Source organism: Trichomycterus rosablanca, chromosome 10 (assembly GCF_030014385.1).
Source record: "Trichomycterus rosablanca isolate fTriRos1 chromosome 10, fTriRos1.hap1, whole genome shotgun sequence".
Classification (NCBI taxonomy): Eukaryota; Metazoa; Chordata; class Actinopteri; order Siluriformes; family Trichomycteridae; genus Trichomycterus; species Trichomycterus rosablanca.
Window position 1 is genome coordinate 7,602,008 of NC_085997.1, and position 72,089 is coordinate 7,674,096.

The 72,089-nt window shown below is 40.5% G+C and overlaps 7 non-coding genes across 7 annotated transcripts; 4 read left to right on the forward strand and 3 right to left on the reverse strand.

Moving 5' to 3' along the window:
• Window positions 1-9,871: 9,871 nt before the first annotated feature.
• trnal-cag (transfer RNA leucine (anticodon CAG)) lies at window positions 9,872-9,954 on the reverse strand. Its single transcript has one exon. It is a non-coding gene; the product is annotated as a tRNA-Leu (tRNA).
• A 1,215-nt stretch (window positions 9,955-11,169) lies between these two features.
• Window positions 11,170-11,242, reverse strand: trnaa-cgc (transfer RNA alanine (anticodon CGC)). Its single transcript has one exon. It is a non-coding gene; the product is annotated as a tRNA-Ala (tRNA).
• A 3,211-nt stretch (window positions 11,243-14,453) lies between these two features.
• trnak-uuu (transfer RNA lysine (anticodon UUU)) lies at window positions 14,454-14,526 on the forward strand. Its single transcript has one exon. It is a non-coding gene; the product is annotated as a tRNA-Lys (tRNA).
• Window positions 14,527-14,924: 398 nt separating this feature from the next.
• On the forward strand, window positions 14,925-14,997 carry trnaa-agc (transfer RNA alanine (anticodon AGC)). The gene has a single exon. It is a non-coding gene; the product is annotated as a tRNA-Ala (tRNA).
• A 6,004-nt stretch (window positions 14,998-21,001) lies between these two features.
• trnal-cag (transfer RNA leucine (anticodon CAG)) lies at window positions 21,002-21,084 on the reverse strand. Its single transcript has one exon. It is a non-coding gene; the product is annotated as a tRNA-Leu (tRNA).
• A 28,608-nt stretch (window positions 21,085-49,692) lies between these two features.
• trnar-acg (transfer RNA arginine (anticodon ACG)) lies at window positions 49,693-49,765 on the forward strand. Its single transcript has one exon. It is a non-coding gene; the product is annotated as a tRNA-Arg (tRNA).
• Window positions 49,766-52,966: 3,201 nt separating this feature from the next.
• On the forward strand, window positions 52,967-53,038 carry trnah-gug (transfer RNA histidin (anticodon GUG)). The gene has a single exon. It is a non-coding gene; the product is annotated as a tRNA-His (tRNA).
• The last annotated feature ends 19,051 nt before the right edge of the window (window positions 53,039-72,089 follow it).

Below are 72,089 nucleotides of genomic sequence, written 5' to 3' on the forward strand. Positions count from 1 at the left end.
CAGCCTTCTCAATAACAAATCCAGCTCCTTGGGCTTTCACTACTGCATAACCAGCACTCAACTTATCTTCCACACGATAACAAGAACCATCAGTCCAATATTCTACATCTGCTTCATGCAGTGGGAGAGCTTGCAAATCTGACCTAAGTTTCATATACCTCTCTGCTTCCTTAACACAATCATGTGGTTCACCATCCTCAGGAGTTGGCAAAGTCTCAGCTGGGTTCACTGTAACACACCTCACTAAAGTGACATCTTCCTGCTCTAAGAGTCTATGATAGTCCCTAAGCCTAGGCATAGTCAATGTATACTTGCCATAATTCAAAAGATTTCTAAGGCTATGATGGGTAAGAATTGTTACCGGATATCCCATCGTAACAGATGATGCTTTATCATACATTAAAGAAACTCCCACCATTGCTCTGTAGCACAGGGGTAACCCCAATTCTACTTCTGAATACGCAGTAGAATAATAAGAAACAGGTTGAGGGCTTGTTCCTGTTCCTGTTGGCTGACAAAGAACTGCACATGCATATTTACCCCCAATAGAAGTAGACACATACAACAGAAAATTCCTAGAATAGTCTGGAAGCGCTAGCGCTGGAGCCTCCTGTAACCTTCGTTTGATCGTCTCAAAAGCCAAAAGGCCATCCTGTGTCCACGAAAGATTACAATGCAATTGCGCATTCCCTGTATCTTTAATCATGGCTCTCAAAGGCCCCGTTAAACTAGCATAATCCTCTACCCATGCTGAAGAATAGCCAGCAATGCCAAGAAATGTCATCATTTCTCTGACCGTTCTAGGCTTTGGAGCCTTGCGAATAGCTTCCAACTGACTATCAGCAATACTTCTATGTCCCTGTGTTATTGTTTGTCCCAAATAAACCACTCTCTCCTGACAATACTGCAGCTTTTTCAGAGAGACCTTATGCCCCTTCTCTGCCAGTATCTGTAACAACCTAACTGAGTCCTTGTGACATGTTTGCTCATCTAGTGAACAAATAATAATATCATCCACATACTGAATAACCGTGCTTTTTAGCATCTGATCTAACCCTGTCAGATCATCCTTCAATACTTTATTGAATATATGAGGACTATGTTTAAATCCTTGCGGCAACCTCTTATACTCATAAAACTGACCTCTGTATGTGAATCCAAATAAGCCCCAACTTTCTATACCAAGTGGAACACTAAAAAACGCACCACATAAATCTATCACTGTAAAATGTGTCGCATCTGGAGGCATTTGGGCTAACAAAGTATGCGGATCCGGCACTTCTGCTGGAAAATCAGCCACTACTTCATTCACTGCTCTTAAATCATGTACCAGGCGATAAGAATCGTCTGGCTTCTTCACAGGCAACAAAGGCGTATTACTCTGAGGATTCTGTGTTATCTTCAAAACATCTGCTTTCAAAAGTCCTTCAATTTGTGGTCCAATCCCCCTAATTGCCTCTTCTTTCAATGGATACTGGTTCCTCCAAGGAAGTTTAACTCCTGGTCGTAGTTCAACTTTCACTGGTTGAGCTGACTTCACCAGTCCAATATCAGCACTATGCTGAGACCATAAACATCCTGGAACTTGTTGCAACATCTCTTCTCTTATAGAGTTTCCATCCAACTTAGCACTGCAAATGGACTCATGCGTCATCCGCACAGTTTGTGGCTGTCCCTGCCCTTGAGCAGAAATCATAATCTTAATAAAACGCTGGTCCTCACTTCTCCAAATTGCAAGATTCTCCTTCATCGGTAGAAAAACAGCTTCCTCTGCTTGCACCATCATTTCTCCTATGTGCTTCTGCTCATAATCCTCAGACACCAACAAAGTCACATGTGGGACACTCTTTTCAATATCAAACTCCTTGGACAAATAATCATCTCTATCTATCTTCATAGCTGCCCCTTGTGGTCCCAAAACTATGCAGCACGAACGAAGTTGAACTTGCTTCGGTTGACATTTCAACCATTCCTCTGAATTCGATTGGGCAGCATCCTTGAAATACTTAAGCGTACAGTGATATGGATACTCCGGGAGCTTCGCATTAGGCATGTTTGCTACAATAAACTTCTCCCACAACTTGGCGGGCTCCAAAAATTCTGCACCAAGATTTCCAATCCAGAATACTGAAGAGACCTCAGTCTCCACTGACATCAACAATTGGTGCACCACATCATTTGGCACCTCCACCAGACAGCCGTCAGGTGTACACTTTATCGTACAGTTCAATCTACATAAAGCATCTCTTCCCAAAAGTGCAATAGGTGTATGTTCTGATACCAATATAGGTATTGTAGTCTTCAGATTTTTATAACAAAGCTCAATCGGTTTTGTAAGAGGTATCAGCTGTTTTATTCCCTCAAACCCAATTGTCCTAATCCATTGATTAGACATAGGGAGATGTATAGCATCTTCAGGTCGAATACAGGTGAAAGCCGCTCCACTATCCGCCATCATTTCCAAAGGTCTATTATTTACTTTCACCTCTATTGTTGGATCTTTCTCCGACCCTGATGCTACCAGCTGACACCCCCCTTTTGGGTCCTCTGGGCACCTCTAAAATCCTTGCTCCGGGCCCCTGTAAGGGTTCACAGGTCCCTCAAAAGACCTCGGTTGGCCCCTAAATCCTCCTCTTCGGAAATTTCTTCCTCTGAAAATTCCTCCTCTGAAATTTCCTCCTGGCCTGTTGCACTCCCTGGCAAAGTGACCAAACTGTCCACAATTAAAGCACACTTCCGAAGACTGTTGAAAATACGGATTAAATCTTCCTCCTCTTCCTATGTTTCCACGACCTCTTCCTCTCCAGGTCTGCACTTGACCAAACAATGGCTGTGGGTAAGAAACAACTGGAACCACTGATGATGACTGAGATGGTTGAGGCTGAGCCTGGCTCGGCTGTACTTGTGGCAATGGTGGATTTTGCTGAGACTGACTCTGTATAACCACAGCCTGCTTCTTCTCCTTCTTCTTATTATCCACCAATTGTATTTGGTTAAGTTTTCTAAGGGTTTCTTGGTCCTGCTCTTTTTGATCATGCTCCTTCTTCCTATACAGCTCCACCTGGTGGGCTATATGATCTGTATAGACACCCTTTTCCATGCTTCCAAGACCAACCACCTCTGCTAGCTTACTCCTCACCGGCAAAGGCAGCCCCTTCTGTATTTTAGCTCTCAAAATTGACTGCTCCATTCGATTCAAGTCCGGATCATTTCCTGTGACATTTCTCCACACTTGATGGGCTCTCGAGACATATGCCCTCGGGTTTTCTCCCTGGCCCAATGGCTCAATGAGAATATTATCTGGATGCACATTTGTCGGAAACGTATCTCTTAGCGCTCTCCACACTCGACCTCTATTCGCAGAAAACAGCTCCGGGTCATTCACAGCAGTCCCCACATATCGATTAAGCCCTGCTTTCTGTAGAAGCTCCTCCATGGCTGGAACCCCAAGGAGATTAGCTAGAAGTCTCTTAATATCTCCTACAGCCGATTGTGTCCCCACCATAATCTCTTCCAGCTTTGAAATCCAAGGATGGGCTCCATCCTGAAGAGTAGGCAACTTCTCAAGTATATCTGACATATCTGTATTCTGCCAAGGCTTGTACTCCAAACTCTGTCCTCGGATGACCACTGGACACATCTTCTCCAGTGACTTCCCTTTTCTTGAACGCAACACATACTTTCTGTCCACTTGTTTGGAGTCTTCTTTCTGCAACTCTTTCTTCTGTATCTGCAATTCCCTTAATTGCTCCTCCAGCTCTTTCCGGCCTTCCGGACTAGTAGATTCTTCCAGGCGTGAAAGACATTGATCTATACTTTTTCCTACCTTTCTTAAAGCCTTCTGTTTGTTCTCAATTCTGGTGCTGGATGTTGCAGGAAAAAACCCTCTTGAATACATAGGACCATCTGAATCACTATCGCTACCTCCATTTTCACTCTCCTTAGAGCTTTCATCTCCTGAGTCTTCTCTCCTCCTTGTTTTATCTCCTCTCTTTTCCGCTTTAGCCAATATCTTCCTGACTGCAGGGTCATATCCTCCCATGACCTCCTCCAGATCACTTCGATCTTCATCATCTTCAAATTCCATCCTCCTGATCCTCAGCTCACCCTTAGTTTTCAAAGATGTCGTCTTCTTCTTACTTTTAGAACTTGGGTACATCTTTATGGTCGTTTCCGCTTGTCCCATTTCTATTATTCGATCATCCTCATTTCTGATTTGATAATTGCCCTCCTGACTGATCACTGGGAGCTGGGGATAAACCTCCTCAAATTTCACATTCGTCTGATAGGGAGGGGGTTTTTTCACTGAGTCCACATGTGAAAAAGGCACATTGACTTCCGCCATTCGTTTTTCTATTTCTTTTGTGCTTTTTTCTATTTCTTCTGCACCTCTATCTCTCTTCTCTTTTGCAGCTCTCATCCGCTTCTGCCCTTCATTCTCAAACAACTGGAGAATGCCAAGCTCCTCTTGTCTTTTTTCTTTACGTTTTTCACCTTTTTTACCCTTCTTTTGATCAGCTTTATATGTAGACACAAGCACCTGCATTGTATTAATTACATCTGGATTAAACGTTCCCTCCAATGGCCAAGGTTGGTTAATCTCAGGCCAACGCTTATTCCACTTCTCCATCATCTTTGGGATGCCTTTAACTAAAGAATTATTCTTCTGTATCACATCAACAGGAGTAATAACCTTCGCAATTTTAGCGTCCTTCTCTGACATTGTAATGACTTCCTTATGTACCCTTATTGCAAAGAATGAGACTAATCACTATAACTACTTAAAACTATTTCAATTACCACTCCTTTATTTCCCTAAGCAACCGATTTGACACAATCAATAAAACCTAAAATGAATTTGCCAACTCCAAAGGTGACAACCATCCACAACACTAAGCATCTCCTATTATAATAACCAAACACCCAAAGAATCTATCAAATTGTAAGCAAAAGCTCACTCAATTAATCCCCCAAATAAAAGAAAGTCCTATCCCATATGAAACTCAAACTCACACACTCCCACAAGGGACCAACTATCATCAAATAAAGTCCAATTCGCATATTCATTCACCTTAAACCAACAAATAGTCTCAATATCAAACCCCAACACAGCTTAGATCAGAAATCATGCACAGACAATAAAACTCACATTAGCCATCAAAGTTTAGTATATTCCTATAGACGATCAGTCTGTTGCCAAGCCTTTTCTCTCTAAAACTATATCATATAGTGTAAACAAATACACATACTCTTGTATACCCAAATAGATGAATAATAATCATAAAATACACTTAAAATGCAGGTATTGGATAGCAGAGTTTGTGATAATAAACAGGAACACTGGCCTGATTAGATGAATGATGTCATCACACTTCAGTCCTTATTGAACAGCAGCACCTCCACTCCGCGCTGCGCACACAAGGGGAGAATCACCCCTCCTTCTCCTCTGCTCACAGAAACCCACTTTGTAGTCGTCTCATATGAACACACAGGAATCAGAAGACAGGGCAAAGTTTATAAAGTCTTTTACTAAACAGCACTCTATTAATTCACAACTTTGCTCAGGTTTTTTTCCTTCACTTCAACAAACTTTTATACACATGCAAGCATTTGCAGTCAGGCTAAACATTACACCTACAAAGGTTAGGCACGTCAACTACACACACACACATACATTAATGTACATGGACCTACTTAGTTCAGTTCCTTCAGTTCCTCTGACTACTTTTCAGTCCTTAAATCCTTACATATTCCTTATTTCTGTTTACATTAAACTCCTTTATATTGTCTATTCCTTAAACTCCTTTTAATAAATTTTTACGTCCTCGGATCTCTGCAAATCTGAATTACATGCATTCTATTCTTCTGCTATCTTAACTATTTGCTATCTGCTCCTCATCCTTCAAACCTCCTGAGGCTGGCTCTCCAATGTCTGTGGTGTCAAAAACTCAACTTTAAACATACTTTAACTTAAAACCAAACCACAGCCAGCAGCAGCAAAAATCACATAGATTCATGGCATATTACACACACTCACACATAACTTTACAATTTATTGGTTTACTTATCCTAATTCTTCATAAAAGTGGGCTTAGGGGTCTTTTTTTCTCCTTTTTTTTTTTTAAAGCCTGCCCTTACCACACTTCGCATCATCTGGTTTCCATCATTACTCACATTACACTCAACCTCACACTAGACGACACCCTCCAATCACTATGATTGACAGGTCTCCATACCATTTGATTTCCTTACTCCCTAGGCCAAAAAACTCCCCCTAAACGTGGGATACTGTCTCTCTCTCCCATACGCACATAGAAGCAGCACCTCTGACGTCACCTTACGCAGCTCTCTAAGTCTGGGCAGCCCCCACTTTTTCTCCCCCTCTCACACACACACACAAAGGGATCAGGGAGCAAAAAACAGGACTTTGTTACTTATAAGAATTCAATGCAACTTAGCTGTCAGCACTTCATCTAAACACTAAGCCATGATTCACACTATACTTCTCACCTTAATACTATATCCATTCTTTAAAAATCTTTCTTGGGAGTTTATTGCTTACATTTCAAATGTCCTCATCATTTCTGAGGCTCATAAATTTTTAATTAATTAACCTCCCAAAGAAAGCTCATTAATTATCATTAATTACTCAATTAGCATTAAGCTGTCCTCTTGAAGAAGCTTATTATCTTTACTTATTAATTATTACTCAATAAAAATCAAACAAAAGTCTTCTTCAAGGGCTCATTTTATTTCTAACTAAATATCCTATTGACCACTACAGCAATCTATTACAATAATCACCCACTGACAATTAAGACAGGCGCCACACATTACACATATGCACACATACTTCTGTATCTCTCTCATGCAAAGGGGCTTCTCTCATGGGAGCTCTCTCCTGCACACACACACCCCAACCTAAAGCTCTGCCTCTCAAACAAACACAAACACACACACAGAATCCAAAGAGCCCAGCTCTTTGCACGCACACACATAGTCTTAGACACACAAACTCAATCCTAACACACACAAATATACATTACATAGAGCACACACACATAGACTTAACGCCCTTATGCACTCACTTTTTCCTGCTCTTCCATCTGACATACACACACACACACTTAGAGCTCTCACATACATTCCTAAAAACATTTAATGCTGCAAAGTCGACTAATTCATATTTTCCTTAATGCATGCTTCTTCCTTTACTCTCATTTAATCTTCTTAATTCTTTTTAACTCTTCTCTTTTTTCCTTAAAACACTTCACTTTCCTCTTATTTACCTTTGTATTCTCTATTCTTCTCTGTTTCCTTTTAACCTTAAATTTCTCTTAATCCTTAACTTTAATTAATTAGCACCTTATTAATTGCTAACGAGAGAGGATAATTGCTCATGTCTTACAGTCAACAAAGTTAATAGGCCTATACTAAGTCACTCGCATGGCGCTAATTAACACTCTTACTCGTTAATAATCAAGGCTATTCCACATACTTCAACTTTTTTTTCCCTACTTAAACTTTTTCCTTTTCCATCCCATATTGTCTCTATTTTCACTTTACCCCCCTATTGTGATGTCCATATCACAATAAACCTTGAATTTGGACGGAGCATCATTCCACCGTCCACACCTCACAGCACACACAAGAACGTTGCAGTGCAGCCAAACACCACAGATTACAACACACAGGCTCGCGCCCAATGTCACAAAATAGAACGCTCACCTGATGTTGTTATGACATCAGTAGTGAAGTAGCCACAGCAGACATCCCATCCTCGTCGCCATCTGAGGTGTCTTTGTCTTAACGATGAGGTGCCGATTGTGAAATGACGACTCCGTTGACACAGTTTATTTGCAATTAAGAAGTTTATTACAGAATAATAGCAGTGTCGCTCGGACAGCCTGGCTTTGTCCGGAGAGAGCTTGTGTTCGGATCTGCTGCTCTCTGACTCCAATGAAATTTGCTTCTCCTTAAATACTTGAATATCCATACAAAAAACATATGGAATGTATTGGGTGTGTCATTTTCTTAAAACTCAGTAGAGGTTCCCACAGTCCTACTGACAGTTAGGGCCTCTGTGTGATTAATATATTTTCTATAGAATAACAGAAATGTATGCATTTAAAATGGATCCCAGATGTGGGATTGCAACCGAATACACCCCGGCCTCCTTATGGAATGTAGAGGTCTCATGAGAGGCATCCCAGAAGTGTGGGAAACACTTCTACACAATAACCTATATATGAGATTGTTTTAAAAGGAATATTAAAAAGAGATATCTGACCAAATTATTTTATATGAACCTTCCAGACACCTCATTTTTCATGCTCTTAATAATTCTTTTTATAGAGTAGTGTACATTCTAAATTGTAGTGTATATTTTACTATATTTTCTTTTAGTTTTCATGTTTTAATTGCTTATCTCTCTTGTTTTAATTTCGTATTTCCCAAATTGTAGGGTATATTTTACAATATTTTCTTTTAATTTTTCATGTTCTTAATTTTTATCTCTCTTGTTTGAATTTCATGTTGTCTTAATTGTAACTAAATGTTTGCAAGAAGTCTTTCTGAGGTTCTAGATCTCAGGAATGTTTTAATGCTTTTAATTTTTCCTTATGTAAAGCACTTTGAATTGCCACTGTGTATGAAAGGTGCTATATAAATAAACTTGCCTTGCCTTGCCTTGCCTTACGCCCAGTTTAAATCTATATTTATGTGCAGCCTAATAATGCACTGAGTTTTACATATTAATACCCACGTATTTTATGTTGCCTTAAAGACTCACTTAAATCCTGACCAAATTTTTGATGCTGTGTTTCATTAAGCAATGCCGCAACAAGTTTCATATTACATGTTACCCTTAAATAATAATAATGTTTCTGGAGAATGTGGGTATCGATCCCGCTACCTCTCACGTGCTAAGCAAGCATTCTACCATTTGAGCTAATTCCCCTTTCAAAGAACCCACCAAACTGTATAATGTACTAACAGAGCGTTGATGCTGCATTATAAAGTGAGGGTGCAACGTGTTTAAACTCACGTACTCTTGTTTATATTATGCGTTGCTTTTAAACGATCTAAGACTCACTTTATTTAAACGTTGATCTTAGCATTTAGGACGAACAATGTGAGGTCTTTTATGAAGTGCATTCTCTCTTTGATTTTGTTGGACTTGTGGTGGTGGTGGTTAGGGGAAGGGGGTTGTGATTATATGTAACTTTACTACCTCATGTGCATTTGCGTCTTTGTTCCCATTTTGAAGGTTGTGATATTACTTTAAGCTTAATTTTTCTTTTTCATGTAATTACTGATATTTTACTGGATCTCTACTGATATCTTGTGGGCCATGTTGACTAATCAGTGAAAATTAATGTTTCCTTGTATAATAAAACCATTATGCTTATTTAGCTTTAATTAGCTTTAATTATTAAAGAGTTAATAAAATAGTGATGGTGAAACTAAAAACCTGTTATTACCATCACTAAGTGTCTTTACCCTCACAAGAAGTTATGTGTTGGTAATGAAATGTTGAGGTAATGACAGTTTTTACTTAGGAAAAAAGTAAACAGCTAGTATACAATGTACTTTACATACATTTAAATAATGTGAACATTTCAATTGTAAAATACTGCTGTAACAATGTAAATAGACGCTGAATAAACATACTTTATGATCAGAATGAATACGTTTAAATTTCTCACATTTTTAGAAATCAGAAACCAGGGTCCTGGCATCCATGCGGATGTTACTTTGACACGTACCACCTACCTCAGCATTGTCATAGACCATGTACACCCAGTTCATGCAAACTGTATTCCCTGATGGTTGTGTCCTCTAAAGAAGTAAACTTGCATAAAGCATGAGATGTCAGAAGTGGGATTCGAACCCACGCCTCCAGGGGAGACTGCGACCTGAACGCAGCGCCTTAGACCGCTCGGCCATCCTGACATGCTTGCAAGTTCTTAATGCCAATTACCAACAACACCCGCACATGGCCAAAGATTTGTACAAAGTGCTGAATCTTTTCACATTATTATGTATCTTAGAGGGTTAAAGACATAATGTGTATAAAGCACTAGCAGTCAGAAGTGGGATTCAAACCCACACCTCCATGGGACACTGTGACCTGAACTCAGCGTTTTAGACCTCATCCTGACTAGCTTGGGTACCATCGACACCACCCTCGCCCCACACGGACTAATATTTGTACGAACTGCTTAATCTTTTCACATTATTATGTATAGTAAATGTACTGACTGTAACCCATTTGCTGCACTGTACACTTTGTCACTAGGTTGTAAATCATATATCAATAGAAAGGGAGCCCCATATGAGATCTCCAACTGACCAAATAATGTTTTTGGGTGGACCATTGTTAGCACTGTACGGCACTAGCGTGTTAGAGTGTGTTTTCTCTGGTATGAGTGTATTAGGTACAGCCTTCTTGTTGGGTTTTTAACTGACTGGATTATTTGTTAAGAACTCAAACCCTGTTTGTGCTGGTTGTAAGGCTATTCAATCGATCACTAGATGGCATAATATGAATACAGTTAGAAAGTAAAACGATGTCGCATGCTGACCTGTGTGGAATACAACTAATGTATGTAGTACTAAGAAGTGTTTCTTAAAGGTTTTTTTGGTGTTCTTGCTGGAACTGTTCTACAGGACAACGTATGTTAAAGTTTGTAATTCAAGTCACGTCCTTGTGAGGATTAAAGCAGCTTGCAGAGCCTGGATAGCTCAGTCGGTAGAGCATCAGACTTTTAATCTAAAAGTTGTTTATTACTGCATTAGGTAAGCGGTAATGTCCTGTACTACATGCTGTATTTACGAAGTTGAAGAATTTGTACTTTGTCAGATGTTATTAAGTGAAATATCATGTACTTGATAAGCTTGAAATAATAGCACTCTGTGTGTGTAACATGTTCTCCACACCAACTAGTTGTTTCTAACAGACTGTAGTAAATAGAGGACAGTTTAAATCTATATTTATGTGTAGCCTAATAATGCACTGAGTTTTAGATATTAATTCCCACATATTTTTTGTTGCCTTAAAGACTCACTTAAATCCTGATCTAATTTTTGATGCTGCGTTTCATTAAGCGATGCCGCAACGAGTTTCATATTACATGATACCCTTAAATAATCATAATGTATCTGCACTGGAGAATGCGGGCATCGATCCCGCTACCTCTCGCATGCGAAGCGAGCGCTCTACCATTTGAGCTAATTCCCCTTACGATGCTCCCTTGTTCCCATTTTGAAGGTTGTGATATTGCTTTAAGCTTAATTTTTCTTTTTCATGTAATTACTGATATTTTACTGGATCTCTGCTGATATCTTGTGGGCCATATTGACTAATCAGTGAAAATTAATGCGCTGCCTTGTATAATAAAACCATTATGCTTATTTAGCTTTAATTAGCTTTAATTATTAAACAGTTAATAAGATAGTGATGGTGAAACTAATAACCTGTTTTTACCATCACTAAGTGTCTTTACCATCACAAGAAGTTATGTGTTGGTAATGGCATGTTGAGGTAATGACAGTTTTTACTTAGGGATGCACTGTGCGATTGACTATAAGATCGTGATCGACGTATTGGGCACCCCTGATGTAAAACAACTGTACTTTTGGTAACCCCTTTTGGAGTCTTTCCAAGAAATTGCTCCTGATAACTTTTATTGTTTATTGAAACACAACATTTCCATCACAGATCTGCTTCAAACTTAGGGAGATCCGCTGTCAGAACTCGGACACAGTCTCTATGTTCAAGTCTAGATTGAAAACATGTTCATTTACTCAGGCTGTTGATTGGTCTTTTCAAACTAAACAAGCAAACCTAGTTATGCTGTGTTTATTTACTCAGACTGTTGATTGGTCTTTTCAAACTAAACAAGCAAACCTAGTTATGCTGTAATAGTTAGGGGTGCTGGAGTCTAAACCTGTAAAACTCTCTGATATTTTACTCCTAATGATTTCACATTGTAACAACATCTTCTGTTGTTTTAACCCGAGGTGGTTCTGACGGAAACCTGTTCACCCTCTCGAGGTTAAAGACTGCAGTGCCAACAATGCTGCTCCTACTAGATGTGACGGACACCTGGCGTGTTTGCACCAAAAATGTCCAGAATGTACAACAGACTTTATCACAGACTGGACTGAACAATGAAGAACTTACATTATTTTTTTGCTAGTTACAACTTTCAGTTCAATTTAATTTTGTGTTTGTATGATTTGTGTAAATCCTTTTTATTTAAAGTATCCTCCAGGCCACCCAAGAAGGATGGGTCCCTGCTGAGTCTGGTTCCTCTCAAGTTTTCTTCCTGAGTTTTTCTCTGCCACAGTCGCCCTTCGGCCTGGATTCTGTAAAGTTTCTTCGAGACAATGTTCATTGGAAAAAGCGCTATATAAATAAATTTGACTTGACATGTGTCCGAGATCTCTAACTCAAGCACCGTTTATGCAATCCATTTGAGTAGTACTGTATTTTATAGAGTACATCCTGAGCTTTTTATTAATGTCACATTTGTGGGTGTGTGGCAAGCAGCTCATGAACTTTCTTTTAAAAATGGCTGCCATGTCATATTTCACATTTCATGGAAATAAGCAAAGTAAGAGATCAGTTTCGTTCAATATGAGTCGTAACTTCAGTTTATAAAGATTATAGAAATGTACAGCAATTTTAACCCTTTCTCAACAAAACATTTATCCAATGTCCTTTGTTGTGGACAGCAGGACTTACTACACCCGGTTTTTAGCCTATTTCTATACAAGGAAGCAGAGAGCTGAGTAAGGCAGAAAATATTTTATTGAACAGATTTATGCAGGAAATTCAGGTGGTGGTGTGTTAGTGTGTGTTGTGCTGGTATGACTGGATAAGACACAGCAGTGCTGCTAGACTGAGAATAGTCCACCAACCAAAAACATCCAGCCATCAGCACCCAGTGGGAAGCGTCCTATGTCCACTGATGAAGGTCTAGAAGATGACCAACTCAAACAGCAGCAATAGATGAGCAATCGTTTCTGACTTTACATCTACAAGGTGGACCAACTAGGTAGGACTGTCTAATAGAGTGGACACGGTATTTAAAAACTCCAGCAGCGCTGCTGTGTCTGATCCACTCATGCCAGCACAACACACACTAACACACCACCACCATGTCAGTGTCACTGCAGTACTGAGAATGATCCACCATCCAAATAATACCTGCTCTGTGGTGGTCCTGTCAATAATTGTAGAACTTCAAAGTGCTCCTATATGGTAAATGGAGCTGATAAAATAGACAGTGAGTGTAGAAACAAGGAGGTGGTTTTAATGTTATGGTTGATTAGTGTAAACTCACACACTGTTGTATGTGCTTGCATGACTGTAGGACGCGTTTTCAGTGCATTACCGTAATATCCATAAAATGTGTCCTTGAGATTTCAGTGCAGAAAAGTTTGTGTAGAGACTGCAGCAGCGGATACTGTGTTTGTTTAGATTTTGAGGTCATACTTTATTAACAAGGTAAGTTTATTAAAATAAACGTTTTTTTGTATATTAGCTTCTGGATATTTTCGGATGCTACGGACAAAACTGTGTTGTACTGCTATGATGATACGACTATGTTCCAAACCCTTTTAGACTCTTCCACCACCGTTAGCGCTTCTCTCAGTTAGTTCAGCTCATTAAATATATTATCCACAGTATCGCTTACTTTTACAAACCCAATTTCAAGGTTTAGACAGAAGAGAAAATGTCAATGTAAATAGACAGCAGTTTGTAAAAGATGTTATTTATATTCTAGCATACAAACATACATCGCTCCAAAATATGAATGAACGCTTCAGCCAGGGTTGCCAGATTGCGCATTTCAAAGTCCACCAAAATGCATGGAAAACCGCCCAACATACTCATGAAAAACAGCCGATAATCAGCGCTTAAACAATATTAAACCAGTTAAACATGATCTACTACTGCTGATATCTCACAAATCAGTGATTATAAATGATTAATGGCATTTGAAATAATGAATGGCATTTGAAATAATAAAAAACTAAGACTAAGAAGTGTTTCTTTAGGGTTTTTTGTGTTTTTGCTAGAACTGTTTCTACTTGAAGAACTCTGTAGTATAATTCAAGGTTCTTTGCTAACTCAATTTGATTTTTATGGATTTTTTATGGCGCATAACATTTAAGAACTGAAAAACAATCGTGCAATTGATACAGGGAAAAGGTGAAAGAAAGGAATCTGTTTGTAATCTACCTGCAAAATTCTCCTCCACAGATGTTTTTCTTTGTGTGTGTAAGCAGCAACATACTTCACCTAAAACTTTATATAATCGCCTTCAAGAGAGCCGAAACAGGTATAAAACATTTTATATTAATTGAAGTTCTACGGGACAACGTATGTTTAAGTTTGTAATTCAAGTCACATGCTTGTGAGGATTAAAGCAGGTTGCAGAGCCTGGATAGCTCAGTCGGTAGAGCATCAGACTTTTAATCTGAGGGTCCAGGGTTCAAGTCCCTGTTCGGGCGAGTCGTTTATTACTGCATTATGTCCCATACTACATGGTTTTGTTTAGAAGGTTGAAGAATTTGTACTTTGTGAGATGTTTCTAAGTGAAATAGCATGTACTTGATCAGCTTGAAATAATAGCACACTGTATGTGTAACATGTTCTCCACACCAACTAGATACAGACTGTAGTAAATAGAGGACAGTTTAAATCTATATTTATGTGCAGCCTAATAATGCACTGAGTTTTTGATATTAATAGGCACATATTTTATGTTAAATTACATACATAATAATTTCAGTTCTTGCACTGCACTAAACAGTTGGTATATCCTGCACTATTTTGGCCCTTACATAATGCAGCATCAACGCTCTGCCCTGTTAGTACATTACAAAGGGTAAAGGTGGTTTGTTCGTCAGGGGAATTAGCTCAAATGGTAGAGCGCTCGCTTAGCATGCGAGAGGTAGCGGGATCGATGCCCGCATTCTCCAGTACAGAAACATTATGATTATTTAAGGGCATGACATAATATGAAACTCGTTGCGTCATTGCTCACTGAAACACAGCATCCTAAAGGCTGAGATGAATGTTTTAAATAAAGTGAGTCTGTGATGGTTTAAAAGCAACACATAATATAGAAAAGAGTACATGAGCTGAAACGCTTGAAGGCAAAACGAAATATGAACTCGTTGCGTCATTGCTCACTGAAACGCAGCATCAAAAATCAGGTCAGTCTAGGTTCGACTACTGGCTGACTTGGTTACCTTATGCCTTTTTGGTCTCTCTATGGGTATGGGAAGTGGTCTTTATTGTAGCGTAAAAGAGAGATTTGCATGTAATTTTTTTTTTTTATAATTAATAGCTTCACGAGGCACAACCAACATTTAGTTGTTTGGTTAGGCTAAATTGTTTTAAAAAACCTAATTCATAACATATCAGTCCCTTTCTGTTGGGGTAAGTACATAAAGCCAATTATTTTTCTCACCGAGGTAATTAAAACCACAGCGCTAAGTTTTGAATCGTTGTAATGTTTCTTAAACTTACAAAACATAACACATACAATGCAGTGGCGGCTGCTGGTCTTTCAAAGAGGGGAAGCTCATTGTTGGCTTACATCATAAAATTTGTCCATTTATTTATACTTAAATTCTGCCCTCCGTTCCTTTTCAAGAAAATGGCCTGTGATCCTATCGTACCAAGTAGGCGTCTTTTCCAGGGACTTGACCAGTGTCCTGAAACAAATACTATGAGTGTGTATTATTTACACAATGAACAACGGAAATGGTCAAGTAATTTCACCAAGCAAATACCAAGAAATGGGTTGCAGTTTATCTTTCGACTTCACTCGCAAAATCCACGATGGGACTGAAGCTCCCAGTGATTAAGTGACGTGTCGATCTCAAAATAGCTGTCAATCAAAACGGGATTCAGCCATTCGACTGATCCTCCAATCATCTTGCAGAAGCTCAGCGTCCAGACCTGCCCACAGCTCCATTCACCCCCAGAGACGCTCAGCATCCAGGGGCGGGACAAAATCGTGGCATTTATCCAATGACCGGCGAGTTTCGAAGCAATGAAAAAAAAACGTTCCATGCAGCCCCATTGAAGTGAAGAGACGCTCAGCTTCTACGGGCAAATGCATTGACGCTACGGGAGTTAACAAAATCAAGTCAGTCGATTTGTGATAAGTAGCTGATTCTGAACGAACTCGTCTTCGAGATGAATGTGTTCTAACGCATTTGTAGTCAATGAAATTTTAACACAACTGTACATATTTGACCATTTAATTTTTGACATTTTAGTCTTAGAGAAATCGCCACTGATACAATGACATTTAAAAAGTAAATGGCATAACTAAGTGGTAATGATAGAAGTATAAATCTGTAGGCTAACTATAACATAAAATTAGCATATGATTGAATGGTAGGTGGAAACCAGAGATTTAGAGCCTGATTGAAGCGTATGCTATTGTAACCTGTATGAAATATGGAGCTACTAAAACCTCAAAAGTCCTTTAAGAGGTGTAGTTACTTGTCGTCCCCAAAAGAGGGCGCAGTGGTAGAAAAAGACTTTACCTTCGTTAGTTTTTCCCTTTTTGGCTTGAGAGCTCTTGAGAGGTTGCTGCAGACCAGCTGAGCAATAATCGGTACAAAATACTACATAATGGTTTCAAATATTGACTTTTAGCATATATTAGAGCTAATGAACTGGATTTTTTTTTTACCAGAATTCCAGCTATGAACGTGAGGGAGGCGGTTTTCTGTCAAGTAATAAGTGTTTGAAACTTCCGTGAGTTTGTTCTGATAGCCTAGCTAGCCACTGTAAAGGGAGAGTCCACCTTTCTTTTGAGTTCATACGCTTTTCATTAGAAATGGAAGGAATAAAAAACCAATTGGAGTTATGAGAATGTTCTTTAATGCTTGTGGAAATGATTTAAAAGTATAGCTATGCTAATCGCTAGCTAGAATTACTAATAGCGTGGTGGAGCCGTAAAGGCACAGTGCACATATTCTGTTAAGTCATTCAGTTTGGTTAGATTGATACATCTTAATTATTTACAGCACAACTGTGCTATGATTGAACATATTTTGGTTATCATAATGTACATATTAATGGAGTTTAGTGATGGTTCAATTCAAATTCATGTTAAAGGAATAATTGCACATGTTACAGCTAAAAAGTTGGAAAAGAGTAGTAATTCATTAGTCAGTGCTAAAATACCAATACTGAAGGGATGTATAGTAATTCCTTACATGTTAAATGTCAATGTTGCTGTGATGTATGAATGTTAATTAATCATTTGTAGTCAAGGTGCATCCTTAGTTTTTGTACATGTCATAAGATGTTCTTAAATGAAGAAAATAACTTAGAGATCTCATTTTAGGGAACATAAAAGAATAGGAGCATTCATTGTTCTGCACTATCTGTGTAGATTGGTTTTTCTTAGACGCACAGAAAAACTTGGAGAATTGTGATGGCGAGCCCAGCCCTGTGAAACTGTTCATGGTCGTAGAAGCGGTGTGGCCTACCGTTAAGACTGTTTACAGAAGACTCTGGATATATCAGAGTTTTTGCCCAGGACCAGATAAGAACCTACTCACACTATTTACTCTACCTGGGTAAAACAGCCATAGGAAAATACCTTTAATACACACATTCAAGGGCTAGAACTTAATTTTTGAATCTATACCTCTTTAAATATAAGGAGTGGTATTGAATTGAAGATCTCTTAACATAATTCCTATTTGTAAGAGCTTATTTATTTCTTTATTTCTAAGGTTTTTTTGCAGCGCTATATGTGATATTTCATTGCTTGTATGGCAATAAATGTGTTAGCTGTTTAACTTCACCTTAACATCTCTCATGATTTCAAGGTATACTGCTAATCGAACCTAGTTAAATGTTAGTGCCTTTTTGTTACTGTTATTAGCAAGCTTAGGTGCTACACTATCAATTATTAGTAGAAACGAATTAAACAGGGTAGCGAAGCCAACAATTCACCGTGAGCACCTGAAAAACGTGTACCTGTCCGCTGAAGGAAAACTGCAGGGGAGTGTCCAGAGCCGAATCACCTCAACGTCGGTCGGTTTCTCTGTTCAGGCCCTGATTTATGGAGAAATAGCTTTGTCTGCCAGCAGAACTAATCCCAGGCGCCGCGACACAGCGACCGTTGGTTCAAAAGTGTGTAAATCGGACTGAAGCGCTTCCCTTTCTTTGTCTTTGCCAGTGCTGTGCCTTGCAGTTTCCCATACGGTCCAGCGGTCAGGATTCCTGGTTTTTACCTAGACCGCCCATGTTCGACTCCCGTTATGGGAATTGGTCTAAGCAGTGGTGCAATGGATAACGTGTCTGACTACGAATCAGAAGATTATAGGTTCCACTCCTGGCTGGCTCAGTTACCTTATGGCTTTTTTTTGTCTCTCTAACTCCTTGTGTGTGGTTCTCTGTACCCCAGATCCAATAATGCAGGTCTTGTCAAGGTGACAAAGGCTTATCCGAGTGGAAAGAAGTGGCTGATGCTGGCATCAACCGGTGTAGAGCCTTGCGGTTTCCCATATGGTCTAGTCAGGATTCCTGGTTTTCACCCAGGCGGCCCGGGTTCACCTCCTGGTGTGGGAATTGGTCTTTATGATTGGACTCGAGAAAAACTTTGCCGAATAGTTCCTTGGTGCCTTGTTGCTGTAGCTCAAGCAGCTTGTTCTGTTGGAACTATGACTGCAGTCTACCAGGGAGCAGGAAGTGGCTGATGCTGGCACCAGCCGATACTGAGCCTTGTAGTTTCCTATATGGTCAGGATTCCTGGTTTTTACCCAGGCGGCCCTGATTCGACTCCTGCTATAGGAATTGGACTTGAGCAAAACTCTGCGTGTTAGTTCCTTGGCGCCTTGTTGCTGTAGCTCAAGCACATTGTTCTGTTGGAACTATGACTGCAGTCTATCAGGGAGCAGCAGACGTGAGGCACCGCTGGCAGACTGCAGGGAAGCCGTGATCGTATAGTGGTTAGTACTCTGCGTTGTGGCCGCAGCAACCCCGGTTCGAATCCGAGTCACGGCACTGTCTTTTTGTATGCCGTGCTTCGAAGGTTTTTATTCTCTCTTCAGTCAAGAGACAGAAATGAGGCCGGAGTTTCAGGAAAGTCACGACCGCAGACTCACAGGTGCCAGAAGTTCCCATATGGTCTAGCGGTCAGGATTCCTGGTTTTCTCCTGACTCGAGCAAAACTTTGCCTGTTAGTTTCTCGGCGCCTTGTTGCTGTAGCTCAAGCAGCTTGTTCTGTTGGAACTATGACTGCAGTCTATCAGGAAGCAGTTGACGTGAGCCACCAGTGGCAGACCGCTGGGAAGCCGTGGCCGCAGCAACCCCGGTTCGAATCCGGATCACGGCACTGTCTTTTTGTATGCCGTGCTTCGAAGGTTTCTATTCTCTTTCAATTTTTTTCTCTCTAACTCCTTGTGTATGGTTCTCTGTACCCCAGATCCAACTATTCAGGTCTTGTCAAGGTGACAAAGACTTGGCAGAGTGGAATGAAGTGGCTGATGCTGTTGTCAGCCGGTGCTGAGCCTTGCAGTTTCCCATATGGTCTAGCGGTCAGGATTCCTGGTTTTCACCCAGGTGGCCTGTGTTTGACTCCCGGAATGGGAATTGATCTTTATGATTGGACTCGAGCAAAACTTTGCCTATTAGTTCCTCGGCGCCTTATTGCTGTGGCTCAAGCAGCTTGCAGTTCAAATCTTAGGCCATGTGGGGGTGTTGAGAAAAATTGGCATTGGTAACGTGCAAGCAAGTCAGGATGGCCAAGCAGTCTGAGGCGCTGCGTTCAGCTCGCAGTCTCCCCTGGAGCCATGGGTTCGAATTCCCATTCTGACAGCTCATGCTTTATACCTTCAAAATGGGATCAAAGATGCAAAGGCACGTAAGCTATTACAGTTACATATAATCACAAACACCCCCCCCCAACCATCAAAAAGAAAACCCTTCAGCAGCACTGCAACAAGAACAGAAGAATCTCCTACAAGTCCAACAAAATCAAAGAGAATGCACTTTATAAAATACCTCATCCCCAAATATGGCTGCATGTTGGCACTGTCGGCTGACTGAGACTTTTTGAACTGCACTAAACATTTGGTATATCCTGCACTATTTTGGCCCTTATATAAAGCAGCATCAACCCTTAAGTCCGTCTGTCAGTGGTACAGACAGTTATGCAGCATTAACGCTCTGCTCTGTCAGTACATTACAATTTGCAAAGGGTAAAGTGGGTTCATAGTAGAGGGAATTAGCTCAAATGGTAGAGCGCTCGCTTAGCATGCAAGAAGTAGTGGGATCGATTCCCACATTCTCCAGTGCAGAAACATTATGATCATTTAAGGCATCACGTAATATGAAACTTGTTGCGTCATTGCTCACTGAAACGCAGCATCAAAATGTACAATGTTACAACGACATTTACGCTCAATTTTCACTCAAATCATTAAAAAATATTTTTTTGGATTTTTTAAAAATCATTTTGGATTTTGAAATTGACAAACACGCAATAACTTGTAATTTATGTCTCGGAGTTTTATCTGAAACGACTTTTTTTTTTTTTTAAGTAGCGGTACGTGACGTTTTGTTGGTTTTTCATCTGGTGAACTGCTGATCTTTTTTCAGTTCGTCCTAAAAGCTGGGATGAACGTTTTAAATAAACTGAGTTTGTGATGGTATAAAAGCACCGCATAATATAGAAAAGAGTACGTGAGATTAAACACGTTGCACTCTTACTTAATGCAGCATCAACGCTCTGTTAATCCATTAAAATTTTAATGGATAAAAGATATAACAGTTCGTACAAATCTTAGTCCTAGTTTGTCTTAGTTTTCTATTACAAAAACATCCTTGTTTTTGTAATAGAAAACTAAGACAAACTAGGACTAAGATTTGTACGAACTGTTATATCTTTTCACATTATTATGTATGGTAGAGGGTTAATGACATAAACTTGTATAAAGTATGAGCTGTCAGAAGTGGGATTCGAACCCACGCCTCCAGGGGAGACTGCGACCTGAACGCAGCACCTTAGACCGCTCGGCCATCCTGACTTGCCACGGTAGGAATAATACCATCCTCACCCCACACCACGTACTAAGATTTGTACGACCTCCTTAATCTGTAACCCATTTGCTGCACTGTACACTTTGTCACTAGGCTGTAAACCATATAGCAATAGAAAGGGAGCCCCATATGAGATCTCCAACTGACCAAATAATGTTTTTTGGGTGGACCATTCTTAGCACTGTAACGTCACTAGCGTGTTAGAGTGTGTTTTCTCTGGTATGAGTGTATTAGGTCCAGGCATTTTAACTGACTGAATTATTTGTTACGAACTCAAACCCGGTTTGTGCTTGTTGTAGGCTATTCAATCGTCCACTAGACGGCATAATATGAATACAGTTACAGTTTTTCTCAGTCGCTTTGGTGCATTTCTCATATTACTATTAACATTTGCACAACAGTAAGTGCATTTCTCAAAACAGCTGGCAGTGTGATTGTGTGGGGATGCTTTGATATTTGGATGACTTCATGGGAGTCTTAATCGACTGAACCAGGAATAATGAACCACTGCCCTGATTCTCAGTGCTGAGAATCATCCACTATCTAAATAATACCTGCTCTGTGGTGGTCCTGTGGGGGTCATGACCATTGAAAAACAGAGTGAGCAGTCTACAGTCAGTAATTGTAGAACTATAAAGTGCTTCTATATGGTAAATGGAGCTGATAAAATGGACAGTGAGTGTAGAAACAAGGAGGTGGTTTTAATGTTATGGCTGATAACAGGCACGTGCACAGACATTTTTGGGGGCAGGTGCTTAAGCAAAAAATAGGGCACCCATCACCAAAATTATTAATAAAAAAAAATAAAAAAACACACAGTAGGATATTTAACTTACATATTTTTTGTTAACACAATCAATACACATCTAATCAAATAACTCTAATTATCAAATTGCATAAATAAATGAAAAACAGGCAAAAACAAGGCCATATTGTGCACGCTTTTTAATAACCAAACAACTGATACTGATACATCTCCCTCATTTGCTTTACTGGTAGATGGCCTAATCCAGGATAAAAGAGTGCAGCTCTCTCTGTGCTCCCCCAGAAGGTGGGGCAGTTTGTTGGGGTCTGGGAGGGAGTTGAAGTAGGGGATGACGGTGTTAAATTTGGGGAAGAACTGGGACCGGATGTGGTGGTATTTGGTGCATTGGGTGAGGAAGTGCAGCTCCATCTCTACTGTACTGAGAGTGCAGTGCTGGCACAGCCTCTCCTCCCGGGGCAGCCAGGACCGGGTGTGTCGCCCCGTCTCCACGGCCAGGTCGTGTGCACTCAGTCTGTACCTCGTCAGGGTGTTTCTTAATTTAGGGTCGGATACTGTGCTCAGATAATGTGCTGTACTGTAGTGTCTGCTAAGGGCCAAATAACACTGCATTTTACTCTGGACATTAGTTTCAGTTTCCCAATCATTCAGCTATTTAGTTCTGAGTCTTTGTGCAATTTGGTTTATTCTAATTGGGTTTGCAGATTTCTCATGTTCCTGAGTCTTTATTGTGTCTGTGTGTGTTACACACACACACATGATGGACTCTGGCACACACACACACAGGATTGACTTTGACACACACACACCAACACAGTTACACTCATGCAAACACACACACATGCACACACACATACACTAACACTAAATTATATGCACACCACAAACAAATACACACACGCACCAACACAATCACACGCACACTACACATACACACAACAGAACCACACACATAAACACACACTCGCACGCATGCACACTCATACACGCACACTCACAAACTCCTTTGCATGCATGGTCACACATGCACAAACTAATACTCAACTCTAACATACATGCATACATACACAAACACTTAGACTGTGACACGTAACTACTTGCATACACACACACACACACACTTATACACTAACTTACATGCACATACACTAACATACGCCCACTCACAAACACACACACACACACATAAATCCACAAACACTTGCACATAGACATACAGTACATACACCAACACACTTAGATTCTGACACAATCACGCTTCTCACACACACAGGCGCATGCTCACACACACATACATACACACTCACACACTTAACTGCACACATACTTACACTGGCACAAAATTACTCACATTTTATATATATATATATACACACGCACGCACTCACATGCACATACACTCACTCACACCCACATGCACACAGAATACACACACTTGTACACATGCACAGGCACTTGCTCACACACGTACTTGCACATGCACAACACGACCACACACACACGATCAACACAGTTTGTTCGCTGGACTCTGACAACTTAAATACATACAACTACTGTATTGTACTACTGTGAGTGTATTACTTGCATCTTCGCACAATAATGAATTTGCACAAGTTTGTGCATTTTTGCATCTTACTCCTGTTATAGCTCTGCTGCTATAACAAACCCTACGCTGCTAACTGCATATCAGAAGATGTCATCTTCCTCACCTACCACTTACTTACTTAGTACCATGTAGTGACCAATACTTGTGTCTAGTCTCGTCTCCCCTAATTACTTTTTAGTACAACCTCTGGCAAACAAAATGGATGAGCTGCGACTGTGGACCATAACACGTGGGTGGATGGCGGAGTGTAACATCATGATTCAGGCGGAGACGTGGCTGAACTGTAACGTGGAGCTGGATGGACGAAGCATGTTCAGAGCGGACAGAGTGGCAGTAAACTCCGGTAGGAATCGAGGAGGAGGTCTGTGCATTCATGTAAATAAATCAAGGTTTACAGACTCAACTGTAACTGAAAGTCATTGATCTGCCAATTTAGAGTATCTGATGATTAGGTGTAGACCGTCTGATCACCTTTCATTGTTCCAGGTGTGTGTGCCACTCAGCAAACGTGTGAAAACAAAGAGAGTTAAAGTGTGGCCAGACGGAGCCATCTCCTCTCTACCGCTTTCATAACATTGATTGGGGCATTTAAAAAAGTTAAAAAGTGTTTCTTCAGCAGCTGTTTTCTACCATTCATTATTTATTCTTTGACTAAAAATGATTCATGTAAATGTATTTGATACACATGTTGTGTAAGGTTACAGTAATTATCACTAACAGCAAAAATAAAAGAAATAATTAACACAGTAAAATCAAAGAGAGACATTTTTCATAAATTAGGTGGGGGGGTGATTAAAAATCATTTGAGTAAAATAATAAAAAATAAACAAATGGTGAAATTTAAATGTACACCATCACCTGCAGCGCTGCAGCACTGAGACCTTCTGCCTTTGTGACATCATTGTGATGACACTGATTGTTCTATGAGAGCTAAGTTTAGTTGAACCTTCAGTGTTTGTACATCATTTCTCATGATGGCTGCTGAACAGGAGAGACGTGCTACCGACCGTCCTTCTCTAATGCGACGCTTTTTGCGTAGTCTATGTCTGTGCTGGCCGTTCGGTCGAGTTCGTTCTCAGACGTCTTTTCAGGACGTCTGTGGTGGCGAGACCAAACCGGAGGGCAGTGTGGACGCAGAGAACCAGACAGTTATGGAGGGATACTTGTTCAAGAGGGCCAGTAATGTCTTTAAAACATGGAACAGGTTTGTAGAGAGCTAGAACACACGATGAGCAATCATTTAGGTAGAAATATTGTACATTTTACTGGCTCTGACTGATCAACGGCATGTTAAATCAGAATACACAACGATTCAACTCTGAATGATTTAATATAAAGCGAAATATATAATATAAATTAATATTTTTTAAATAAAATTTAAATATAAAGTGAAACCCTGCAGAATTTCAGTGCTATGCAGTTGTTTTATTTCTATGATTCCTTTTGTTTCTGTTTCTTTCCTTCAGGCGCTGGTTCCTGATTCAGAACAACCATCTCATGTACAAGAAGAAATCCGGGGTTAGTCACGTGTCCTTTGTCTAAAGTAAAATCAGTAGCAATAGTGGCTTACATCAATCTAATCTAATCTAATCTAATCAAAATCAACATAAAAAAAGAGAAACTGTTCCTGAACAATCACTTTTAAGGACTCGTTTGCTAAAGTTTGAGTTGTTTTGCTTGTGCTTTGATTTAAAACTGGAATATTAGAGGCAAAGAAACCTTTTGTGCCCCCAGCAGAATATCATGGTGGTCATAGCTGATTTACGCCTGTGCACGGCCGAACACTACAAGAGCATTGGACGTCGTTGCTGCTTCCAGGTGGTTTCACCTACAAAGTAAGTCCAGTGTACCATCAGGCATGAAAATTCATTTGATTTCTTTATTTATGACACTCTGAAGGGTGTGGCTGTGCAACTGTTCTGCTAAAGAAAGATGAGGAATATAAAAAGGAACATTTTTCTCTCTTTATAATAGAAATGACATGAAAACCGGAGTGGAATAAGCACTTTGTTGTGCTATAGATTCGTGCCATGTTCAGGGTGTGTGTGTGTGTGTGTGTAGGATCTGGGTATTGCAGGCCGATTCAGAGGAGAAAAGAGAGGCTTGGATCAGAACCATTCAGAACATGGTTGCTAACACCGATTGTGACAGAACAGACGACTCCATCACTTCCCAATCAGATGAGGTGGTGGATTTGAGCCCAAAACAGGAACGATCCAGTAGCTCCTCTGAATCACGAGGATCACAACACACAGAGAGAGACTCACTACGTCCACGATCCGCTTCTGGAACCTCAGGTGGGTTTGAAACTCCAGTCTAACAAGAACACTCGATTCCATCAAGTATAAAGCAAACCAGTTTCAAATGGCCAAAATCAACATTTTAATGGATGCAGACACATTCCATTTCAACTTTCCTACTCTTTCTGATTGATAACTGCTCCGTCCAAAACCTCGTACCCTTGACCATCCACTTCTGACCTTGCCTCTGTACAGCTGAGCTGAGTCTTGGTGAAATTGTGCTGGAATCGGCTGCTGTGTTGGATTCCCTCTCTGATGCTTCTCTAGCGAGCAGTGATAAGTACACACTACAGCAAGTCGACTAGAAAACCATTTTTTTATTCAGAGCTAAATTTACTAGGTGAAAGGTTTTGAGTGAATGAGTGCAGTGATTTAGAAAAGAATCCAGTTGATGTAAAACGCTGATACTAACACAAAACACGTCTTTTAAGTCGAGAGCATTGACGGTACAGTTGGAGGGACCTCACACATCGAAGAGAGCCCGGTGGAACTGAGCACCAGCACTTCCTACAGCAAATTCATCCACACAGGTCAGCCAGAACTTTACTGAACCATTCAATTATATTGTGAACTGGTAAGATTTAATGATAAAACATTTGTAACGTATGACTCTGTAAAGCTCTGTACACTTGTTGTACTTCTGATGTGTTAGAGATCATTTACTGACAGCGATTAAATGACATTTGTGTGAACAACAGCTGGTGAGAAGAGCACGACTACAGGAAAGCACTCGGTCCAGAGAGGCAGCGCTCCTTCCAAAGGTCTGTCCAGCCTCACACCTTTCATAGAACAAATATTTTCTAGAGCTTAAATCATGCTGCTCTTGAGTTTTTTTATTGAGTTTTTTACTTTTACTGAGGAGTTTCTATCAGATTAACAACACGTCCTGTTTTACAGAGTGCTTCGATAGCCTGTACGGAGTCGGAAAGCTTCTGGGGAAAGGAGGCTGCGGTTCTGTGTTTGCAGGACTTCGTAAGGCCGATGGAAAACAGGTGAGATATTTACTCGGCTCTGCTCAGAGTGACACGAGAATTGTCGATCATTACAAAGCTGCTTTGATTTTAAGATCCACAATGACTACGCATGTCATCAAACTTGTAGTTAAAAAGCGAACGGCCCTTTTGGTTACTGTTGGCCAAAAGTACATTCCCGTAATATTCGTTCCTGATTTTAATCGTTTTGTTTTGCATGTTTTAATAGGTTGCTATTAAGATTGTGCTGAAGAGTGGCTGTGACAGATTCATCACCATTGTGAGTTACATTTGTTTCACTTGTGAAATATTGCAAAGATGCAACAGCCATTTAAAAAAAAAACTTATTTTATAAATGACATGATGCATTAAAATGCAAAATAGCATCGAATGTAACCGCCACTCTGCCTATTGACTATCGATTCCAACCCCATGCTAACCATGTCTGCTCAAATGTTAGCCTGGTGAGAAGAACGGTCTCCCTGTAGAGGTGGCGTTGATGCTGATGGTGTACGAGCCACCTCACTGCGAACACGTCCTGGAGCTCCTGGAATGGTTCGACATGCCCGAGTGCTACGTCTTGATCCTGGAGCGACCCGCCCGCTGCATGGACCTCTTCGAATACCGCAGGAACGGCTCACTTCCCGAACGTCTGGCTCAGGTCATCATGTGGCAGGTGGTTCTCGCCGCCCGTCATTGCCGTGATCGCGGGGTTCTCCATCGGGATATCAAGGAGCAGAACCTTCTGGTCAGTTTCGACACGTTAGAGGTCAAGCTCATAGACTTTGGCTGTGGGGACTTGCTCAAATCGACACCCTACAGACGTTTTGCAGGTAATTGTACCTCGGCGGTCAGTAGCTATGAAACACAGATGACAGCGATCGCATAGGAAAGCCGTGTGTGTGAACCGTTTCTCGCACTTTTATTCAGGCACCATACTATACGCCCCACCTGAATGGATCGAGGAAGGTAAGTATCATGGTTGCGTTGCAACGGTGTGGAGCCTGGGCGTCCTTTTGTTTGTTCTAGTGTGTGGAGAGCTGCCATTCTGGAATGAGAGGGAGATCGCTGCTGGACATCTGATCTTCAAAGCTGGTGTGTCTAAGGGTAAGAAAATGCAGAAACATAAGAAGCATGTCTCTTATCGTTTTTTTTTTTAAAGTGATGTTAAATAGTTTCTATTACAATATTGTAACGACCTGATCACTGCACGCACAGCCTGCCGTCATCTGATAAGACGCTGCCTGGCCAAGGATCCGAATGAACGACCCAGCCTCGAGATGATCCTGGAGCACAACTGGTTTTCAGAGATCCTTAGGAACTAAGTCCAGGTCAGTCAGAACACATAAGGATAGACCTAAATGGATTTAGCTAAGAGTCTGTGTTAGCATATAGGCCAGATCGCATGTTGCAATGAATCATCGTTGCATTTTGCTAATAACATCAAAGACACTAGGTTAGTAATTGGTGTGTAAAGAACTTTTAACCAAATACAATCATACATTTTTTTATAGCTATAACAACAATTCCTCATGTCAAACTGTTTTTTTTCCCTTTTCTTTACTCTACAGGCACCTGTATGGGTTTGTAGCAGACGGATCATGGGTGAGCATATCGGAGACTAAGCAATGACTAAATGTGTATGAACAAAACCGTCCACTGTTTGCTTTCATGTAATGTCAAAGTAATCTGAGAGCATGAACACCAGAAAACACAACAGGAGTGATTTGGAGATCAGCAACATTTTGTGGATCAGCTTGACGAGTCAGTCGACTGAATAATACTGAAGTTTTTCAAGCTGCTTTTCATCCGTCCCCCCGTCCCCGTCCCCCCTTAGATAATTATTAGCTTAACATCCAGAGGTTTTTAGCTGAGGTTCAGATCACCTCCATTCCTCAGCACCGTGTACATACCACGCCAGATCAGAAAGGTGAGTGCTGGAGAAAGTGGCTTAGGCAGTTAGGAGTTCTTCTCAAAATGATCAGCGTCATCTTATTTTAAACATGCTTTCAATCTGGAGATGAAGCTGCTCTTCCTAAAACATGAATTTAAACATCAATGATTGATATGGGTGTGTGTGTTCTGGGTAATTGTCTTATAGACAGCCCCATCAATGAACAAGTCTAGCCTACTGGAAGAAGCAACCAGATCAGATTTGGGCATAAGCATCTGGCAGAAGATGAAACGTCTTTGAGTCACCACAACAATCTATGGTGGGTGTCTGGAAATGGATTCTGCAGACTTGTAACACATGTATTGTGCCTTGATTGCAGTTGATGGTAATTTAAGGGTCATTACATTGTTTTGTGTACCTACAGATCAACGACCACGTCTGTCGTCCTGAAAGCACTTTGACCTTCTCTGTGGTGGTGTATGAGACAAGAGATAAAACAAAACCAATAAAATATTGAATAAAACTGTGTTTGTACTGGCGTGTGTATTTTCTTTACCTACTTTATGACCTGCACAACACAGGAGAGCACATTTTATGATTATGAGTAATTGATGCAGAAATGTAGATGAATCCTAAACAAGTTTGGAATGACCTTTTCCTGCAGCTGTAGTTTTGTACAGCTGAGAATGTATGGATATAAAAAATTATCAAACTGACCCTCTACAGTTGGCACATTTTGCCAACAGCAACATTCCAGGAAACCAGACTTCACTCACTAAATCACTAAAGTACTTTATTTAAACCAGAGGGTCTAATGTCATGTAACAAAAAGCTTTTTCAAAACTGATTTCGTTCAGTAAAACATGTTACATATGACATGTTCTGACACTTCAACAACAAATGTTTAAAACACAACATAAAGGCACTGATCCCATAAACTGTAGTCCAGTGGTCATCAACAGCACTCAAAAAAATAATTCGTTGGATTTACTTAATCCAGTTATGTCAACAATTTCCACCTAACTGAGTTGTGTTAGATATAATTAAATCATATTAATAAGCTTCAAATACCTAACTTTTGTAAAACCAACATTACTTTATTAAGTAAAACCAACATAACTATATTAAGTAAAACCGATGTGACTGTATTAAGTAAAACCAACATAACTCTAATATGGTTAGCTCAGTTTTAATTAATAGGTCTGTGTCTAGCTAACTAAACTGACAAACATAAACTCAACAAAATTATTTTTCTTTTGCTTTACTTGATTGTGTTGATTAATGACAACAGAAATATATTTCATTGTACTAACTTAACTCACTTATGTAAACGTAACATAACTGTTGGACCTCCGATACTCAACTGAATTTAGTAAAACTAACTGTACTTTGTATTTCCAACTGGTTAATTAACTGGTTTAAACAAGTGGGGAAACTACTAAACTTTGTTTTACTTAAATGGTTTTCATTCCAACAATGGTAGTAATTTTAAGTGGACTTACTAATTCTGGGGGATTTGGCAACAATGAAAGAAATATACAAAATGGTCAGCCTTTCAGTCTAACAACCATTAGCAGAACTGTCACAAATGTTTTAAACAAACCTTAAACTTGTTTGACTTTTAATGGCACACACATATCACTTGCACAAACCAAAAACTTAAGCTTTCCAACTTTTGAAAAACTTTTAATTTCAGGAAACTGTAAAATCAAACAGTTTTAGTTTGTAAAAAAAACAAAAAACAAAAAAAACACTTTATTGGAACAATTTTAAATTAGAGTAAACAAAAAACAATATTCATATGAATGATAAACCAATGTAATTTGCCACATAGAAAATACACTATATTGCCAAAAGTATTCACTTGTCTGCCTTCACACCCATTTGAACTTGAGTTAATCCTGAAAAACTTACCATATAGAAGCATTTTGTACTTTACAATTACTGAATGTAGCCCATATGTTTCTTCAATGGTCAGGATGTGGGGGGACAGGACCACCACAGAGCAGGTATTATTTAGGTGGTGGATGATTCTCAGCACTGCAGTGACACTGCCTTGGTGGTGGTGTGTTATGCTGGTATGAGTGGATAAGACACAGCAGCACTGCTGGAGTTTTTAAATACCGTGTCCACTCACTGTCCACTCTATGAGACACTCCTACCTAGTTGGTCCACCTTGTAGATGTAAAGTCAGAGACGATCGCTCATCTATTGCTGCTGTTTGAGTCACTCATCTTCTAGACCTTCATCAGTGGTTACAGGACGCTGCCCACAGGGCGCTGTTGGCTGGATATTTTTGGTTGGTGGATGATTCTCAGTCCAGCAGTGACAGTGAGGTGTTTAAAAAAACTCCAGCAGCACTGCTGTGTCTGATCCACTAATACCAGCACAACACACACTAACACACCAGCACCATGTCAGTGTCACTGCAGTGCTGAGAATGATCCACCACCTAAATAATACCTGCTCTGTGGTGGTCCTGTGGGGGTCCTGACCAATGAAGAACAGCATGAAAGGGGGCTAACAAAGTATGTAGAGAAACAGATGGACTACAGTCAGTAATTGCAAAACTACAAAGTGCTTCTATATGGTAAGTTTTTCAGGATGAACTCAAGTTCATATGCGTGTGAAGGCAGGCAAGCGAATACTTTTGGCAATATAGTGTACTTCAAAATAAAATAAATAATAATAATAAAGTAAACAAATTCCTCTTTTTTTCTTTCCTCACCTTCAGTGGTGTAAAAAAAAAGAAACCCTGAAAAATTTCAAAAGATTGACATCTGAATGTTTTAACGGACTTTAGAATGTTCACGAGAGAGAGAGAGAGAGAGAGAGAGGGAGAGAGGATAAGAGTAACAATTAAAAACTACTTGAGAGGTTGCATTTTTATGTCTGTTGGAAAGGGGAAAAAAACTGAAGTGGAGATTACCAGAGAATGGCATGAATAAGAGGGCAATAAGGTATTTCTTGAAAATGTAGCAGGAATAAAAGGGTAAGAGAAACCTTATGGTTGACATACGGCGATATAGAGTGAGCCTGGAGTGAAAGTCATGAGCACCAAATTAAATTGTACATTACTGATGATTGATGAACAGCCAGAACTTCATCAAAACAGCACATGTTTAAACCAACATGTCATGCTAAACAGATCACAAACAGCAATGTAAAATTTGAATGTTAATTTGGTGCTCGTGACTTTCACTCCAGGCTCACTCTATATCGCCGTATGTCAACCATAAGGTTTTTCTTACCCTTGTATTCCTGCTACATTTTCAAGAAATACCTTATTGCCCTCTCAGGCCAAATAAAATGGCGACTGCATTTGCACTTGAGATGTCTGCCATTCAGTTCCATCACAACATTCGGAGATCATCAAGTGTACTTGAGGTTTGTTGGGTAGCTCAAGTCCAGGGAGTACATGAGGCCAAATAAAATGGTGACTGCATTTGCAATGTTACCAAGGTCACCTCCACACCTTTAATGATAATTCTAACATCTTCCAGCTCATCTGTGGGTTCTGCACCTTCCTGCTTTATGGCAAATATTCCTAGGATTGTCTGCTCCATCTCCTGGTTTTCCTCAACATCCTCAAAAATTTTTTCATGCCATTCTCTGGTAATCTCTACTTTAAAGTTTTTTTTCCCTTTCTCCAACAGACATAAAAATGCAAACTCTCAAGTAGTTTTTAATTGCTACGCTTATCCTCGCTCTCTTTTATGAACATTCTAAAGTCTGTTAAAACATTCAGACATCAATCATTAGAAACTAAGACCATGCCACTCCCTACAACACATAACAGTTCAACATATGGATCCAACATTTTTTTTTTTTTTTAGCTCCAAGCCTTCATTGCAACTTGCAATGTGATGTTTACACTGTCCCTTCAAACAGTTTGTTTTTGAGCCTTTCTTGAGAGATGTCTGCCATCCAGTTCCATCACAACTTTTTGTAGAACCTCAAATGTGTACTTTTTGTTGGGTAGCTCAAGTCCAGGGAGTACATGAGGCCAAATAAAATGGCGACTGCATTTGCAATGTTACCAAGGTCACGAAGCACCTCCACACCTTCAATGATAATTCTAACATCCTCCACCTCATCTGTGGGTTCTGCACCTTCCTGCTTTATGGCAAATATTCCTAGGATTGTCTGCTCCATCTCCTGGTTTTCCTCAACATCCTCAAAAACAGAACAAATATACCTTTAGCTAAAAGATGCACACCACAAAACAAAAAAATCTGTTGTCAACCATGGATATGAAACTATTACAAAAAGTTACATTTGAGAAACTTAACTGTAAAATTTATAAATTATATCTTCAAAAAATGCAAAAAAATTTTAGTAAGTAAGATGGGATTTTACTATGAAAGCACGGGTTTGGAACATTTTTGTCCTAAACAGGGAGGGATAGAGGTGATTTACTAAAACCCCATTTAAAAATCCTCATAGAGAAAATAGTCATAAATTACAGAATGACAACTTCAATGGTCTATAAGTTATGCTAAATACTTCTAATCAATAATTTGCAAGATGGCATTATACTTACCATAACTAAAGAGCCACAAAACACCTTCACAAAACTTGTGGTTAGAAAAGAGCTGAAACTAGAAAACATACAAAACAAGCACAATTTTACACTCTGTATTACATTAATACCTGACAAGGTAACAATTTATAAGGATTAAGGCCAGGATGAGAGTTATAATAGAGAAGTATAATGTGAATATACTTTTGTCCATATAATGTATATTTGGAAGCTGTAATTGAAAAGCTCAATAGTGTTTTCACAAGCTAGTTAACATAGGCTAGCTAATGTGTGCCGAGTCTAAAATTATGCGGGTAATGTACTCTAAAACTATCAATATCAAAGTCTAACCACATATTCACTTAACAAACTATGTTAGAAAGACATACTTACTAAGATAAGTATTCGGATGTAGCTCGATTCTCAATCTCACTGCTTTTTACCAAGCTCTCATCCCTCGCCATCCCACATTCATTAGAAGAGCTTCTGAGCATGCGTAGTGTCTGTCCTGCGGGAAATCGTCCAATTCACTCAGAACTGTTGCGTTGCCTCAAAATAAGCGACTTTTGTATAACTTCAGATTACAATAAAACTGCCAAAGTGGACTCGGCTTAAACGGCTAACACAGTTCATTAAACCACATAAACCATTTGCATCTTGGATGCTTTTGAAGACACTTAATTCAACTGCATTATCAATAAAATGCACAACGTTGCCGTTAACAACATTAACGTTTCTCAAAATTGAGAAAAGACTGACCTGTTTAATGCTGCTAGCTAGTAGCGCTAGCTTTGTTGGCGATTCACACAATGCACGAAAAATATAAGTAACTGGATATAAAAATTAAATATACATTACATGAGGTTACAACATGCACTGGGATGTGACCGAAATGGTTTAAAATACTTTAAATGCGAATTCCAAGTGCAAACTGAGCGTTTGAAAACCGCTAATGCTAACTTTGCTAATAGGCTAACTAGTCTGGTATCTGTTTACACAGGGAGGTTTCGCTTTTCAAAATGACCCATATCATACAAAACGCTGTTAATAAAACAGCTACTACAGCTCAGAATTATACATAAATATGACAAATACTCACCGCACTTGCACAGCTTCCCTCCAAAAGAAAATTGCCTCGCTGAAGAGAGCTCACAGACAGCCACGAATGCCCCGGATGTAGAGAGTAACGAAGCCTGTTGAGTTTACTTCACAGTGTTGCATTGACCAAACATGCACATATTAAGTCAATCTGACAACCCAACTGTATTTAATAGAAACAACACAACTGACTCAAGTTTCACTCACCAACACAAATTTGTTAAGTTACTTCAATGAAAGAAACCCGAGTAAAAGCAACAACAGCATGAGTTTAGTTTTTTGAGTGAGGAACACTTCCATGTTTTTAATAGAAGACTGTGCAACTCCCCAGCACATCACTGTTGTTTAGAACTGGCACTACTTATGTCTGTCCAAAGATCTCTCATGGTTCTGTACAGGCTAAACAACAGAAACAGAAATGAACAAGCAACTCATCACATAAGTGATAAAATATTATAAACTGAAATCTTTATCAATGAATAATGAAAATATTTAAAAAAAAAAATAATTCAAGTTAAATCAAGGAAAGTAAGGTGTGACTCATTTGAGAGTCGTTGCCCCACCCTGCCAGGTGTGAATTGGGGTTAAACTGACTAGGAGGGACATGCTTTATAGGTGGCTGACCAATTGGTGTGAAGTCCCTGGGATAAAGCAGGTTGTGTCTAAAGGTGTTGCTGGGTCTGAAAAAGTCATTTTGACACTCGCTCTGGCTGCACGCTTTCTGTCTGCTCTCCGCTTGCTTTTAGTTTTTAGTTATTTTAGTCATTTTTTATCTTTTATTTCTAAAATATAGAGCTCAATCAGCAGACACCGACAATAGATCGGCTGGAAAAGCACAGAATTACAGAAATCCATTACAGAAATACATTAAACTAGACATTTAGTTAACGGAGTTTTCCACTAGCCGTCAGACTAAACTCGGGCACAGTTATCAGGACTACCATGGCTCCTATCACTACAGCGGGTTCTTCGTGCTGCTCCAACTGCTACAGACTCCTACGGAAAATTGCTGTGCTGGAGACAAAAATGCTCACAATCCTACCTGGAACGGATAGGAGAAATGGTTTCAGATCACTCGAGGGTGAGTCAAAATCTAACACAGAACAACCAGCTAAACTAAGGCTAGACAGCTTAACAGACTTCCCGAAGCTTGACAGAAGTCAATCAAAACAGGGGAACAGAAACGAGCCATGTGAGAGAATAAGTCGGTGGCACAAACTTGGAGCAAAACCAAAAGCACAAAAGCAGCATGTAGCTGTCTTAATGTCTTCCATGCCAGACTGTTCATCATGGGCTCGGAAAGCTAAAACTATTCCAAAAGCTAGAACCGCTCAGAAATCTGATCGAGGTTATCCCCAGTGGTAATGGTAACAAAACAAAACCAGCGAAGCTGACTATAAAAGGGGTCTCAAAGCGGGCTAGCAAAAACACGAGGCTGATTAACCAGAGGCCCTCGCCTGGCTCAGAGACCGCTCCAAAAACTCTGATCGTCGGTGACTGCCATCAAGAATATAGGCAGCAGATCAATGCTAACATGCTGTCTCCCGAACATGACTCTCTCAGACTTCCCAACATTCTCTCCCAGCATGAAGCGATCGACCGAATTATTCTGACTCGACACAATACGTGCATCCTCAACCTCCCTCACCTGCCTTCAACCATGAAGGACCATCAAACATACAATCCCCATCACTGGAGAACACAGCTCAGGCTGAGTTTCTGACTCTTGACGAAAGCTATTACGACCTTCATCATCAGGCAGTGATACAGCAGTCAACAGCAGAGACATCACAGTCATCCTCCAACTTGTCTCTCTCAACAACATCACCTCCACATATGGATTTCACAGAGAAAATGGAGAAACTGGTGTGTGTTGGGACTAAATTCTCACACTCCATCTCAGCCAGTCCACAGGTTTCACCCAAAAAGCCCAGGGCACCAACCAGTCTAACCTCTTACCTGTACCACGACAACCTCGGGCTGCCCCAGGGGCTCCTGTGGTTCCTTTAAAGCTAGCTCTGCTTAATATTAGATCTCTAGCCAACAAATCATTTTTAGTGAATGACATAATTCTATCCTACAGTTTAGATTTTCTGTTTCTAACTGAAACATGGTTAGCAGAAGGCAGCAGTGCCACTGTTCTTAATGAAACAGCACCAGCAAACTTCAGTTCTATGAATGTGTGTCGAAGTGGTAGGAAAGGTGAAGGAGTAGCTGCCTTATTTAAAGATGTATTCCAGTGCAAAGAGACTGTGCTTGGCAATTTTATGTCTTTTGAATACCTCTGTTTTATTTTGAAGGGTACTCCCAAAAATTTTTTTTTAACCATTTATAAACCTCCAAGATACTCTGCACATTTTATAGATGAATTTACTGAACTACTGTCAGTTATCTCCACTGAGTACAGCTTTTTCATCATAACTGGGGATTTTAACATCCACTTAGATAATAACAAGGACAATAACACCAGATAACTTTTTGGACTTTTTGACACGTTTGGTCTATTGCAACATGTGAAAGGGCCTACACATACTCGAGGGCACACTCTGGATCTAGTTATTACTAAAGGTCTTAACATTTCTTCTGTTATGGTCAAGGACTTGGCCCTCTCTGATCATTTTTGTGTCTTCTTTGAAATGCTGATCACCCCAGATGCTCAAACTAGCTCTGTTTCTGTTAAGAAAAGGTGCATAAATGAAAGTACTAGTTCTCAGTTTATGGAGGCCATAGCTATATCACCTTTAACTTTAATTGCAGAGTCAGTTGATGAACTCCTGGATAACTTTAAAGTGAAAATATTGACTGTCATGGATGTGATTGCCCCGGTAAAAGTCATGAAAACGTTGAGCAAACAGAAAGCACCATGGCGTAACACAATGATGGTAATAGCTCTGAAAAGAGAATGCAGGAGAGCTGAACGTAAGTGGAGGAAAACTAAACTTCAAATACACTATGATCTCTATAAGCAAAGCCTTTGTAGTTTTAACTTAGAGTTAGGCAGGGCTAGACAGCTGCACTTCTCTAAGATCATTAACAGGAACATCAACAACACCCGCACTCTATTCAATGTGGTCGACAAGCTTACAAATCCTCCCAGATCACGCCAGAACTTCTGTCCACAGAGAAATGTAATGAATTTGCTCATTTCATTGCATTGTTCTGTTGGAACTATGACTGCAGTCTATCAGGGGGCAGCCGACGTGAGCCACCAGTGGCAGACTGCTGGTAAGCCGTGATTGTATAGTGGTTAGTACTCCGCATTGTGGCCGCAGCAACCCTGGTTCGGATCTGGATCATGACACTGTCCTTTTGTATGCCGTGCTTCGAAGGTTTCTATTCTCTCCTCAGTCAAGAGACAGAAATGGGGCTAGAGCTTCAGGAAAGTCACGACCGCATACTCACAGGGGCCAGTAGTTCCCATATGGTCCTAAGAGCCTTCAACTCAGATCTTCTGTCAAGGGTCACCGAGCTAGCAAGATCATTCAGAAGGCACAGAACCAGCTACTGAATGAACGGGTGAGACAAACTAACTTCACAATCGATGTCTTGAAAACTAGAGAGGAGCAGATCGTACAAAGACTTACATCAGGTCTAGATGAGTCCACTCTCCAACAGGTGATTAACTTCACGCAGAAGGCTCGTCTAGAACAACATGAAAAGTCAAAAACCAGGCAGCGAAAAAAGTTTGACTTGCTTGCTGCAGGACAGAAACACCAACAGACCACGGATGGCCGAAAGAGGAATGAAGGGCGAACACACACTGATGATGTGGACAAGCGGGTGAAGAACTTGTCAGACAGACAACTCACACAAGCGGAGAAAGACATTTTGGCTAAGAGGTTGAATTTCGCTGTTACACCGAAGCAAGTCCCACTAGTGGAACTGATCACCGCCACAGAATCAGCAATCCGCAACAACAACATCTCCGATCTGGAAGCGGAACAGTTGCGGATGAAAGTGTCAGCTTGCCTTAGTAATGCAAAGCCACCTCCATCCAACATCAGCAGAGACGAGAGGTATGCACTTACTACACTTAGTAAGGACAATAACATAATCATACTTCCTGCTGACAAGGGTAGATGTACTGTTCTGTTAAACCAGATAGACTATCATGAGAAAGTGATGTTGTTACTTAGTGACACTAACACTTATGAGCTGCTAAAATGAGATCCAGGTAGTAGCTACAAGAAAAAGGTGATAGATTGTCTGAAAGTTTTAGAACGACCATCTCTGAACCGGGGAAGGGGGCCTGAGAGTACATCTCTCACCATCTTACAACACCGTAAAAGGAGCTATACCCCAATCATAGTGAAAGACACACATGACCATTGTTATTAATGGTCATTGTGATTTGCATATGGACCTGATCACTGGTTCCATTGTTATGCAATGGGCGGTGATCGGTTGTTATGCAAATCGTCTGCATATTAGTTTGGGGTATTCACCACCAGCTCAGACTGAAGAAGTCACTCGGATTGAGTGGCGAAACGCATCTCTACAACAAACTTGTGTCCAGATGAACTCATTCAACTTTGTGGAAACAGGAATAATGAACCACTGCCTTGATTCTCAGTGCTGAGAATCATCCACTATCTAAATCAGGGGTCCTCAAACTTTTTAACCAAAGGGCCAGATTACTGTTCTTCAGTGTTTCAGGGGGCCGGACCGCAGGTGAAATAGTAAACACACCCAAAAAAGCTATTTACTATGTATACTGGATGTATTGTCTGTGCTTTGTATAATTGTAGTTCATAATGATAATGCAGAAATGTTATTTATTTTTATAATTTCCATTATCCTACCTCATACAGTGTTTCCTTAAAAAATCAGTGTGAACTGTGAGCCTGCTTTTGCCTGACGAGAGTAAGCATCAGGTTCCATATTTGTTACTGCCAGTCATAATAGCTAATAAATGTTGATCAGTGAGTCTGGATCTGGTTGGAGATTTAAGGTGTTTCAACTTCAAAAAAGTCTGCTCACAGATGTAGATGCTCCCGAAAACGGTAGTTACTTCGAGTGCATGTTTTATTGAGATCGGGGAGCAATGGAAAGAGAAGCATAAAAATTAAACAATGTGCTTGAGTTTTGATTTTGGATGCATAAATGCGTTGATCTCCGGGAGCAGGTCGTTAAAACATTTCAAAACTCGTCCCGACTCAGCCAGCAGATCTCAGTAAAGCCCATCTTCAGCTCAGACAAGAATTCCTGAAACTGCCTGTAGTTAAGTCAAGTCAAGTCAAATTTATTTATGTAGCGCTTTTTACAATAGTTAAGAGCATTAGCTTTAATGAAATTAACACAGGACACGAGGACTTTCATAACGAAATCCCACTTAACTGCTTCGCAACACAGTTCAGTGGCTGCGGTCACTCATCTCTCTATTGATGCGCCAATCACTCCCCTCATGCTTGGAGCGCCACCCGTTGGATCGCTGCCGTATATTCTACTGAGACTCCGGGAGGCCAATTTTTGTTTCCTCTGTTATTTTTTCCCTCGTTATAATACTGTGAGTTCAAAGATGAACAGTGGCCAGACAACATGTACTGCTGCTGTGGTTAAAGGGGCCGGTCAAATTAAAGCATCAGGCCGTAGTTTGATGACCCCTGATCTAAATAATACCTGCTCTGTGGTGGTTCTGTGGGGGTCCTGACCATTGAAGAACAGAGTGAGCAGTCTAGAGTCAGTAATTGTAGAACTACAAAGTGCTTCTATATGGTAAGTGGAGCTGATAAAATAGACAGTGAGTGTAGAAAGAAGGAGGTGGTTTTAATGTTATGGCTGATTAGTGTAAACTCACACACTGCTGTATGTGCTTGCATGACTGTAGGACGCGTTTTCAGTGCATTACCGTAATATCCATAAAATGTGTCCTTGCAATTTCAGTGCAGAAAAGTTTGTGTAGAGACTGCAGCAGCGGATACTGTGTTTGTTTAGAAATTGTGGTCATACTTTTTTCAACAAGGTAAGTTTATTAAAATAAACGATTTTTGTATATTAGCTTCTGGATATTTTCGGATGCTACGGACAAAACTGTGTTGTACTGCTATGATGATACGACTATGTTCCAAACCCTTTTAGACTCTTCCACCACCGTTAGCGCTTCTCTCAGTTAGTTCAGCTCATTAAATATATTATCCACAGTATCGCTTACTTTTACAAACCCAATTTCAAGGTTTAGACAGAAGAGAAAATGTCAATGTAAATAGACAGCAGTTTGTAAAAGATGTTATTTATATTCTAGCATACAAACATACATCGCTCCAAAATATGAATGAACGCTTCATCCAGGGTTGCCAGATTGCGCATTTCAAAGTCCGCCAAAATGCATGGAAAACCGCCCAACCTACTCACGAAAAACAGCCGATAATCAGCGCTTAAACAATATTAAACCAGTTAAACATGATCTACTACTGCTGATATCTCACAAATCAGTGATTTTAAATAATGAATGGCATTTGCAATAATAAAAAACTAAGACTAAGAAGTTGTAAGAAGTGTTTCTTTAGGATTTTTTGTGTTCTTGCTAGAACTGTTTCTACTTAAAGAACCCTTTAATATAATTCAAGGTTCTTTGCTAACTCAATCGTGCAGTTGCTTTAAACAGACTGTAGTAAATAGAGGACCGTTTAAATCTACAGTATATTTATGTGCAGCCTAATAATGCACTGAGTTTTAGATATTAATACCCACATATTTTATGTTGAATGACATGCATCATAATTTCAGTTCTTGCTTCACAGAGCTGCTTTGTTATTGCACTGCACTAAACAGTTGGTATATCCTGCACTATTTTGGCCCTTACATAATGCAGCATCAACCCTTAAGTCAGTCTGTCAGTGGTACAAAGTTACGATTTGGTTCAGTTCGTCCTAAAGGCTGCGATAAACGTGAGTATGTGAGCCTAAACACGTTGAACCCCCACTTTATAATGCAGCATCAATGATCTGTTAGTACATGACAATTTACAAAGGGTAAAGGAGAGTTCTTTATAAGGGGAATTAGCTCAAGTGGTAGAGCGCTTGCTTCGCATGCGAGAGGTAGCGGGATCGATGCCCGCATTCTTCAATGCAGATTATTTGATCATTGAAAGGCAACACGTAATATAAGACTTGTTGCGTCATTGCTCACTGAAACGCTGCGTTAAAAACAATGTCAGTTTACGCTCTATTTTCATTCATCGTTTAGTCAAAAGACCTTTATTAATTTTTTTAATTGACAAACATTCAATAACTTTGAAACAATCTTGAAACAAATCTTTTCACATTATTATGTATGGTAGAGGGTTAAAGATGTAAATTTGTATAAAGCATGAGCTGTCAGAAGTGAGATTCAAACCCACGCCTCAGTGAGAGACTGTGACCTGGACGCAGCACCTTAGACCGCATCCTGACTAGCTTGGGTACCGTTGACACCACATCATATATCAATAGAAAGAGAGCCCCATATGAGCACTCCAACTGACCAAATAATGATTTTGGGTGGACCATTCTAAGCACTGTAACGGCACTAGCATGTTAGGGTGTGTTTTCTATGAGTGTATTAGGTACAGCCTTCTTGTTGGGTTTTTAATTTACTGGATTATTTCTTAAGAACAGAACAAACCCTGTTTGTGCTCGTTGTAGGCTATTCAATCGTCCACTAGATGGAATAATATGAATACAGTTAATATTGCGTTGGAAAGTTCTAGCAAAGTTTCATCGCATGCTGACCTGTGTGGAATACAACTGATGTATGTAGCACTAAGAAGTATTTCTTAAGGGTTCTTTTTGGTGTTATTGGTAGAACTGTTTCTACTTGAAGAACTATTTAGTATAATTCAAGGTTCTTTGCTAACTCAATTTGATTTTTATGGATTATTTTATTTTGCCACATATAAATGCACATAACATTTAAGGATTGGAAAACAATTGTGCAACTGATACAGGAAAAAAGATAAAAGGTGAAAGAAAGGAATCTGTTTGTAATCTACCTGCAAAATTTTCCTTCTGGGATGTTTTTCTTTGTGTGTGTAAGCAGCAACATACTTCACCTAAAACTCAATATAATCACCTTCAAGAGAGCTGAAACAGAAATAAAAAACATTTTATATTAATTGAAGTTTTACAGAACAACTTTTTTTGTAAAAAGTTTGTAATTCATGTCACGTCATTGTGAGGATTAAAGCTGGTTGCAGAGCCCGGATAGCTCAGTCGGTAGAGCATCAGACTTTTAATCTGAGGGTCCAGGGATCAAGTCCCTGTTACTGCATTAGGTAAGCCGTAATGTCCCGTACTACATGGTTTATTTAGAAAGTTGAAGAATTTGTACTTTGTGAGATATTTCTAAGTGAAATAGCATGTACTTGATCAGCTTGAAATAATTGTACACTGTATGTGTAACATGTTCTCCACACCGACTGTTTATACGTCCAGCTGTTTCAAACAGACTGTAGTAAATAGAGGACAGTTTAAATCTATATTTATGTGCAGCCTAATAATGCGCTGAGTTTTAGATATTAATACCTACATATTTTATGCTGAATTACATGCATCATAATTTTAGTTCTTGCTTCACAGAGCCGCTTTGTTATTGCACTGCACTAAAAACTTGGTATATCCTGCACTATTTTGGCCCTTACATAATGCAGCATCAACGCTCTTTTAGTACATTACAATTTACAAAGGGTAAAAAAGGGTCCTTCATAAGGGGAATTAGCTCAAATGGTAGAGCGCTCGCTTAGCATGTGAGAGGTAGTGGGATCGATGCCTGCATTCTCCAGGTTTTACATTTACAGATGGACTACAGTCAGTAACTACAAAGTTCTTCTATATTGTAAGTGGAGCTGATAAAATGGACAGTGAGTCTAGAAACAAAGAGGTTTTTTTAATGTTATGTTCTAACCTGTAATAAATTGCATTTCTCAGTGCCGGATGCCATCTGCCGGTGGATCATGGACTTTCTGACAAATAGGACACAGCAGGTACGGCTAGGAAAACACACTCAGACCAGCGGAACCTAAGTACTGGTGTACCACAAGGCTGTGTGCTTTCACAGCTTCTCTTCAGTCTTTATACCAATGTTTCTAAGGAACCAGCTGTAAAGATCCTTAAGTTTGCTGATGACACCACTGTGGTGGGCCTCATAACCGATGGTGACGAGTCTGCCTACAGAAAAGAAGTCGAGCAGTTGGTCTCCTGGTGCAGCGACAACCACCTGCTGATCAACACACAAAAGACTGTAGAGATGGTGGTGGATTTTTGGATAAATTATTAATGGCATTTGAAATAATGAATGGCATTTGAAATAATAAAAAACTAAGACTAAGATTTGTACTAACTTTTGTATCTTTTCACATTATTATGTATGGTAGAGGGTTAAAGATGTAAATTTGTATAAAGCAGGAGTTGTCAGAAGTGGGATTTAAACCCACGCCTCCAGGGGAGACTGCGACCTGCACGCAGCGTCTTAGACCGCTCGGCCATCCTGACTAGCTGGAGTACCACAGATACCACCCTCGCCCTACACGTACTAATATTTGTACAAACTCCTGAATCTTTTCACATTATTATGTATGGTAAATTTACTGACTGTAACCCATTTGCTGCACTGTACACTTTGTCACTACGCTGTAAACCATATATCAATAGAAAGGGAGCCCCATATGAGCACTCCAACTGACCAAATAATGTTTTTGGGTGGACCATTGTTAGCACTGTAACGGCACTAGCGTGTTAGAGTGTCTTTTCTCTGGTATGAGTGTATTAGGTCCAGTTTTCTTGTTGGGTTTTTAACTGACTGGATTATTTGTTAAGAAATCAAACCCGGTTTTTGTGAAACGCCTTCTCAGAAGAGTTGAAGCTGTTATAGCTGCAAAGGGTGGGCCGACATCATATTAAACTTTATGGATTAAGAATGGGAGTCACTAAAGTTCATATGCATGTGAAGGCAGATGAGTAAATACTTTTGGCAATATAGTGTATAATCGACCTCAAGAGAGCTGAAACAGGTATGCTAAAGTTTGTATTTTATGTCACGTCCTTGTGAGGATTAAAGCTGGGTACAAAGCCCAGATAGCTCAGTTGGTAGAGCATCAGACTTTTAATCTGAGGGTCCAGGCTTCAAGTCCCTGTTTGGGCGAGTCATTTCTTACTGCATTAGGTAAGCGGTAATGTCCCGTACTCAGGGGCGATTTAATGCATGGGCTTACCTGGGCTTCAGCCCAGGGGCCCCGGATTGGCTGTTTTATTTTTTATTTATTTTGTTAGTTATTTTTGTTAATAAGAATGGGGAAGCTTACAAAATCATTTACGCGTTATTCATATTTCTGACTGTTGATTGGCCAGATAAACGAGCTGCCATAATTCTGATTGATGGTTTCAGTTAAGCAACATGAACGTTAGAGCTAGTATGTGAGTGACATTCAGCTCAGCCAATCAGAATGCAGCACCAGGTTTATACACGTGCGTTCTGACGTTCTGCAGTTTTGTATATGAGTCTCGCCTTATGGTCCCAGCATTGAAGTTCGGGTTCTGGAACTAGGCGATCTAAAGTGCTGTAACCCTCACTGAAGTCCTGACTAAACAGTTAAAGTGACTCTACCCTGTCGTGTGTGTTTATTCCCACACCTCCACCACCGCACAGCAAAAGACCCGTAACATCCCCACCGGACAGCGGCTAGGTGAGCCGAGCCTCTACGGTAGCAAGTGGCTAATGCTAGCGGTAAATTTCCGCGGTAACGAAATAAAATTTGATCAGCTTGAAATAATAGCACACTGTATGTGTAACATGTTCTCCACACCAACTAGTTGTAAGCCCAGCCGCTTCAAACAGACTGTAGTAATTGCACTACATTAAACAGTTGGTATATCCTGCACTATTTTGTCCCTTACATAATGCAGCATCAACGCTCTGTTAGTACATTACAATTTATAAAGGGTCCTTCGTAAGGGGAATTAGTTCAAATGGTAGAGCGCTTGCCTAGAAGAGTTGAAGCTGTTATAGCTGCAAAGGGTGGGCCGACATCATATTAAACCCTATGGATTAGGAATGGGGTAAATACTTTTGGCAACATAGTGTATAGTCGACTTCAAGAGAGCCAAAACAGGTATAAAACCTTTTTATATTAATTGAAGTTTTACAGGACAACATATGTTAAAGTTTGTAATTCATGTCACATCCTTGTGATGATTAAAGTAGGTTGCCGAGGCCTGGTAGCTCAGTCGGTAGAGCATCAGACTTTTAATCTGAGGGTCCAGGTTTTAAGTCCCTGTTCGGGCGAGTCGTTTCTTACTGCGTTGGGTAAGCGGTAATGTCCCGTACAACATGGTTTGTTTGGAATGATGAAGAATTTGTACTTTGTGAGATATTTCTAATAGAAATAGCATGTACTTGATCAGCTTGAAATAATAGCACACTGCATGTGTAACATGTTCTCCACACCAACTAGTTGTACGCCCAGCTGTTTCAAACAGACTGTAGTAAATAGAAGACCATTCAAAATCATGCATATTTGCGTATTTAATAATGCACTTATTAGATATTAATACCCACATATTTTATGTTGAATTACATGCATCATAATTTCAGTTGTTGCTTCACAGAGCTGCTTTGTTATTGCACTGCACTAAACAGCTGGTATATCCTGCACTATTTTGGCCCTTACATAATGCTGCATCAACCCTTAAGTCAGTCTGTCAGTGGTACAAAGACAGTTACGATTTGGTTCAGTTCGTCCTAAAAGCTGTGATAAACATTTTAAATAAACTGAGAATATAAATAATATAGAAAAGAGTACGTGAGCTTAAACACCTTGCACCCTCACTTTATAATGCAGCATTAAGTCAAGTCAAGTCAAGTCAAATTTATTTATATAGCGCTTTTTACAATGAACATTGTCTCAAAGCAACTTTACAAAATCCAGGACCAACAGACCAAAAACCCCTATTGAGCAAGCCGAGGGCGACTGTGGCAGGGAAAAACTCAGGAAGAAACCTTGAGAGGAACCAGACTCAGCAGGGACCCAGCCTTCTTGGGTGGCCTGGAGGATATTTTAAATAAATAGGATTTACACAAATCATACAAACACAATAAGTTTAAAGGACAGTTGTGTATAAGGGGAATTAGCTCAAATGGTAGAGCGCTCGCTTAGCATGCGAGAGGTAGCGGGATAGATGCCCGCATTCTCCAGTGCGGAAACATTATGATCATTTAAGGCAGGGGTGTCAAACTCATTTTCACCAAGGGCCACATCAGCATTATGGTAACACAAGAGACGCACCGGTTTCTCCTCCTGAAGCACAAACTTATTTTATTATATAAACGTATTCACTTTCATTAAATTTCCTCATTCTGCTTAATTTTCTCTTCTTGTACATTTTGGGATAATGTGTAAATATTTCTCAACATCATCTACTGGCGGGATGCGGACACTTTGCAGGTCAAAAAATCAGCATGCATTTTGGGAGATGCAGTTTATGTAGGATTTTACAGTGTATTTTAAGACGATTGTTCTCCCCTCTCTGAGTCCCCCCCCCCTTTTAGCTAGACAGAGAGACAGACAGACAACTCCCTCCATAACACAAAACTCGCTAAACATTTACAAACAACTGAGAATATAAATGTCACTACTTAAAGACGATGCTTCTGTATTATATTGAGAGATTATATAAGAGCGTTATTTGTATTTATTATTATTGTTTACATTACTGACTACGCTACCCCGCTTTCTTTTTGCCGTAAAAGTTACAAGGCTTCTAGCGAAGGTCAAAGTTAGTTGCCATGACTACGATGTCAGCAGTTGCCGCATTAAATTATAAGTACGTCTCAGTGACTATTAGAACCATCAGAACAATAGTACGTCATTTAACCTCTTGCGGGCCACATAAAATGACGTGGCGGGCCGGATTTGGCCTTGAGTTTGACACCCCTGATTTAAGGGCATCACGTAATATGAAACTACTTGAGTCATTGCTCACTGAAATGCAGCATCAAAATGTACAATGTTACAATGACATTCACGCTCTATTTTCACTCAAATGATTTAGTTTAAAGTTTTGTTTGTTTATTAGGATTTTAATGTCATGTTTTACACACTTTGGTTACATTCATGAAAGGATCGGTAGTCACTCATTATACAAGGTTCATCAGTTCACAAGATTATATCAAACACAGTTATGGACAATTAAGCATCTCCAATTCACCTCACTTGCATGTCTTTGGACTGTGGGAGGAAACCAGGGCAGCCGGAGAAAACCCACCCAGACACGGGGAGAACATGCAAACGTAGATTTGTATAAAGCGTGAGCTGTCAAAAGTGGGATTTGAACCCACGCCTCCAGGGGAGACTGAGACCTGAACGCAGCGCCTTAGACCGCTCGGCCATCCTGACCTGAATGCACATTATGAACGACAATTTTCCTCAACACCCCCACATGGCCAAAGATTTGTACGAACTGCTGAATCTATTCACATTATTATGTACAGGGGTTGGACAAAATAACTGAAACACCTGTCATTTTAGTGTGGGAGGTTTCATGGCTAAATTGGACCAGTCTGGTGGCCAATCTTCATTAATTGCACATTGCACCAGTAAGAGCAGAGTGTGAAGGTTCAATTAGCAGGGTAAGAGCACAGTTTTGCTCAAAATATTGCAATGCACACAACATTATGGGTGACATACCAGAGTTCAAAAGAGGACAAATTGTTGGTGCACGTCTTGCTGGCGCATCTGTGACCAAGACAGCAAGTCTTTGTGATGTATCAAGAGCCACGGTATCCAGGGTAATGTCAGCATACCACCAAGAAGGACAAACCACATCCAACAGGATTAACTGTGGACGCAAGAGGAAGCTGTCTGAAAGGGATGTTCGGGTGCTAACCCGGATTGTATCCAAAAAACATAAAACCACGGCTGCCCAAATCACGGCAGAATTAAATGTGCACCTCAACTCTCCTGTTTCCACCAGAACTGTCCGTCGGGAGCTCCACAGGGTCAATATACACGGCCGGGCTGCTATAGCCAAACCTTTGGTCACTCGTGCCAATGCCAAACGTCGGTTTCAATGGTGCAAGGAGCGCAAATCTTGGGCTGTGGACAATGTGAAACATGTATTGTTCTCTGATGAGTCCACCTTTACTGTTTTCCCCACATCCGGGAGAGTTACGGTGTGGAGAAGCCCCAAAGAAGCATACCACCCAGACTGTTGCATGCCCAGAGTGAAGCATGGGGGTGGATCAGTGATGGTTTGGGCTGCCATATCATGGCATTCCCTTGGCCCAATACTTGTGCTAGATGGGCGCGTCACTGCCAAGGACTACTGAACCATTCTGGAGGACCATGTGCATCCAATGGCGGTGCCATGTATCAGGATGACAATGCACCAATACACACAGCAAGACTGGTGAAAGATTGGTTTGATGAACATGAAAGTGAAGTTGAACATCTCCCATGGCCTGCACAGTCACCAGATCTAAATATTATTGAGCCACTTTGGGGTGTTTTGGAGAAGCGAGTCAGGAAACGTTTTCCTCCACCAGCATCACGTAGTGACCTGGCCACTATCCTGCAAGAAGAATGGCTTAAAATCCCTCTGACCACTGTGCAGGACTTGTATATGTCATTTCCAAGACGAATTGACGCTGTTTTGGCCGCAAAAGGAGGCCCTACACCATACTAATAAATTATTGTGGTCTAAAACCAGGTGTTTTAGTTATTTTGTCCAACCGCTGTATGTTAGAGGGTTAAAGACATAAATTTGTATAAAGCACTAGCAGTCAGAAGTGGGATTCAAACCCACGCCTCAATGAGAGACTGTGACCTGAATGCAGCGCGTTAGACTGCATCCTGACTAGCTTGGGTACCATCGACACCACCCTCGCCCCACATGGACTAAGATTTGTAAGATCTTTTCACATTATTATGTACAGTTAATGTACTGACTGTAACCCATTTGCTGCACTGTACACTTTGTCACTAGGCTGTAAATCATATATCAATAGAAAGGGAGCCCCATATGAGCACTCCAACTGACCAAATAGGTGTGGACCATTGTTAGCACTGTAATGGCACTAGCATGTTAGGGTGTGTTTTCTCTGGTATGAGTGTATTAGGTACAGCCTTCTTGTTGGGTTTTTAACTGACTGGATTATTTATTAAGATTATTTATTATTTTTTAAGAACTCAAACCCTGTTTGTGCTTGTTGTTCGCCTATTAGTTCCTCGTTACCTTGTTGCTGTAGCTCAAGCAGCTTGTTCTGTTGGAACTATGACTGCAGTCTATCAGGGAGCAGTGGCTGACCGCTGGGAAGCCATGCTCATATAGTGGTTAGTACTCTGCGTTGTGGCCGCAGCAACTCTGTTTCAAATCCAAGTCATGGCATTGTCCTCTTGTTTTTATTCTGTTCTCAGGCAAGAGACCGAAATTAGGCTGGAGCTTCAGGAAAGTCAGGACCATGGTCCAACAGGGGCCAGTGGCGCAATGGATAACGTGTCTGACTACGGATCAGAAGATTCTAGGTTTGACTCCTGGCTGGCTCGGTTACCTTATGCCTTTTGTTTTGTCTCTCTAACTCCTTGTGTATGGTTTTCTGTACCCCAGTTCCAACAATGCAGGACAAAGGCTTGTCAGAGCGGAAAGAAGTTGCTGATGCTGGCGCCAGCTGGTATTGAGCCTTGCGGTTTCCCATGTGGTTTAGTGGTCAGGATTCCTGGTTTTCACTCAGGTAGCCTTGGTTTGACTCCCGGTATGGGAATTGGTCTTTATGATTGGACTCGAGCAAAACTTTGCCTGATAGTTCCTTAGTGCCTTGTTGCTGTAGCTCAAGCAGCTTCTTCTACGATATATATCTCGATATTTTTTCATCCCATAAGGTAATAACAACAAGACACTTCTGAGACAAAGCTATGTGTTCCAAATTTTTTACAGGCACTTTTATTAATATTCATGCTGGGAAGCTTCACACAAGAACTATTTTTCCTTAAGAAAAAAAATAACTATTGTAAGAAAAAGTTTGTTTCCTAATGTCTCACCTGAATTACAAATATATTGTCTGGCCCTTTAAGAACGTTAAGTGTACTATAGGGCGCAGGGAGCGAGTGTGTAGGGAAGATAACAGAAATTGACCGTTTCCGGCTGCGCTTGTGTGAGCTTGCGTGTTTTGCACTGAGCTTGTGTGACATTAAAAGTAGCGTTCTCGTTAAACCCCCCTCACATGTTTGGACTTTATACATTATTTTTACATCAGTCGCCACAACATTAACATTTACATTAATATTTTCTTTTACCATATAGAACTCAGTTCTGTAATACAGGCAGAACTAATCATTCATGTTACTGTGTAACTATTACAATATATAATGCATTTTAATCAGCGTTCTGCTTCATGCACTTCAATATTATTTAACAGCTTTATTTGTTGTTTAATTGCTGTTTGCTCCTTGTTTACTGCAGAGTTAGTTCATGCAATTTTATTAATTTTTGGATGTTTATTGGCTGAGAACAAGAAATACTATAATAGAAGATAAATAAATAAATGAGTCTCGGACGTCGGGATATCATCCAGTATAAACTAACGTGCATGTCAGCCCGTGCATGCGCTTGTATGTTTATATTGATTTTTGAAACGAATAACGACTCGTTTTCTTGTTTTTCAACTTTGGGATTTGAAGTGAAAAACGAATGGTACACGGAGCTCGAACATTTTGTCTGGACTTGTTTTCGGCTTTCTCTACAGAATACATTATTCTGCTGCTCATCTGACACTTTGAATCCGAACCATCTCCAAATAATTGAGCCATTATTTTTCTTTTTACTAAGCAGCTCCTCCTCGATAGCTTCTGTCATGTCTTTATCCGTCTCCATGCTATCGCTGCCTGCAGGACTTACTGGTGAAGCGGTGGGGAGGGAGGGGCGAGTTGTGTTCAGTGAGGGAGAGAGGCGGGGCAGGTGAACATGTGCAGAGACAAACTGGGAGAAGAGAAAGTCAAACTGTCGGATCTAATTGGAACGCAACATCTACAGTGTATCACAAAAGTGAGTACACCCCTCACATTTCTGCAAATATTTCATTATATCTTTTCATGGGACAACACTATAGACATGAAACTTGGATATAACTTAGAGTAGTCAGTGTACAACTTGTATAGCAGTGTAGATTTACTGTCTTCTGAAAATAACTCAACACACAGCCATTAATGTCTAAATGGCTGGCAACATAAGTGAGTACACCCCACAGTGAACATGTCCAAATTGTGCCCAAAGTGTCAATATTTTGTGTGACCACCATTATTATCCAGCACTGCCTTAACCCTCCTGGGCATGGAATTCACCAGAGCTGCACAGGTTCCTACTGGAATCCTCTTCCACTCCTCCATGATGACATCACGGAGCTGGTGGATGTTAGACACCTTGAACTCCTCCACCTTCCACTTGAGGATGCGCCACAGGTGCTCAATTGGGTTTAGTCCATCACCTTTACCTTCAGCTTCCTCAGCAAGGCAGTTGTCATCTTGGAGGTTGTGTTTGGGGTCGTTATCCTGTTGGAAAACTGCCATGAGGCCCAGTTTTCGAAGGGAGGGGATCATGCTCTGTTTCAGAATGTCACAGTACATGTTGGAATTCATGTTTCCCTCAATGAACTGCAGCTCCCCAGTGCCAGCAACACTCATGCAGCCCAAGACCATGATGCTACCACCACCATGCTTGACTGTAGGCAAGATACAGTTGTCTTGGTACTTCTCACCAGGGCGCCGCCACACATGCTGTACACCATCTGAGCCAAACAAGTTTATCTTGGTCTCGTCAGACCACAGGGCATTCCAGTAATCCATGTTCTTGGACTGCTTGTCTTCAGCAAACTGTTTGCGGGCTTTCTTGTGCGTCAGCTTCCTTCTGGGATGACGACCATGCAGACCGAGTTGATGCAGTGTGCGGCGTATGGTCTGAGCACTGACAGGCTGACCTCCCACGTCTTCAACCTCTGCAGCAATGCTGGCAGCACTCATGTGTCTATTTTTTAAAGCCAACCTCTGGATATGACGCCGAACACGTGGACTCAACTTCTTTGGTCGACCCTGGCGAAGCCTGTTCCGAGTGGAACCTGTCCTGGAAAACCGCTGTATGACCTTGGCCACCATGCTGTAGCTCAGTTTCAGGGTGTTAGCAATCTTCTTATAGCCCAGGCCATCTTTGTGGAGAGCAACAATTCTATTTCTCACATCCTCAGAGAGTTCTTTGCCATGAGGTGCCATGTTGAATATCCAGTGGCCAGTATGAGAGAATTGTACCCAAAACACCAGATTTAACAGCCCTGCTCCCCATTTACACCTGGGACCTTGACACATGACACCAGGGAGGGACAATGACACATTTGGGCACAATTTGGACATGTTCACTGTGGGGTGTACTCACTTATGTTGCCAGCTATTTAGACATTAATGGCTGTGTGTTGAGTTATTTTCAGAAGACAGTAAATCTACACTGCTATACAAGTTGTACACTGACTACTCTAAGTTATATCCAAGTTTCATGTCTATAGTGTTGTCCCATGAAAAGATATAATGAAATATTTGCAGAAATGTGAGGGGTGTACTCACTTTTGTGATACACTGTATATCGATATACGTGATATTGTCTTATCTTATATCGCGTATGAAAATATATCGATATATTATAAAATCTCGATATATCGCCCAGCCCTACTGCAGTCTATCAAATGAGCAGCAGCTGACTGCTGGGAAGCCGTGATCGTATAGTGGTTAGTACTCTGCGTTGTGGCCGCAGCAACCCCGGTTCGAATCCGGGTCACGGCACTGTCTTTTTGTATGCCGTGCTTCGAAGGTTGATATTCTGTCCTTGGTCAAGAGACAGAATCAGGGCCGGAGCTACAGGAAAGTCATGACCGCGCTTTCATAGGGGCCAGTGGCACAATGGATAACGCTTTTGACTACAAATCAGAAGATTCAAGGTTCGACTCCCGGCTGGCTCGGTCACTTCATGTGTATTAGTTCCTCGGCACCTTGTTGCTGTAGCTCAAGCAGCTTGTTCTGTTGGAACTATGCCTGCAGTCTATCAGGGAGCAGCCGACCACTGGGAAGCAGTGATCGTATAGTGGTTAGTACTCTGCGTTGTGGCCTCAGCAACATCGGTTTGCATCCGGGTCACGGCATTGTCTGTTTGTCTACCTACCTGTCTGTCTGTCTATCTATCACGCCTATTGGTTCCAATCCCACTCTAACCATGTCTGCTTATATTTTAGCCTGGAGAGAAGAACAGCCTCCCAAAAGAGGTGGCGTTAATGCTGATGGCGTCCAAGCCACCTCGCTGTGAACACGTCCTAGAGCTTCTGGAATGGTTCGACACTCCAGAGTGTTATGTTCTAATCCTGGAGCGACCCGACCTCTGCATGAATCTCTTCGAGTACCGCAGAGACGACGCCCTTCCTGAACGTCTGGCTCAGATCATCATGCGGCAGGTGGTTCTCGCTGCACGTCACTGCCAGGATCACGGGGTTCTTCACCGAGACATCAAGGAGGGGAACCTGCTGGTGTGTTTGGACAGTTTAGAAGTGAAGCTCATTGATTTTGGGTGTGGGGACTTGCTCAAGTCGAGCCCCTACAGGGGATTTTCAGGTAATTGTACCTCAGAGGTCAGTAGTTATGAGACACAGATGAAAACGTGTGTGGCCCTCACTGATCTCTCTCACTTTTACTCAGGCACCTTGTTATACGCCCCCCCTGAATGGTTCAAGCGAGGTAAGTATCATGGCTGCCCTGCAACAGTCTGGGGATCTTACTGTTTGTTTTAGTGTGTGGAGAGATGCCGTTCTGGAACGAGAGGGAGATCACTGCTGGACACCTGAAGCTCAAACCTGGTGTGTCTAAGGGTAAGAAGATGCAGGACATTCACATTTAGACCCGTGTACACACATTTTCCATCAGGATTTTGATCTGAACCGATTACTGTACCCAAAGCCTGCCGTCATCTGATCAGGAGCTGCCTGAGCAAGAATCCAAAGAAGCGGCCCAGCCTCGAGAAGATCCTGGAGCACCACTGGTTTCCAGAGAGCCTCAAGAACTAAGTCCAGGTCAGTCCAAACAGATAGGAACAGACCTCAATGGATTTAGCTGAGAGACTGTGTTAGCATGTAGCTCAGATCACGTGTATTGTGATTAATCGTTAATCTGTGTTTTAATTCTACAGGCACCTGTAGAGTTTTAGCAGACGGGTAATAGGTGAGTATATCAGTGACTGATGTTTGCTTCCATGTAATGTTGGAGCAACTCTGGACTGATGGAGATCAGCAATATCTTGTGGATCGGCTTGATGAGTCAGTCGACTGAATAATCCAGACTATCAGTGTACCAGAGTACCATCAGTGTACCAGAGTACCATCAGTACATGATCAGAGTACCACCAGTGCACCATCAGTGTACCATCAGTGTACCACCACGTCAGATCAGAAAGGTGAGCGCTGGAGAAAGTAGCTTAATAAAGAATTAATCTCACAGTGATAAACATCACCTCATTTCAAACATGCTTCCAATCTGGAGACGAAACTCTTCTTCCTTAAACATGGATTTACCACTAATGATGGATTTGGGTGTATTTTTTGGGTTATTGTCTTATAGAAACGAGTCTAACCTACTGGCAGAAGTAACCAGATTTGGGCACCTTGATACCTGGCAGGAAACAGAACACAGCCCTAAAACGTCACTGAGTCGCCACAACAATCTTCAGTGAATGTCTGGAAATGAATTCTGCTCACGTTTAACACATTTTTATTGGACCTTGATTGTGCTGAATTGTTATTTAACTGTCAGTTTATTATTTTGTGTTCCTGCTATTTACAGGTCAACAACTTTGTCTGTCCTGTCCAGTCCTGAAGACACTTCAACCTTCTCCGTCTGGTTTATGAGACAAGAGCTGAAACAAAACCAATAAAATGTCTTTAAAACTGTGAAGCGCAGTGAAGGAATCATTATGTTTTAAGTCGCTATTTTTCTCTAGGACCTAAAAACTGAGATCAGAATGAATCTAAATTCTTCTAGTTTAAATCAAGACGTTTTATAAGCTGATGTGACTGCAGCGCTCCATCACCTGAACCTTAATACAGACGTGAGTGACGAATCACACTTCTCCGTCTGGCGATCCGATGGACGATTCTGGGTTTGGCAGTTGCCAGGAGAACGGTACTTGTCTGACTGCATTGTGCCGAGTGTAAAGTGTGGTGGAGGGGGGATTATGGTGTGGGGTTGTTTCTCAGGAGTTGGGCTCGGCCCCTTAGTTCCAGTGAATGGAACTCTTAATGCTTCAGCACACCAAGAGATTTTGGACAATTTCATTCTCCAATTTTTGTGGGAACAGTTTGGGGATGGCCCTTTCATGGATGAGCCAGTTTGGTGTGGAAGAACTTGACTGGCCTGACATCAACCCGATAGAACACCTTTGGGATGAATTAGAGCGGAGACCGTGACCCAGGCCTTCTCGTCCAACATCAGTGTCTGACTTCACAAATGCGCTTCTGGAAGAACGGTCAAAAATTCCTATAAACACACTCCTAAACCTTGTGGAAAGCCTTCCCAGAAGAGTTGAAGCTGTTATAGCTGCAAAGGGGGGCCGACATCATATTAAACCCTATGGATTAAGAATTGGAGTCACTCAAGTTCATAAGCATATGAAGGCAGATGAGCGAATACTTTTGGCAATATAGTGTATATTTGGTCGGTTGTGGTGGAGCTGTCCACGTTCTTTGTTTACATGGATGAAACAGAAACAAACCCACCAGTCTTTTTCCTTTTGATCTTGGATGAAACAATCAGAGTTTATCCGATGCTTTTAACCCACTGTAATCGTCACAGTTGCTGAGGAAGCGTACTGCCTTCAATGTCCATGCGTGAAAACTCAAGAGACGAAGTTCACGGCTGATACAGCATAAACAATGTCACTAATCAACTGCAAGATGTTAATATAAGACTCGCTGTCCGTTTGTCTTTACGCATCAACAGAGATAAATCCTAAACAGGTGTTTTAACCGCTTACATGACACTTGTTTCACATCACGCTATTTTCTCTGCTTTTTTCTTCTTTTTCCACCCACTTTCTCCCGCTCTTTTCCTGACCTGTGACCCTTCATGCTGATTGGCTTAAACATAAATTAAACGTGGGCTATACATACACTTTACTTTAAAACCATAAAACCATCAGAACATTATATACAAAACAAATAAGAACAACTTATTTACTAGTTATGAATTAACATAAACAAAACATTAGTTACGTCCAAATTTTAATTGGATTACACAAACACACAATAATTTATAATTCTCCAATTTTGAAATGAGTTTTATCTGAAACGACTTTTTTGTTAAAGTAGCGGAACGTGACTTTTTGATGGTTTTTCATCTGATGAACTGCTTTGTAAAAGATCAACAGCTGAAACTCACGACATCCCCTTTAAAATGCAAGAGGTAACAGGATCGATGCTCGCATTCTCCAGTGCAGAAGCATTATGATCATTCACAGACAACATGTAATACGAAAGTCGATGCGTCATTGCTCAGTGAAACGCAACATCAAAAATGAGTTCAGTCTGTAAGTGTTACAATGACATTTACGCTCTATATTTACTCAAATCGTTTTGTTTAAATCTATTTTCATTTGTTATTAATTGACAAACACACAATAACTTATTATTATTCAATTTTGAAATGTCTCGGAGTTTCATCTGAAATGACATTTTTAGTGGGGACAGTGCTCCAGGGACGTACGATGGCTGACCTGGCACTCTGACCCCTGCTTCCAAACAAGCTGGGATATGCAGAGAAAGAATTTTATCTCCATTACCACCTCCAACTAGTTGAATCCTTACCTCCACCTCCACCTTCAATGATTCCAATTCTTTTGCTTCCTTCTCATAACTCCACAGTATCAAATACTGCTCAGTTGTCCTGTTTGGACACTCTGATTCCCAACAGCTTCAGTCTAAATCTCTGCTGCCTGCTTCTAAGTTCTTAAAAACTTCTTTCCAATTTCAGTCTCAGCCAGCTGCTCATTCTCAGTTACAACCACCTTTTTCTCAGGCCCAACCTCCTCAGTTTCAGTCGTCTAATAATCAGTTTCAGTTCCAACTACCTCCTGTTCAATCTCAGTTTCAACAGTCTAGTATTCAGCCTCTAATACCTCCTGTTCAGTATCAGTCCCAGCATTCTTTTCAGCCTCAAGTTCAACAGCCTCTTGGTCCAATCTAATTTGGGCAGAGTGGTGCTCATGCTCAATTCCAACAGAATGGTAACCAGTTTCAACCAACAGCATCAGCTTTACCTAATTCTGTACAACCTCCTAGTTTTTATTTTAATCCTCAGCCTAGACTTTATTGTAATCCATATGTCCCCACCTTCAGTTCTGTGCACGCCACTGCATGAGTGGAAGGTCCTTCTTTTCCCTCCTTTAGTAAAGGTGATCCGCAAGAATTTGCAATGTTGCAACTGGCTTTGAATAACCCGATGCCTCAGTTTGAATCTGAGCATTATAAATATCATATTCTCTCTTAGATCATTTGCAGTTTCCACCAGCACGATCTTTAGCCTTAGCTTATGCTAATGATCCTTGTCCATACTCTAGGGCCTTGTTGGCCTTGCAGCAGAAATATGGACAACCTTGTCAGCTTGTTCTTAGAGAAATTAAAACAATTCTTTCTTTACCTCATATTCGTTCTGGTGATTCTCAGGCTTTTAGTAATTTTGCTTTACGTGTGAGAGCTTTAGTAGGTATGCTTTAATCCTTAGGCCAAGATCAAGGCAAAGCTGAACTTTCTTGTGCATCACATGTACAACAATTGCTTTCTAAACTTCCTTCAGAACATGTTACTAGTTATGCTCGTTATGCCCATGCTAACCATCCTAACCAAAATTACAATCTCATTGACTTTTCATCCTGGTTACAGGAGGAAACTGAATGCCAAGCATTAGCTATTCAAGTCAGTGATCCATCAAGGCAACAAGCAATAGACCGCCATCAGTTAAAGAGCAACTCTAGTACTGCTACAATTCTGCATGGAGTGAACAATCCATCTGTGTCCAAAGGCAATATGTCTCAGGTTTTACTGAGACAGGATAAATGTGTGTTTTGTTTCAGTAATGACCACTTTATAGGCCTATGTCCCAGTTTTAAGAGCCTTGATAAAAGCAGCAAGGAGAAATGGATCCGACAAAACAGCACCATGCTATTAATTGTGATTTGAAGAAGCCTGGTCTTCAATGCAAAGGTAAACATTTAGGTGTGCTACATGATGTTAACAACAGAAATCATGATGGCGGTGCCTATTATCTTAACCGTCCTAGTCATTCTGGGAAAGTCTTACTTAAAGTAGTGAAAGTTCTGCTCAGTCATGGGGGCAAGTCCTTAGAAACCTTTGCCATCTTGGATGATGGTTCAAAGCGCACAATGTTGTTGGCACAAGTTACACAACACCTTGGCCTTAATGGGGTGGCCGAATCCTTATCTCTTTAAACAGTTCAAGATACTGTGGTGCTGGAGGGTTGCTCTGTTACCTTTCAGATTTCTTCTGTTCCTGAACCCAAGAAGAGATATACCATACATAATGCTTTTACTGCAAGTAAATTAAGGGTATCAGATCAGACCTATCAAGTTGAAGGATTAAAGCAACGTTTCTGTCATCTTCAGGGTCCACCATTTCAGCCCTTTTTTCAAGTTCAGCCCTTAGTCCTTATTGGGGCTGATAACCCACATTTAATTAATCCCATAGAGCCAGTTCGCCTTGGTACAGCTGGTGCTCCAGCTGCTATCCATACTAGATTAGGTTGGGTACTGCAGGGACCCACTCCTTTTCCAGTCTTTAGAGATCAACAGTGTCTTTTTACTGCCACTTGCAGTTCCATGGATGATCTGCATCGAAACAAGATCATGAAGCCATTGCTCTCCTTGATTCCAAGACAACCAAAGTTAATATTGATGGTATTGAACGATATGCTACTCCTTTACTTCGAATTAAACAAGCTATACCATTAAAGGCACCATTGAATTCTGTGATGTCAATCCTTCGCAGTACAGAGTGAAAATTGCAACACAATCCAAAGTTAGCTGCTGTGTATAATGGAGAAATACAGAAATGGTTTTTTTCAGGCTACATAACTAACTAAGTGTCCTCCTCTCCAGAATGTTGGTATATTCCACACCATTTAGTAGAACATAATGGAAAATATAGGGTTGTCTTTAATTGTTCCCATCCGTATCAGGGTGTCTCTCTAAATAGTCAGCTTTTGCCAGGTCCTCCTTTAGGTTCATCTTTACTAGGTGTCCTTCTTCGATTCCGCCAATATCCTTTTGCTATTAGTGGCGATATAAAATCCATGTTCCATCAAATTAGGTTGCTTCCAGAAGATAAACCTTTGTTGCATTTTCTTTGGTGTGACATGAGAAAGACTGAACCTCCAGATATCTATGAGTGGCAGGTTTTGCCCTTTGGGGCAACTTGTAGTCCATGTTGTGCTACGTATGCCTTACAGAAACATATCCAAGAACATAAGGAGGGTGCTGATGTCTTGACTTCCATTCTTAAGTCTTTTTATGTAGATAATTGTTTGGAGAGCTTTCCTACAAAGGAGGGAGCTAAACAGCTCTTGGACAAAATGCATTCCCTACTGGCAGAAGGAGGTTTTAACATCTGTCAATGGGCAACAGTGCCTGCTGTTGTTGATCACTTACCAGTGGAGGCAAAATCTGAGAGCACTAAGCTTTGGCTGCATCAAGACTGCATTGATTCTAAGGAAGGTGCTTTGGGATTAAGTTGGCACTGTCCATCTGATACTTTGGGTTATAAACATAGAGCTGTGAAATATGAGGAGCCCACTTTGAGAAACATATACAAAGTACTGGCTAGTCAATATGATCCACTATGTTTCATAATTCCATTTACCACACGAGCAAAGATCATTCTACAACAACTTTGGATGAAAAATCGTGGCTGGGATGGCCCTCCTATTCCTGAGACAATCAAATCAGCATGGACTACATGGGGAAATTAGCTTCTAAACCTGTCCTTGATTTAGTTTCCTAGATGTTATTCTCCACCTGCTATGTCTCATACAGCTACTAGAGAACTGCATGTCTTTTGTGATGCATCAGAATGTGCACATGGTTCTGTGGCTTACTTAAGCATGGAAAGTCAGGGGATGATCCATGTTTCATTTGTTATGGCAAGTTCTCGTGTAGCACCGAAACGACAATTATCCATTCCCAGATTAGAGTTGTGTGCTGCCTTGACAGGAGCACAGCAGAGTAAGTTGTTGAACATAGAGTTAAATTTACCCCTGGATAACACAGTCTTATGGTCTGATTTGACCACAGTTTTGAAGTGGCTTCAATAATCATCTTGTAGGTACAAAGCCTTTGTGGCTAACCGGGTAACAAAAATTGCAGAATTGACTGATGTGCATTTATGACGATATGTGGATTCTGCACAAAATCCTGCTGATGATATAAGGCGAGATAAATCCTTAATTGAACTTGCAAATTCTCAGTATAGATGGATGCAGCTTTTCTTCGTTTTTCTCCAGATCAGTGGCCTACAAGTTTCTGAAGATCCAGAACTCCGTAAACCTTTATTTTGTGGGTTTTCACAGATGAAATGTGTTGCTCCTGTTCCTATTCCTTCTCTCTTTAAAGAATGGACAGATTTTGTTGATGCTACTGTGGTACCTTTGCAAAGCTCTGATAAGATGCCTGATTGATCTGAAGTTCAGAAAGTTATTTTTCGACAAGTTCAACAGGAATGTTTTCTTTATAAATTAAAGACAGGTAAAGACATTCCTGCTGAAAGACGTCTTACTCTTTATTCTCAATTTGACCATGAGACGAATCTCATCACAGTTGGTGGGAGACTTAGAGAGGTTCTGGATGTGGATCCTGAGTCCGTTCATCCAGTAGATTTGGATCCCAAACATCCTATAACTACTTATTAAGGATTATGATAAACGTTTGATCCATCCAGGATCTGAAAGTGTTCGCAGAGTTGCGTCGACACTTTTTGATATTACGTGAAAGGCAAGCAGTGCACAAGCATCAATGGTCTTGTCTGAAATGTAGAAAGTGGTGATCAAAACCATGTGTGCCAAAGATTTACCATCATCCAAATTAAGGTTATTCAAGCCCCCGTTTTGGTCCACAGTTTGTGGACCAAAAGACTGTTTCAGTCCTTTTATAGTGAAACTGGGGAGAAGGTTGGACAAAAGATGGGGAATCATATTTAAATGTCAAACCACACATTGTATTCATTTAGATTTGTTGACTAGTTTAAATAAGGACAGTTTTCTTATTGCTTCATTGCACGACGTGGCTGTCCTTTTGAATTGCTCTCAGATCAAGGGACAAATTTCTGTGGAGCTGAGAGACAATTACAAGAGGCATTTTGTAATGTAATTTCTGAGTTGCAAGTGATGTCGCAGAAGAAACAAATACATTTTTGGTTCAATCCCCCTAATGCTCCACATCAGTGGCGGCTGCTGGTCTTTCAAAGAGGGGAAGCTCATTGTCGGATTACATCATAAAATTTGTCAATTTATCTATACATAAATTCTGCCCTCCGTTCCTTTTCAAGAAAATGGCCTGTGATCCTATCGTTCCAAGTAGGCATCTTTTCCAGGGACTTGACCAGTCATACCAGGAGAGCTGAAAAGACCTGTTACCTTTCCCTACTTTTTGCACCAAGTCAATCTTAGATGTTGATCTGCCCTGCTGTTTAATTCTAACTTTCTCCTCGTAATGAAGACTATCAAATGACTTTGCCAAAATCAGGTCGACAATATTAGCATTGTCTGCCATCGTGTGCACCTTGCTAGCTGGCTAGTTCACTCCGACCTAGCCAACAGTATGAATGATTGATTGAACGAACTAACGAAACGATATTAAACTCGAACAAGGAAATGTTGAAATTATGTTAAACTGAAACAAAAATGTCTTTTATTTACACAATGAAAATGGTCAAGTAATTTCACCAAGCAAATACCAAGAAATGGGTTGCAGTTTGTCTTTCGACTTCACTCGCAAAATCTGCGATTGGACTGAAGCTCCCAGTGATTAAGTGACGTGTAGATCTCAAAATAGCTGTCAATCAAAATGGGATTCAGCCTTTCAACTGATCCTCCAATCATCTTGCAGAAGCTCCGCGTCCGGACCCGCCCACAGCTCCATTTACCCCCAGAGACGCTCAACGTCCTGGGGCGGAACAGAATTGTGGCATTTATCCAATGACCGGCGAGTTTCGAAGCAATGAAAAAAAATTTTCCATGCAGTCCTGTTGAAGTGAATAGACGCTCAGCTTCAGCATTTATGACGATATGTGGATTCTGCACAAAATCCTGCTGATGATATAAGGCGAGATAAATCCTTAATTGAACTTGCAAATTCTCAGTATAGATGGATGCAGCTTTTCTTCGTTTTTCTCCAGATCAGTGGCCTACAAGTTTCTGAAGATCCAGAACTCCGTAAACCTTTATTTTGTGGGTTTTCACAGATGAAATGTGTTGCTCCTGTTCCTATTCCTTCTCTCTTTAAAGAATGGACAGATTTTGTTGATGCTACTGTGGTACCTTTGCAAAGCTCTGATAAGATGCCTGATTGATCTGAAGTTCAGAAAGTTATTTTTCGACAAGTTCAACAGGAATGTTTTCTTTATAAATTAAAGACAGGTAAAGACATTCCTGCTGAAAGACGTCTTACTCTTTATTCTCAATTTGACCATGAGACGAATCTCATCACAGTTGGTGGGAGACTTAGAGAGGTTCTGGATGTGGATCCTGAGTCCGTTCATCCAGTAGATTTGGATCCCAAACATCCTATAACTACTTATTAAGGATTATGATAAACGTTTGATCCATCCAGGATCTGAAAGTGTTCGCAGAGTTGCGTCGACACTTTTTGATATTACGTGAAAGGCAAGCAGTGCACAAGCATCAATGGTCTTGTCTGAAATGTAGAAAGTGGTGATCAAAACCATGTGTGCCAAAGATTTACCATCATCCAAATTAAGGTTATTCAAGCCCCCGTTTTGGTCCACAGTTTGTGGACCAAAAGACTGTTTCAGTCCTTTTATAGTGAAACTGGGGAGAAGGTTGGACAAAAGATGGGGAATCATATTTAAATGTCAAACCACACATTGTATTCATTTAGATTTGTTGACTAGTTTAAATAAGGACAGTTTTCTTATTGCTTCATTGCACGACGTGGCTGTCCTTTTGAATTGCTCTCAGATCAAGGGACAAATTTCTGTGGAGCTGAGAGACAATTACAAGAGGCATTTTGTAATGTAATTTCTGAGTTGCAAGTGATGTCGCAGAAGAAACAAATACATTTTTGGTTCAATCCCCCTAATGCTCCACATCAGTGGCGGCTGCTGGTCTTTCAAAGAGGGGAAGCTCATTGTCGGATTACATCATAAAATTTGTCAATTTATCTATACATAAATTCTGCCCTCCGTTCCTTTTCAAGAAAATGGCCTGTGATCCTATCGTTCCAAGTAGGCATCTTTTCCAGGGACTTGACCAGTCATACCAGGAGAGCTGAAAAGACCTGTTACCTTTCCCTACTTTTTGCACCAAGTCAATCTTAGATGTTGATCTGCCCTGCTGTTTAATTCTAACTTTCTCCTCGTAATGAAGACTATCAAATGACTTTGCCAAAATCAGGTCGACAATATTAGCATTGTCTGCCATCGTGTGCACCTTGCTAGCTGGCTAGTTCACTCCGACCTAGCCAACAGTATGAATGATTGATTGAACGAACTAACGAAACGATATTAAACTCGAACAAGGAAATGTTGAAATTATGTTAAACTGAAACAAAAATGTCTTTTATTTACACAATGAAAATGGTCAAGTAATTTCACCAAGCAAATACCAAGAAATGGGTTGCAGTTTGTCTTTCGACTTCACTCGCAAAATCTGCGATTGGACTGAAGCTCCCAGTGATTAAGTGACGTGTAGATCTCAAAATAGCTGTCAATCAAAATGGGATTCAGCCTTTCAACTGATCCTCCAATCATCTTGCAGAAGCTCCGCGTCCGGACCCGCCCACAGCTCCATTTACCCCCAGAGACGCTCAACGTCCTGGGGCGGAACAGAATTGTGGCATTTATCCAATGACCGGCGAGTTTCGAAGCAATGAAAAAAAATTTTCCATGCAGTCCTGTTGAAGTGAATAGACGCTCAGCTTCAGCATTTATGACGATATGTGGATTCTGCACAAAATCCTGCTGATGATATAAGGCGAGATAAATCCTTAATTGAACTTGCAAATTCTCAGTATAGATGGATGCAGCTTTTCTTCGTTTTTCTCCAGATCAGTGGCCTACAAGTTTCTGAAGATCCAGAACTCCGTAAACCTTTATTTTGTGGGTTTTCACAGATGAAATGTGTTGCTCCTGTTCCTATTCCTTCTCTCTTTAAAGAATGGACAGATTTTGTTGATGCTACTGTGGTACCTTTGCAAAGCTCTGATAAGATGCCTGATTGATCTGAAGTTCAGAAAGTTATTTTTCGACAAGTTCAACAGGAATGTTTTCTTTATAAATTAAAGACAGGTAAAGACATTCCTGCTGAAAGACGTCTTACTCTTTATTCTCAATTTGACCATGAGACGAATCTCATCACAGTTGGTGGGAGACTTAGAGAGGTTCTGGATGTGGATCCTGAGTCCGTTCATCCAGTAGATTTGGATCCCAAACATCCTATAACTACTTATTAAGGATTATGATAAACGTTTGATCCATCCAGGATCTGAAAGTGTTCGCAGAGTTGCGTCGACACTTTTTGATATTACGTGAAAGGCAAGCAGTGCACAAGCATCAATGGTCTTGTCTGAAATGTAGAAAGTGGTGATCAAAACCATGTGTGCCAAAGATTTACCATCATCCAAATTAAGGTTATTCAAGCCCCCGTTTTGGTCCACAGTTTGTGGACCAAAAGACTGTTTCAGTCCTTTTATAGTGAAACTGGGGAGAAGGTTGGACAAAAGATGGGGAATCATATTTAAATGTCAAACCACACATTGTATTCATTTAGATTTGTTGACTAGTTTAAATAAGGACAGTTTTCTTATTGCTTCATTGCACGACGTGGCTGTCCTTTTGAATTGCTCTCAGATCAAGGGACAAATTTCTGTGGAGCTGAGAGACAATTACAAGAGGCATTTTGTAATGTAATTTCTGAGTTGCAAGTGATGTCGCAGAAGAAACAAATACATTTTTGGTTCAATCCCCCTAATGCTCCACATCAGTGGCGGCTGCTGGTCTTTCAAAGAGGGGAAGCTCATTGTCGGATTACATCATAAAATTTGTCAATTTATCTATACATAAATTCTGCCCTCCGTTCCTTTTCAAGAAAATGGCCTGTGATCCTATCGTTCCAAGTAGGCATCTTTTCCAGGGACTTGACCAGTCATACCAGGAGAGCTGAAAAGACCTGTTACCTTTCCCTACTTTTTGCACCAAGTCAATCTTAGATGTTGATCTGCCCTGCTGTTTAATTCTAACTTTCTCCTCGTAATGAAGACTATCAAATGACTTTGCCAAAATCAGGTCGACAATATTAGCATTGTCTGCCATCGTGTGCACCTTGCTAGCTGGCTAGTTCACTCCGACCTAGCCAACAGTATGAATGATTGATTGAACGAACTAACGAAACGATATTAAACTCGAACAAGGAAATGTTGAAATTATGTTAAACTGAAACAAAAATGTCTTTTATTTACACAATGAAAATGGTCAAGTAATTTCACCAAGCAAATACCAAGAAATGGGTTGCAGTTTGTCTTTCGACTTCACTCGCAAAATCTGCGATTGGACTGAAGCTCCCAGTGATTAAGTGACGTGTAGATCTCAAAATAGCTGTCAATCAAAATGGGATTCAGCCTTTCAACTGATCCTCCAATCATCTTGCAGAAGCTCCGCGTCCGGACCCGCCCACAGCTCCATTTACCCCCAGAGACGCTCAACGTCCTGGGGCGGAACAGAATTGTGGCATTTATCCAATGACCGGCGAGTTTCGAAGCAATGAAAAAAAATTTTCCATGCAGTCCTGTTGAAGTGAATAGACGCTCAGCTTCAGCATTTATGACGATATGTGGATTCTGCACAAAATCCTGCTGATGATATAAGGCGAGATAAATCCTTAATTGAACTTGCAAATTCTCAGTATAGATGGATGCAGCTTTTCTTCGTTTTTCTCCAGATCAGTGGCCTACAAGTTTCTGAAGATCCAGAACTCCGTAAACCTTTATTTTGTGGGTTTTCACAGATGAAATGTGTTGCTCCTGTTCCTATTCCTTCTCTCTTTAAAGAATGGACAGATTTTGTTGATGCTACTGTGGTACCTTTGCAAAGCTCTGATAAGATGCCTGATTGATCTGAAGTTCAGAAAGTTATTTTTCGACAAGTTCAACAGGAATGTTTTCTTTATAAATTAAAGACAGGTAAAGACATTCCTGCTGAAAGACGTCTTACTCTTTATTCTCAATTTGACCATGAGACGAATCTCATCACAGTTGGTGGGAGACTTAGAGAGGTTCTGGATGTGGATCCTGAGTCCGTTCATCCAGTAGATTTGGATCCCAAACATCCTATAACTACTTATTAAGGATTATGATAAACGTTTGATCCATCCAGGATCTGAAAGTGTTCGCAGAGTTGCGTCGACACTTTTTGATATTACGTGAAAGGCAAGCAGTGCACAAGCATCAATGGTCTTGTCTGAAATGTAGAAAGTGGTGATCAAAACCATGTGTGCCAAAGATTTACCATCATCCAAATTAAGGTTATTCAAGCCCCCGTTTTGGTCCACAGTTTGTGGACCAAAAGACTGTTTCAGTCCTTTTATAGTGAAACTGGGGAGAAGGTTGGACAAAAGATGGGGAATCATATTTAAATGTCAAACCACACATTGTATTCATTTAGATTTGTTGACTAGTTTAAATAAGGACAGTTTTCTTATTGCTTCATTGCACGACGTGGCTGTCCTTTTGAATTGCTCTCAGATCAAGGGACAAATTTCTGTGGAGCTGAGAGACAATTACAAGAGGCATTTTGTAATGTAATTTCTGAGTTGCAAGTGATGTCGCAGAAGAAACAAATACATTTTTGGTTCAATCCCCCTAATGCTCCACATCAGTGGCGGCTGCTGGTCTTTCAAAGAGGGGAAGCTCATTGTCGGATTACATCATAAAATTTGTCAATTTATCTATACATAAATTCTGCCCTCCGTTCCTTTTCAAGAAAATGGCCTGTGATCCTATCGTTCCAAGTAGGCATCTTTTCCAGGGACTTGACCAGTCATACCAGGAGAGCTGAAAAGACCTGTTACCTTTCCCTACTTTTTGCACCAAGTCAATCTTAGATGTTGATCTGCCCTGCTGTTTAATTCTAACTTTCTCCTCGTAATGAAGACTATCAAATGACTTTGCCAAAATCAGGTCGACAATATTAGCATTGTCTGCCATCGTGTGCACCTTGCTAGCTGGCTAGTTCACTCCGACCTAGCCAACAGTATGAATGATTGATTGAACGAACTAACGAAACGATATTAAACTCGAACAAGGAAATGTTGAAATTATGTTAAACTGAAACAAAAATGTCTTTTATTTACACAATGAAAATGGTCAAGTAATTTCACCAAGCAAATACCAAGAAATGGGTTGCAGTTTGTCTTTCGACTTCACTCGCAAAATCTGCGATTGGACTGAAGCTCCCAGTGATTAAGTGACGTGTAGATCTCAAAATAGCTGTCAATCAAAATGGGATTCAGCCTTTCAACTGATCCTCCAATCATCTTGCAGAAGCTCCGCGTCCGGACCCGCCCACAGCTCCATTTACCCCCAGAGACGCTCAACGTCCTGGGGCGGAACAGAATTGTGGCATTTATCCAATGACCGGCGAGTTTCGAAGCAATGAAAAAAAATGTTCCATGCAGTCCTGTTGAAGTGAATAGACGCTCAGCTTCTACGGGCAAATGCATTGACGCTACGGCAATGTATGAGAAGTTAACAAAATCGAGTCAGTCGATTTGTGATAAGTAGCTGATTCTGAACGAACTCGTCTTCGAGATGAACGTGTTCTAATGCATTTGTAGTCAATGAAATGTTAACACCACTGTACATATTTGACCATTTAATTTTTGACATTTAAGGGGAAGCTGAGCTTCCCTTGCAGTCTTAGAGAAATCACCACTGCTCCACATGTTGGTGGCTCTTGGGAGAGGGAAATTTGTTCAGTCAAAACAGCTTTACAAGTCACTCTGGGCAATGAAACTGTAACTGAGGATGTATTGAGAACGGTGTTGGTGAAAGTGGAGGGAATCCTTAACTCTAAAACTCTTGGTTATGTTTATTTAGATATTTCCGATCCTGTGACACCCAACCTACTTTTAATGAGACGACGAGACCTGTCTCAAGTCATTTATGCCCATTCTGATCTCTTAAATCAACAGCATAAATACTGACAGATCATTTTGGGAAATAATTTATTCGACATTATCTACCTAATTTACAGAGGTGTAAGGACCAAGGTGGGTTGGACAAGTCGGCAGTGGTCATGATCATAGGCCCACAACTACCTTGAGCATCACGGCCGATCAGGGTAGATCGAGAGTAACTGGTCTAATTCCTAGCCAAGATGGTCGTGTCAGGACAGCGGAAGTGACAGTGAATGGTAAAAGCTATATTAGGCCTGTTGCACGACTTATTTCACTCCCACCAATTGAAGATGCTGATGAAGATGCTGAGTGTTAAAGGACTTTTGATTCATAGTTACAAATACAGAACCGTATTTGGGGGTGGCTGTAAAAAACTCCAAGTTATTTAATGGTTTAAATTTTCACTGAACTGATTTTTTCTGTTCACTTGCCTAATTGTTATCACCTGGTCCCACCCATTCCCTTGATTTTGTCCTTATGTTACCTAATGAAAGAGCTTTTTGTTCTGTTGTGCAGCATGGCAGCATGATATTTGTGTGGATGCGTGATTGCATGTAAATCATCCACATTATGAGATTTGTGACTATAATGTGTGAAACTGTCTATGTAATCAAGCTTTGTGGACATTGAACCATTTCAAGTAGAGGCTGCAATCCTTAGTAAAAGAAGGAAACCTTGCAAATTCTTCTGTGTCTTGTGATTTTATCAAACACCCCACAGTGTTTACTTCACCTCACATTAAATATCCTCCTTAGCTGTTACACACAGTGATGCCAGTGATGCTGCTGACTGGGTGAAAAAATGGAAGGGACTTGCAATTTTAAGTCACAGTATGTCTCTTAGCGGTGTGGTTGCTCTTCTTTTCTGACAAAGTTTTATCCCTTATTCATATACCGTAGATAAAATATTAAGAGAGAGGCTTTTAAAAGTAAGAGCTTTCATTGAAAATCATGTATTTGTTTTCATTTGTGTCTATGCTCTGACTGGGGAGCAGTTAGGATAATCTTCTTAGACACACTGAGTAATGCGATTAGCTCCACAGATCTTTTAATACTGGGTGGGGATTTTAACTTCACAGCAGACAGCATGGATAGAAACCATATAGAATCACACGCTGCCTCATGTAAGTGTTTACGTGAAATACTGAAGGCTCATGACTTGTGTGATATCTGGAGAAAACGTTATGATAAACAGAGACAGTATACTGTCTGCTTTTACACATTGTTTGATTTCCCCAGTTGGGTTTACAGATCACTGCATGGTTCAGTGTATAGTCACTAAGGTTAATGTGAGGCATATTAGCATTTTAACACTGAGCTTTTAAATCAGGGGTCGGCAACCTTTTTTGTACTGTGCCGATTAAAAAAAGTAAATTAAAGATATGTGCCATGGAATACATTGGTCATATAACACAAACTGTTGCTATGTATGTGACATTAACCAATTAATCAGTTAATTAAACTTACATGTCAGTGTGATCCTTGTCCCTGACTTTCTCTGCAAAGATGATCCATCTGTGGTGTATATGAAATGAACTTTTACCACGGCTTAAATTTTGAAGAACACTCATCTGTTTCTTGCACATTAAAATTGTTCATTTGATTGACACACCAGGAAAAAGCTTTTGATTGGGTTGGTAACGTTGTGAGAAAGTAAAGCACAAGAAACAAGACAAAAAAGACCACTTTAAACAACAGAAGTTATTTACAACCCTACTGAGAGCAGCTACTTACAAAAAATGTACTACAATAATACACTTAAAGGTCATGAAAATGTATTCAGATTTAGCAATTTGATGATGCATTTACCTTAATTATTAAAAAGTATCGGTATTGGATCAATATCGGTGATACTGACCCTGTATTTACTTGGTATCGGATCAATACCAAATTTTGCAGTGTCGCACACCACTAGACTGAACTGCTTAGGTGGAGAGCAAAAAGGATGCAGCCAACCTTGCATGGCTACTGCACTTGATCCCAGGTTTAAGGATCTGAAGCATCTGAAGCATGAAAATTATTAAAAGCTTCAGTATTATAGAAAAATTTGATTAATCAGCCTGGCAGCTCTACATCAAAACACACATTTATTTTGGTGGAACTTGATCAACTTTGTCTTTCCTTTGTTTGTGGGTTGGCAGGGTTAGTAGGGTGGGTTTAATTTGCTGTACTATTAATCTGCTTTTCTGTCTGAAAGCTGGTGCTTGTTCTGAAGTAAAGATGGTTCAGGAGTAAAAGGGAGTAGAAGCAGCCACTTAATGCTCTTTTTTATATAGCATCACTGCAAAACAGTAATTTTATCATTCCATCAACTTTCCAGTCCCATGTCCCTAATATTAGCTACATCTAAAAAGCATTAACGTAATATGTTAAAAGCAGGCAAACCAGTAAAAGTTTACAAATAAATGTATCCAACATTTGAGAAAAGTGGATGCTGATGTTTGTGCGCTGAAAAAAACATGATCCATTCACCTGCTGTTCTTCCACAATCTTCCCTGGACCTGTCAGAATGAACATCCTGCTGTTTTTCATCTTTGAATGCATCTTTTTTTATCATTTTCAATGCATGAACCTGCTCCTTACCAGGACAGGTTACAGAGACTTTCATTACACAAACTGTTGGTGAAGGGTTTCCATTACTGTTGCTGTAGTTATGAACTGCTGCAGCTTAGGAAACATGTTACTCCTCACATCAACACTCCTATTATTGAATGACTCAACATTAACTAAGAGGGTTAATTTTCAAAAGTACAAAGTACAAAGAAAAGATGTCCAATGTTTTCAATGATCAAACTGATCAAAATTCAATAATCAAATTGTATTTTTAAATATAAAGTTTTAATTTTGATGCCTATAACACTCGAAAAAATGTGGGACGGAGGCAGAATTATGCAGTTAGCTTCATTATTATGGAAGAGTCCATTACAATTGGAAGGGGTGGTGGTTACTAAAGCTTTTTGTTGCAGTAGCCTAGGACAGTCATTTATATACAGTACATGTGTATATTTATTTTTTGGTACCTGCCCATTGACGCTGAAACCGCCCTGTCTACGCACACACCCATCTGTACAACACGGAAACTTGTACGAACTTAACTGATTACTTTGTTGGTTGAGCATCATTAGTTGTAATAAAGCTTTAGGATAGGAAGACAGTAAAAACAGCTTTATCTGGATTTGTACACCTGTATCTCTTTATAAAACCAGACAGATTTTTCAATCCGTCCTACGTGGCACTTCCGTTATAATGACGCTGAGGCTCACCGCCAGTCAGGACCTCACCTTTGCCATGGTAAGAACTCATAATGTATTTTAAGTGGTAACATAAAAGTAAACATTAAACATAAGAGTAAACACAGCTGTAACATTATCCAAAGTAAATATAAA